The sequence below is a fragment of the Brachyistius frenatus genome, unplaced genomic scaffold, assembly GCF_029030835.1.
Source record: "Brachyistius frenatus isolate BFR_SWC_R1_liver_20210118 unplaced genomic scaffold, ASM2903083v1 Contig_13, whole genome shotgun sequence".
Classification (NCBI taxonomy): Eukaryota; Metazoa; Chordata; class Actinopteri; family Embiotocidae; genus Brachyistius; species Brachyistius frenatus.
Window position 1 is genome coordinate 1423978 of NW_027210612.1, and position 72089 is coordinate 1496066.

At 41.5% G+C, this 72089-nt stretch overlaps 1 protein-coding gene across 3 annotated transcripts; it reads left to right on the forward strand.

Moving 5' to 3' along the window:
* Positions 1-11284: 11284 nt before the first annotated feature.
* Positions 11285-43002, forward strand: pax2a (paired box 2a). 3 transcript variants are annotated; one of them, XM_069692750.1, is made up of 12 exons: positions 11285-11926; positions 13445-13610; positions 14177-14197; positions 14642-14839; positions 18385-18470; positions 18647-18766; positions 19852-19896; positions 26922-27097; positions 29455-29575; positions 37932-38033; positions 39949-40035; positions 40209-43002. In XM_069692750.1, exons 1-12 carry the CDS (start codon positions 11884-11886, stop codon positions 40283-40285), a joined length of 1242 nt encoding a protein of 413 aa, XP_069548851.1. In that variant the 5' UTR covers positions 11285-11883; the 3' UTR covers positions 40286-43002. The 3 variants fall into 3 exon arrangements, with proteins under 3 accessions (XP_069548851.1, XP_069548852.1, XP_069548853.1); XM_069692751.1 differs by lacking the exon at positions 14177-14197; XM_069692752.1 differs by lacking the exon at positions 14177-14197 and having other exon boundaries at positions 40228-43002.
* Positions 43003-72089: the final 29087 nt, after the last annotated feature.

The following is a 72089-nucleotide window of genomic DNA, read 5'->3' on the forward strand; positions in this document are numbered from 1 at the left end:
GTAGGAGTTCACACAAACACGCACACCGTACACTGCAGAGCATCTGCCACTTTCCCCAGCCCCTGTGTCCCAGACATCAGTGGAGTCTGCACTGTGGCACTCCGAGCTCTTGATTGAGGAAGCAGTTGCTGCTCTGTCAGCAGCCGAGTTAAGAAAAAAAAAAAAAAAAAAAAAAACACCATGGCTGTTTGGGCAGAAGCAACACAACTGTATATTGGATAAATGGCGTATTTTCTTTATCTGACATTCTTTGGAGAAGAAAGTGAGCGAGAGAAGGAGAGAGAGAGAGAGGGAGAGTAAGACAGAGGTGGGTGGCTGTTGATTAATGTCAAATTGCAGGGTTGAATTTCTTTTCTCTCAACAAAGGGTTGGTAAGACTGACCTTTTAGCATTATATTGTTTCTTTTAGACATCAGGAAGGTGGAGATGGGGTCAACATGGACAGAACAGGACTTTGGTTTCATGTGCTTTGAAATTAAAGGACACTTAACCTCCAAACTACAATATGTAAAAAGATACTGCATTTTTCTGTAATGACAATAAAAAATAATTTGAAGAAACTAGTAGTTTAAGACACTGACTAACTGCAATGTAAATGCAATGTCTGCTACCTGTGTCTTACCAGGACTCTTTGTTGCACACACACCCCCCCCCCCCCAATTATTTGTCAATTGTTTATTATCAAAATAAATGTTGTGGAACAAAATAATTGAATAGAAAACAGGCCAAGTTGAAATGAATAAAAACAGCATCAAAACAGCCCAGTCTCAAATCAAAATGTATAACAGCTACATTGGTATACAATGCAAAACATATTAACATATGTTAAAAGCTATTCACAATGTCTCTAAAATTGTGAGATGGCTACATCTGAGACTGGTTTGTCATGTGACGGAGTAGAAAGAGTGACCGTGTCGACATATGAAGGAGGTTGGGGTGGCTGAATGGATCAAACACACAAGTTTCCCCCTGACAGAGCAGTGTAAAGTCTGTGACAAAAGAAAAATCCAATGTAGCTTTAGATTAGATTACATAAAAAGTAAACTTAAGTAACATATTTAACTTAAGTATGTAACGTACATATTTTAGCCCAAACCATGATCTTTTCCTAAACCTAACCCTTTAGCCTCTTAAGCCTAAAGTTGAGGCACCTCGTATCTGAGATGCCGGCAGGCTTTGTCGGACAGTCACATGACATGGACGCAGGCCAATAAAAGAAAAGGTCAAGAAACACATCTCACAATTTGCGAGCCATTATTGTGACAGTAATGTGTTTTATGCTGAGGACCTACTACTTCTGTAGCTATTACACATTTTCCTGTACGACGAGGTTGATAATAAAATATAATTTCATTGATATTTCCAAGTTTTCAAAGAGCTTTATTTTCACTGAAATCCTGGCTCAGTTTTTTTTGCTCAAACACGTCTCATCTTGTGGCCAATTTGTTTAAGATCGAAGAGATTGTTGTCCTTATTTGGACCTCTGGGATGATGAACATGATCAGAGGTAAAAGAGCAATTTGAGGGAAACACATGTTAGATTGCCACAATGGAACATTACACTGGTGCTCTTTACGTAGATGAGAGATTCTCAGCTACTGACAGGACAGCAAAGAGGGCCAGTAATGATTCTAAAATAATTAGATGCATCCCCACAACCCTTCTCTGGATCTCTCCCTCTCTCTTGGTGTAGTTGGTGTATCCTAATGTAGCCCAGTGCCACAAATAAACTCTTACTGTAAACAGCTGCTGGTATTTTTCAAAGGCTGTAGTTGATTGTTTAAAGAGTATTTTGTTTTTTTCTTCCAATTTTTTTTTTCCTCTCTTACCGTTCAGTATTTTCATTGTTCCCGTTAAAACCCTACATTTCTTCTCTCTCTGTCTGTCTCACTCTCGCTGCACCATCTTTGCACCTCGCTCCTAAAGACCCCAGTGTGTCAGGTGTCCAACCTGGCTGTGGTTTGGTTTTAGCAAGGCAATGGGCCATGCAGGCCTTTTTCTCCCCACAGTGGGATTCTGAGTGGACTCTTTGCCCTCACATGCGTTCAGTTGGGCCTGCTTTACCAACACTATTGATTGCAGGTGATGTTCTGGACTCAGTCCAGCTGACCTCGACGGGGAGTCAGATACATCATTGTCCGAGGAGGAACCTCTAGAGACCGTACAGAAGCAGCACATGTGTTAAGCAGTCTGAGTTTGTCCAGCCGCCGCATCTGTCAATGCTTTGGACACATGATCCTGAGCTGCTTAGCAGAGTCAGAGCATGAGGGGCAGTGATTTCAGAAGAGCAACAGAAAATAAGATGCTCCACAGACAAACATTCATGTTCCAGCTGCTGTTACTTGAATGACCATCTATGCTCCACATATTCCTCACCTTTTCCTTTTGCCTGCTAATTAGAAATCTTAATATGCAATGATGTTAACATTGGGTCTAATTTGTGCTCCGTGCCACTCTGTTTCTTACACACCTCACAGCAATTGATGGATATCCAATGAGACGCAGAGTCCCTGCCAAAGGGAGTAGCTCTGCAGCTTCTGACACATTGCTGAGGCTGGGGGGGAAGTACGCCTTAAATTAATTAACATCGGACCTCTTGTAGCTGTTCACTTCTGTAAACAAACATTTTAATATGCAGTGATTAATTAAATCTGCCAAGCTACTCTGCCCCTCCCATAGATCTTCCTTCACTCTTACTCTCGCCATCTCGTTAAAGAGTTTATTATGAGCTGTGTGAGATTCGCAACTTTGTCCAGCAAGATTTCAAAATGTTTAACTGCAAAATGATGAGTGATGTTACTTTTCCTGTCTGCCATCATTTGCATCCAGAATTCCCATTTCACATATGATGAAAGCTGTAAGGAGCAACTGTTACATGGCACTTGTGAGGAATGGACCAATAAATCGTACATTGCACCAGTCCTGCCGTCTTTAATAGCTTCTGGGTTCTGGCTGTGAGAGAACAAAAAGGTGCCAAAGCCTCTTGGGCTACTTTGACCGACTGCAATGAATAATGTTAGGTCTGACAGATAGTCACAAATGTGTGTTTTTGACATCCAATATAGTGTACTTTGTCTGGTATGAGTGTGTGTGTGTGTGTGTGTGTGTGTGTGTGTGTGTGTGTGTGTGTGTGTGTGTGTGTGTGTGTGTGTGTGTGTGTGTGTGTGTGTGTGTGTGTGTGTGTGTGTGTGTGTGTGTGTGTGTGTCTTATTTTATGGTCCAATAAGATGTTTTCATGAAATAAATAGTTTTTACTTTATTGTTTGAATTTAGAAATGGAGGTTTTATTTAGTCAGCCATGATTGAAATGCACTACCTTCAAATCATGTAAAGAATATAATATAGCTGTTCAACTGACTGCACTATGACTATGGAATTTCCTAAAATAAATAAACAGTAATACATGATTACAATTCTGTAAACAGGCCTTGAGTGGAATCTGCAAGCCGACTACATTGGAATACAACTGTGCCAAATATCTATGGATTAAGATTTATTTGGCAAGATTTCTTAGTCAAGATAAATAAATTCAAACACTTCAATAAATCCCTCAAATTATCTACAGTGGATAGTTTTGCATTTATCACATATGAAAAAAAAAAAAAAAAAAAAAAGATTGCATGAGTTTATGGAAATCCACATCAGCAGGGAATGGATGCAGACTCAAGGGGCATCACTGCACAGGTAAGCTGCTTTTGGAGGGTTCATGTAAATCCTAAAGTCCAAAAGTCAATTACTGGGGCATCTCAAGCGTGTGTTACTGAAAGACTCTGATGTTTTATTGAAGAGAGGCTTTAATTCATCGGGCTTCTCAGCTCGCTTTCATGCAGCTCGGAGAGGGAGAGCACGGTACCTCCTTCAGATGGCCAGTGTCATATTTCTCATACACACACACACACACACACAGACAGAGAGAAGAAAGAGAGAGAGAGAGAGAGAGAGAGAGAGAGAGAGAGAGAGAGAGAGAGAGAGAACACACACTAATGCCCAAAAACAACTCTCAGGTGGTCTGCTTCACTCCACTGACCAGACCATTACCCCCTCCACACACACACACACACACACACACACACACACACACACACACACACACACACACACACACACACACACACACACACACACACACACACACACACACACACACACACGCCTCTCAGTGCAGACCACACAGACTAAACAAAAAACTCATCCATTCAGCGTCTTGTGCGCTCTCTGTGCTATTATCAACATTTCAAACAAGCCAATGACAAATTTTAATTACAGAAAATATTACAAGCACCCAGTCACCTCACTTGATGATTTTCTGGGCCTTGAGGTCTGACTAAAGTCCTTTCTTTTGATGTAATCCACAGCACCTCGGTGGCTCATTTCACCTCAGCGGGTTCGATAGTTTTGTAAAGCAGGAGATACTGCGTTATTGTGGCATTCCTCCCTGCTGATCACAGCTCACCTCTGTGCTTTATTCCCGCTGGAATATTAATAAACAAACACAGGCTGACACAGAGCCATCAAAACACAGTGCTCTGTCTGTCTCTAATGTCTCCGCAGCTGGAATTACGGCTCATGGTGGCATTGCCCAGAGTGAGGCAAGCAGACAGCTTATTTTTCCATTGTGATTAGCCAAACTGTGGCGCTCATATACAAATGGAAATGGGATGTGCATGAGTGTCCCCCTCTCTTTACCCTCTCTCTCCCATCTGTCAAGACAATAGATTTTAATCTTTAATCCATGAGCAGCCATTGAATACTCGGGAATTACAAATTACAGATGTTTTACTGTGATGTTTTAAAATCTTTTCTTCTGCCCACTGTCTGTCTCCCCGTTCAGGCCCTTCAGCAACTTGCTATATTAACAAAAAAAAAAAGGTACTCTGCCACGTTTGCCCACAAACTAATGTGTACAGCACAGAGAGAGGAGAGACACACGCACACACAAGTACACACATTTCACACACTCATTCTGTGCCATCATGCTACCATATGACACTGTCATCATTTGGTAATTAAACCCTTGCTGGCTTTAAATATGAAAAGCTGGCAAGAGTTGATGATGATGATACTGGCTGTCGCTCAGCCCAGATTTCCAACAAACCATCCAGTCACCAGGCAGGAAGCATATTGTCTTGTTGTTGTCTTCTTTGGCCACCCCCCCCCCCCCCGGACGAAAAGAAAGAACGTAGGAGATATCAATTTGACCCTTTGTATACTGTTTAGAAATGTAGAGATGGTGTAAGAGTAGATGTGAAATCAAGTTACTTTTTAATTTGGCTGAAAAAACAAGAAATATATCAGACTGCTGTGTGTGATAAATGATGGGCACAGCCTGGTGCATAGTTACAGTGGCCTCCGAGTGAGGAGAGGGAGGGGAGGGAAGGGGGCAAGCAGGGTGAAGGGAGTGAGGTTTATTTAATGTTCAGCTCATGAGCAAGTGGGACGCTATTTTTAAAAACGGAAGAGGAGGGAGTTGGGGGTGGCGGTGTGTGTGTGTGTGTGTGTGTGTGTGTGTGTGTGTGCTTTGTGGAAGTGGGTGGAAGTGCAGGTGAGAACTTTGGGTGTCCGTGGAGACGAGACAGGAAGTGAGGGTTTACAGATACCTCAGCATTCACCTGACCCCCCCCCCCCCACCTCTCCCTTCAACCTCCCCCCCCCCCCCCACACACACACACACACACACACACACACTCCCTCCCTTTCAGCCCCTTGGCAATCTTGGACAGAGTAGATACTGTTGACCAGTCTAATGGACTAAGCCATAAGATCTCTCCCCCTCTCACTCACTCACTCACTCACTCACTCACACACACACACACACACACACACACACACACACACACACACACACACACACACACACAATACCGTCCCCCCCCCAAAATCACTCCTCTCCCTCAATTTTCAGTCGGCCTCTCCTGCAGACTCCGGTCATAACCCGTGAATGTGGTGTGTGCCTCCGAGAAGAGCTTAGGTTCCAATACTGACAGCCCACACAGCTTTATGGTCATTTAAGATCCTCAATTTGGGTTCCTCCCATTCGGATGGTCCTGCAGAGCCCCAGAGTGTCTGTCGCCTGAACACGTAGTGGAAAATAACCACTTATTAAGATCATTAATGTCAAGATTACCAAGGAAGACTCAGCTCTTGGTGCTGGAAATGTATTTCTAATACTCACAGCAAGAATCTATAACCCTGTTAACAGACAGTTATGTTTGTGTCTGCCAGTCTATAAATCTGAGCTTGTAAATTAACATAACATTATGTTAGGCGTCTATTCATTAAGGGAGGCCTCAGACATTATCATTTTTTAAACAAAAAAAGCCCCACACATTTGGATAAATCTAATATTTCATTAATTAATTAATTTTGCAGCGGTTACTTCTATATTTATGCTTTTACTTTATTTATACAGTATATTTTAATGTTTTTTGTTATTCATCGCATTTTAGATGAAAAAATACATTCTTTTACAAGACTACGTATTTAAATGATTAAAATAGATAGTGATGTGAAGCTTTCATGAAGAGTTGATGTTTTTTAAAAGCACTCAGTTACAGTGAAGCCTCCTGTTTAAATGTCATTTTCAGGAAGGAACGGATCTTTTCAAGCTGAGTTTAAAGTGCTCCATAATATCCATTACTGGTCTTTGGTCCAGTGGCAGCCTTATTGCCATTTCTGAACTTGAAGCACTGTAAAGAGTCTTATAATACAAAATGTTTGTTAAATAGCCGATAGAGAAGCTATAATCTTTTAATGTTGGATTTTATAGCTTTACCACGCTCTGTCGTTCTTGTGGATATTGTAATATTACATTTTTACTGGTTATTCATCTGTTAATGTTCCAGTTACTAAGTTTTATACTCTCCCTTATACATTTTTTTGTATTCCCTTACACTGTAAAACACACAGAGAAAGTTTTCTGTAGGAAGTTCATCTGTGACATCTGACGGCACTTAATCTCTGATTTTGGTTTAGTTTTGGTTGGGCTGCCTAAAAAACAACAATCAACAATTTAAATATTGATTGAAAATAAACACATAATAATTGAATTAACACTATTGAACTGATTTAGTGTATTTTGTGTGTGTGTGTGTGTGTGTGTGTGTGTGTGTGTGTGTGTGTGTGTGTGTGTGTGTGTGTGTGTGTGTGTGTGTGTGTGTGTGTGTGTGTGTGTGTGTGTGTGTGAGAGAGAGAGAGAGAGAGAGAGAGAGAGAGAGAGCGAGAGAGAGGCCTGCACATTAGTGTCATATAGTTGCTAAACAAATTTTAACAAATTATTGTTATTGTTAACGTTGCACATTTTCTTTTGCAAAAATAATTTGTAATAATTATATATTTGAATTATTTATAATAGAATTTAAGAGCAGAACAGACAGACAAAGCTGAACTAAAAACCAACTCAAACGGTTTTTGTAAACAAACATAAAAGTTTTCAAAGAAAATAATAATTACACCTATGTCAAATAAAAAAATAAAAAATACATACATACCACTAAGTATATGAAGTTTATTATTTTATAAATAATATCCATCGTGCTGTGAAACGGAGGAAGGTACATCTGTTTTAAAACTAAACTCTTCTTTAAAACATTATAGGCAAGTTTTTATAGTTCATTTTAATTCTGCACCTGCGAGGCTCTATGTTCTTTGATTTCTGTTTTTCTTGTCCCTTTATCAATTCGTAGTTCATTGGAGCAGGGTTGCTTCCTCTTTTTGTTGTCGCCTAAACCGTTTAGTTTTGGATGATCGGTCAAAGATTCTGACAACCAGCGGGGAGAAGCACGACGCCCAGCCGGGGAGGGAGCGCAGGAGGCCGGACAGATCTACTGGGCTGCATCGGGGAGACGCACCATTAGACAAGGGAGAGCCATGCCTCACAGCGCGGGTCGATCAGGTAAGGATTTCTCCCTCTGCCTCACACTAATGCCAGTGTTTGTTTGCAGGTATGCTGGTTGCACCGCGCGGCACAAGACTGATTTGTATTTCCTGTTATTATTATTTTTTTTAATCAAACAAAGCAATAGGTTACTCGCTTTTCTTTCACTATTGTGCAATGAAATCATGTTTTTACACTTTGTTTTTCTTATCATATAATGTCAGAAATTAAGGTAAGAACCTAATATTTTGATTTGGTACGTTATTATTACGATTGCTATTATGAATATAATTATTATTATTTCACAAATTAGCGTAATAGTCTATTAACACCTCCTATGCTTGACGCTGTAATTGAAAACATAGATCACAATCTAATTCACCTCTCAATTTTGGGTTTAGATGGGAAGATCAATGGAAAACAGTTGTAATGATCTAATTAATTATGGCAAAATTAAAAGCAAGTACAAAATCAATCTGCGATGGTGTCGAGAATGGAGTCAAATTGATATCCATCTGCTCCCGTTATAAAGCACATGAATAAGCAATCTAAGGACGCAGCTGATATCCTGCAGTTTGGCATAGCCTACCCATATGGCTGTGGGTGTCAGGAGACTCCAAATCATGGTGGGATGCAGCAAGAGGCTCCCGATATGATGCTGCTGTTTTAACTAATAGGGAGGGGGGGGGGGGGGGGGTAGTTTCAAGGAAAATATGCACAGAAGTACGATTTTGTGACGTCTGACGCAAAAGTGGCTTTAAACGTATCAAATTCAAAAGATGAGAGTGAAAGTAGTGCACACTACCCTACAGCAGGTGAGGTTTTGTCAGTGACACCTGGATGCCCTCGTTAGGATGGAAAAAAATACTGGATATAGTTTATACTAAGCGGTACACATTGAGATTGATTACATTTTTTAAAAGACTCATGTAGGTAAAATTAAATTAACCCCCCCATCAATGAATCCTCATAGTTTATCCACGAATGCAATATTTAGGCTCCTCTTTACACTCAAGGAGAAACGTGTGGGGTCAATGGGTCTCAGTGTCGTCAAATGTTTCAAATGCCTGTTGGACTATTCATAATAAAAAATTTACACTTCTATTTTTATTTCCCTTTCAGTTGGCAACTTCCATGTCTACAAACAAATATTTGTATATATCAAAAGACAACATAAGGTGCGTAATGAAGGGACTTAAAAAATGTTTGGGGACTCGGACAACAGGAAGATAAAAACAAAAAAAACAAAAAAAACGGCAGTATCGATTTTTTTTTACCTGGACGTGCGTTACAGGCCATATGTTTTTAAACACGGCAGGAAAGGATTAGTTGTGCCCTCCATGGAAATGTGTCATCCTTCCCTCCATCTGTCTGTCTCTCTCCTGTCTTCCCACCATTATTATTAATATTAATAATAATAATATTTTAATTTACAGTCGGGGTGGTATAGGTCTATTTTTATTTTATTTTTTTTCAAAATGAAACAGTGACTAAAACAGAAGACAGGCCTACTGGATCTATAACTAGTTAACCTGCATGGTACCGACATTAAAGCTGGAAGGTTTTTAATTGTTTGAAGTGTTTGAAATATATTAAGATCAACTGTTCATATGGTGTCAGTGTTCAACTGTTCGGAGGCTCTTTATTGTATAATGCAGGCAACAATCGAAAATAATAATCGCATTAGGTCCTCAGTGGCTGGGCTTTTAAAAGGGGCGAAGTCAGGACTAACAGTTTCTTAATTATCACGCCGTTTGTTTTGCTGTACCACTGTGACACGGGGAACGTCATCGTGGCAGTGCAGAGAGGTACGGGGGGCAAATAGGGGTGTTGTGGGCGAAATAGCAGCAGCTTTAGGGCAAAAGTGCACTGACGTGTGAAATTACAGCCCATGGTGCTACATATTGTACCAGAAGCTCCCTCTCTCTCTCTCTTTCACCCCCCTCCAAAAAAAAAAAAAAAAAATGCAGAAACAAAAAGAGGAATCGTCCTCAAACTTGTCCAGAGGGCAGCTGGACGCAACACGAAGCCCGGTGCCATGAAGTCCGCAAAATAACAACTAAAGATTGTTGCTGCGGTGTCTTTCAAAAACAAATTAAAGCAAATGCAAGGAAACTGCAGCTGTAGACTGGGGAACTAAAAACATTGTAAAACACGGTCAACAAACTGTGCTAAAAAAAACATCCATATAGACAGATAATTTTGACTTTTTTTTTTCTGCAAATAAAGTCAATTTAAAAACAACACATAGATTTTTTTTTTTAAAAATGCCGAAATTAGTGTTAAGCTCCTGCTTCTTCAACTTGTTTAAGTCTTTTTTTTTTTTTTTTTCTGACTCTTTGATTGAATGTTTTCCCTCTTTGTTTTCTACTGGATTGAGTTCTAACGGAAGAGATTAGGAGTGCATAATTCTCAGTAGTTTTACCATCAACCTTTGACCCGGCCAACCTCAGCAGCATCAGCCTACCTGCCTGCCGGCCTGCACGAGCACAGCGGGCTGTGTAACCTACTGTATGAGCGCCATCTACAGAGCAATGCAGCACACAGGCGGGCGAGTACATGATGATGGTGATGGTGATGGTGATGATGGCCTATACTGACTGACTGACTGACTGCCTGACTGACTGACTCCCCCTCTGCAGGCTGCGAGCTCACCTTGCACAACTCTACTCTGACCACACACACACAGCTAAATGCCGGCCAGACATTAAGCACAGCAGCTACTTTTAACATGTATGTATCAAACCTGGTTCAACTCACAACATGCAAGGAGGCGTTTTTGTTCTACAAGTGTGTGCTTTTCTTATTTCATTTAAGAACAGGACTCCATTTAAAAAAAAAAAAAAAAGAATATAAGGAGACTCGTGCGATAGAGATTATATTGCAAAACCCCTTTCTGTGTATGTTGCATGTTTGCAAAAGAATCACTAAGACCCTACTTTGAAACAAGGGCTTACAGTGTGTGTTATGAGGCCATAATGCCGCCAGTAAAATGAAAAATAGTTCAGTCTGATCAGTATTTAATTTACAAGAACAGTTTAGGAATATTTCATGTTTTAAATATCTTGTTTTATGCTCCACAAAAATCGTCCCTGAGTCCCATCTCAAGTGTTTCTATTGGGAGTCCGAGTAGCGTCGCTCTAAACAACAAACAGCAGCCCCGACAGTGCTTTACCTCTCTTCTACCCCCTGCCTTTAATTTCCTTGATTCTTCACCCCAAAGTCTCATCATTTCCCATTTCGTCTCCCTCCCCTTCCTGGCTGTCGGATGCAGGGACCTCCTCATTTGAGCTGCAGGTTTTTACGTGGGCGAATCACAAAGTGTTGGAATCTATTGCCTTTGTCTGACAAGTCATCCATCTCTATGCAAGGGGATCTGTGGGATGGAGGTAGGAGGGGGTGATCTGTGGGACTGCAGCTTTTAGAAACAGACACAGAAGGAGAGGGGTTTCATTCTCAGCCCAAAGCTTCGCTCAGGCACAGCCCATTCCGGAGGAGAGGGGGACGCACTGCTCAGTACACTCCGCCGTGTCCATGTTGTTGTCATCTCCGCCCCTATCTGATTAAACCACAGAGCCCGCCGGTCCAGCGCGCCGTCAGAGGAGAGGGGATTTTTCGGCCGCAGATTTCCAGCGCGGAGCAGTGGAGACTCAGCTACTCTTTTGTTTTCCTCATGATGTCCTTTAAACACAAACTGTGAGCCGGTTTGAGCCGATGTTGCTGCCACTGGTGCGCTCTGCACACGCGTGGGTCATGCACCGCACCTGACAGCCCCTTCTGCAGACTTTTGAGTTCAGACTTTGACAGGAGGAAAACTTAACATCGCCCCGAGAACTTGTTCACTGCTGCAGCCCGCGGACTCTTCCCACACGGACTGCTTTACTCCAACATAGAAATCCTTCTTGTTGTTGTTGTTGTTGTTGTGTTTTTTTTTTTTCATTCCTTTAAAGCTGCACCACCGAGGCGAAACGGCGACCTCAGTCGATTACCTTTCTTTCCTTTGCTATCCAATGGATATTCACTGCAAAGCAGACCCCTTCTCAGCCATGCACCGTGAGTATGCTGAATTAGTTTACAGACCAAAATATCTCTGCGATGTGACTTTACCTCCTGCACAAATTAGATCGAGTACGTTTGTAAAGATTATGGTCTAATTTACACAGAAAATGGGGTGCTTACATTTATTTTAAGTTCTAAAAGGCTCGTTATTTATCGACGTTTTATTTCTGTACCTGGGATGAAAACAGCTCTCCAATATTTTACATGTTAGTATCTGTAGTTTATTTTTTCAAAAACCTCTTTTTCTTAAAAAAAAAAAAAAAAAAAATTGTATTACCGGAGGAGTCATTTAAAAACACGTTTAATTTTTAAATGAATAAAATGAGCATAAGACAGAGGGGAAATAATTACGATTGGCTGCTAAAAATGTTATTAAACAGGAAAATTAGGGCTAACTTTAAACACACCTGGGACCCTGGAGAGTTTTTATTTTTATTTTTTTTCCGGAGTTTGTTGTGGAAACTTTGTGGACCTAGACAGACGACAAGATATAAGCTCCCTCAAGAAACATTTACTGTTAAGTGAGAAAATAGTAACTCCTAAATTTAAATACAAAGCTTTTATTACTTGTGAAATGACAGTTACTTCATAGAGCGACAAAAACACGTTGTATGAAACGTGTCATCTTATCTACTACGTCTCACTTCTGATTTGGTGGTAAAGAATAAAAACCTGTCCGAAAAAAAAAAAAAAATCCTGAAGGAGAAGCTGTAACTCTTAATTTTCTCCATGTTTACCTCCATATGATATGCGTAAAGAAGACCCGGACTCGGTCTAAATTATTTATCCCTCCTTGTGCGCACAGTCCGCGTTTGTAATATGAGTTATCAAAGCTTATTTTAATTATTTACAATAATTGTGCAAGGAAAATTAAACAGGCTGAAACATAATATCTGCGACATGTGTTAGGCTGCAGTGGAGAGGCGATGCTCCTGGAAAATAATGCCTAACCAGGCCAATGTCCAGGGACACAGGGATTTTTACTCATTTTGTTGTTGTTTTTGTTATTCCAAAAAAATAATTAACGGTTTTAATTTTATCTTTTATTATATGTTTTTATGTTTGTTTTGTTTAATATTTGAAAATTATATTTAGGCTATACTTGAAATAAACACAATACCTACCAAATGTACTCTAGTTTTGGGATACTTTAATTATTATAATGACTTCAACAAGCATTATTATTATTATTATTATTATTATATTATCATCATTATTATTATCATCATCATAACCTATTAACATCATATTATTATAAAAATGTTTCAAATCGACGAAGCAACAAAGACCAAAATGTAAACGTGACCTAAGTGTGTTCTTATATGTGCACTACACGATGTGTTTTAACAGTAAAGTCACTCAATCTTTTAGACTGAAAATATAACGCATAGTCAACAGTAGATCCGTCCCACAATATAAAATAAACCAACGCGAATCCCCGCGAAGAGAAACCGCGTCTTTTGCAGGTATCTAATGTTATGTCCCCCCGTGTTGCTGTTGTATCCCACGCAGGGCATGGCGGTGTGAACCAGCTCGGCGGGGTGTTTGTGAACGGCAGACCCCTCCCGGACGTGGTGAGGCAGCGGATCGTGGAGCTGGCCCACCAGGGGGTCCGGCCCTGCGACATCTCCAGACAGCTACGGGTCAGTCACGGCTGTGTCAGCAAAATCCTCGGCAGGTAAAAGGGGGGATCCACTACCGACAGAGCCCTATGTGTGTCAAACATCAATCTTCTATAGCTCCTATATGCGCACCCAGCTCTATTACAGCCTCAGTCATCGGTTATAGAGGCAGGTCATTTTTTTTCTTTCTTATATTTTTTTGCTTGAACGCAGCAGTTTTGCGTCCGAGATTTTCTATCCATCACCTGCAGCCTCGCCAGAGAAAAGCATCATAATCATGAAATAAATGTTGGGAGGGGAGTTTACAGCTAAACATTAATGATAAAAAATATTCCAGAGAAACATGGGGCTGTATTAATATTGCAGGAGACTGTAGGTGATAAAGAAAATACTAAGAGATCACTTTAAAACACTCACAAAATGGCATATTCTCGCAGATTAAGAAAAAAAAGTCGACGGCCACTATAAACTCACCTTTAACATATTGAAAAAAAAAACATCAATACTCTCTATTCCTATATTTTTTCTTCAGTGTAAAAGCTACTTTAAACCTTAGAAATTAGGTCATTTGACTTCAGAGCACAAATGCTGTGAGATAATATCTGAAATATATTTTTTTCAGCTATCAGAAGGCATTTCAGAGGTATTTCATTTCACACACACTGAATGTTTGTCACCAACATTTACCAATAGGTCATGGTGGCATGTCGTGCATGCTACTGTAAGCTCGTGGAGGCTGGAAATGAGGTCCAAACTGTGCTCTTACAGATAAACTGTCCTTTGTTCTGTCCGTCCCCACTGCTCATATTGTTTAATTTTAATTACACTGCTTTTCGTTGAAAATCCGCTCTGTTCGCCTTCCAGCTGACACTCAATTAGGCCCATATTACAGCACACTTTCAGACCAATTAATAGATTAATGCCGCCATCATATTCGTGGATAATTCTTTTTTGCAGAAGGTGGATGGAGATTTGTTTCCACACAAACGATTTTTAAGCCACCTTCTCTCATTGATCACATACGATTGATTTGGTTGTTGAATTAAGGAGGGATCCATTCAGGAACGCTCACTCTGTCTCCGTGCAGGTACTATGAAACCGGCAGTATTAAACCCGGAGTCATTGGTGGCTCCAAACCAAAGGTTGCAACTCCGAAAGTGGTGGATAAAATCGCAGATTATAAGCGCCAGAATCCAACCATGTTCGCCTGGGAGATAAGGGACCGACTACTGGCTGAGGGCGTCTGCGACAACGACACGGTTCCCAGCGTTTCGTCCATCAACAGGTAGGTGGAAATAACAGCTTTGATTTTGTTTTCTATTGTTTTAGAGAAAGCGTGCCAAATTGCGCCAAAGTGCGTAAATTCTTTCTGAAACAAAACTATTACGTTTATTTCTTTCTAAATGTGTGGACATAATGAGGGGAATTGTAAAATAGAGGCAAAGAGAAAATCAGATGTAACACAAGAAGGGGGACTCATCGTCACTTGCATTGCGTAAATGGCACAAATAATCTCTGATATAAGCACAAAGCTATTTTATCTTCGCGTACAGGGCTGAACTATAAAACCGAGCCTATCTGGGGTGGTCTCACACGTGCAATTCAATCCCCTGTGCGGCCCTCCAAGACACAGCCACAGCACGTGGGAGCTGAGGCTGGAGCCACGAAGAATCACATCTGTCTCGATAAAAACCGATCGATACCGCGTAACCAGATCCAGAGGCAGAAGGAAATACCCAACAAAGTCGTTCAATACGCAGACCACACTGCGACAGAGGCGGCAGCAGCCTCTTTATTGCCAGCCAATTGTTGTGTTTTCCAACATCGAGGTGTGGAGCGACAAAAACACATCATAGTTGAGTATTTCGGCTTATATTGATTGCACTACTACTGGTATTTGTATTATTATTATTAACAACCGTATAAGTAGTATAAATACAGTGAATTAAAGAAACAAAAAATATTCCCGTCCTGAAAAAGTGTTGATCTCTGAGTAAATGGACTATAAAAGAGTTTCTGTTCCACTGAAGCAGCTAAAGCAGGAGACACCCTACACCTTCACCTTTCCACATGAAGCGGGACAGCAGTGGACAAAGTATCTTTAGACAGAAGACGCCGGTGAAAAGTCCCATTGCATGTGTGTGCAAAGTAAAAAAAGCCCCGTAGTGCCTGCCAGTGATGAACTTTGGTTAGGAGGCACCGTTCCAGAGAGCTGGTCATCAGCATTACATTTTAATGAGCTGAAGAGAGAGTCTCATAACACATCCAGCTAAAAGAAGGAGATGAATCTTTACGGAATGGAAATAAAAAGAGAAAGAAATACTGGAAAACCAGGCTGCCTTGGAAATTATTTCAACAGGTTTGTTGGCACCACTCTCTGTTTTCACCTGTTTGCAAAACCAAGGAAATATAGTCATTATTCTATTTTTGTTTTAAGCATTGCTAAAGGAAACATTTGTGATAATCTGCTCCCGAGCTGCGTGGAACAGCACTATTAGGGACAAGATGTTTCCTTTTAAACCACTTTGGTTTGTACATTAATAATTAACGTCAGAGTTTGTGGCAACGGTCAAATCTGCATTTTCTTCATTCTTAAAGCCTCACAAATCCCAACTTAACAATCAGTGGGGCTTGACTTTTTACTCCCCAAAGTGTATTGAAGAAAGGTTAACGGATATTTATTTTACAGCATGAAACACACTGGAGCATTTTGAAAATCGAACCATAACTACACCAAAAGATCCCTTGTCATTTTTGTTTTACATTGCAGCCTTTTTAAAATATCGTTTTAATTTCTCACTGTTGCTGTTAAAAGGAGGATTGGGAATGATGTGGAGGAGGAGGAAGAAGCGGAGGAGTAGAAAGTGTAAGAGTCATGCGAGGGGAGAGAAAGAGACAGTAGACCCCTGGTGGTCTCTGTGGTTAAGGAGCTGACCTCTGCTCTGTCGACTAAAGAGGATGTCCTGGCTTTAAACACATTTTTCCTGCATGAATTATTAAAGATTACACAGAGACTGGGTTGCACTTTGTTTTGTTGTCGTAGAGAGGAGTTTCCACCCGCTGCACCGTGCATGCCCAGTGGACAAAGACGTACCCATAGGAGTCTTTCAATCATATTGATCCACATTTTCATATTTCTTTTGGGATTTTCTTTTTCTTTTTTTTTTTTTTTTTTTTTTTTTACAACAGCCAAACACCAAAGTCGTTAATTCAACCATCCAAATTGCTTATTCAATATCAACAACACAGACTCGAAAGAAAGTCCTTGAATTTATGAGACTCCCTCGAGTCATGAGGTCAGATAACTGTTGTGGTTGAGATGTTAGAAATTCAAATAAAATATTGATGTGTGTTTTCTGGAGGAGGCTACAAGCCTTTGTTGCCCTGCCTGAAGGAGAGAGTATAGAGGACACATGAGATAGTGAGGGGAATGAAAAGAGTCTGATGTACATTTTTGCCCCTGAGGAAGTTAACCCCGTCGCTGCCTGATGCACAATTGATAGCTCATTGCTGGGTGCTGCATGCACATGTGAACGTCACTCGCCTCATCTGCAGTCTGTAAAAGTCTGTTTTTGTCACACCTCCCGAGTGAGAGGGCTTCCATGTGGGTTTTCTGTCTGTACACAACGCTGCCTGTTATTCAATGATCTCATGTTCATCTGTCAATCAAAAGATTACCGTAGTCATGGTTTAATGTAATGCGATCATGTCCCATAAGAGCTAAAGCTGAGCTTGTGTAAATCCCACTGTTCCAGCCTGTTTTGCTAAAATAATCACAGCTATCATCAAAGTTACAAACGTGAAATCATCTCTACGGCTTTTAATTCGTGTTGGCTTTAAATTATCGTGACACCTGCTTTTATTTTTGAATTCAAAGCACGCCACCTTTTAAAAGACATCGGTCGTGGCAGTGGTCTCAGCTTGGGCCAATAAGATACTATTGCTTTCCTGTCACATGTAATTTATAGATCACCATTTGCATTTGCTGTTCCTCGCCAGCATTTGTCGTCAACTTTGCTATCCGGGAGTCCCAATCAATATGGGCTCTGATCCTCAGTGAGCCTGGAGGATTCCTGTGTGCTACACTTTGCAAGCAAAAAGACGAAAAACTGGAACGGACACCTGAGAGGCGACGGAGAAATACAGACAGAAAAAAAAAAGAAAAAAAAATGATTTGGAAAAGAGTAAAGCGAAAAAGACAGGAAAGAAAAGAACGCGGTGAGGTTTTTTTGAAAGACAGCCCTTGGAAAGTACAGTAAAGCAAACAGGACACTGGACAGAAAAGAGAGTAGAGATGAGAAAAGAGGATGAAGGTGGGAGTGAAAGATCAGGTTTGAGAGATGGAGAGAGAAAGAGGGAGCGAGGAGAGAAGAGAGAGTGGGGAGATTATTAGAGTTGGCCAGGTAGAGCCACTGAAGCTGATCATTGAGGTGAATTGATGTGATTTCATGCTTTGTTTGCAAGATCATTCAGACCAAAGTGCAATGAAGACTTTCCCGCCACATCACATCTTACTGGTATGGGGACTTTATCATATTTCTAACCTCAGAATCCAGCTAGATTGAATCCACAATCTCAGGGGGCAGCCCCTATTCAGCCTCACACAGGAGCAGAGAGATTGCCCCCTAAAGCCCCAAGATTGGCTATTTGTGACAGGGCCCTGAATATGAGGCTACAAGCGGCCCGAACAACGGAGCACTTGTACATGCACAGACCTAAGTGGATGTGATGTGCCGTGTTTAAGCGTCCCGGGGGCGGCCGGTCCGGTGTGAAATCTCAATGCTCTGGAAGCAGTATTGATTGATCCGTGTCTGTTGTTCACTTTGCCAGGATTATCCGCACCAAAGTCCAGCAGCAATTCCACCCGTCCCCAGACGGATCTGTTACACCGCTCTCCACACCCGGCCATACCATAGGTGAGGCTACGCACAGATTACAGCCCAGTCAAATGAGCCAATCAGCAAACAAACAGGAACAAGCTACAAAGGCCCGAATGAGAACACATACATTTACTAATTGTAGCCCAACACAAATGCCCTACTGACACATACATATACTGTACACACACACTAACTCAGCTTTCTCCCTTCAGTGCCCAGCACAGCCTCCCCTCCCGTGACCAGTGCCTCCAACGATCCCGTAGGATCCTACTCCATCAACGGCATTCTGGGTATCCCCCGCTCCAGCGGCGAGAAGAGGAAACGAGACGATGGTAAGGGAGACACAATATCCTTTTATTTTCCATCCTTCTAATTCTCCTCATCACTCGTCTCCTACTTGTTTTCCTTGTGTGTGAAGAAGATGGCATTTATGACAGCGCTGCAGCCAAGTGTGTTTTCTGTGTGCTGTCTCCAGTGACTTGTTATGTTGTATGTCAGGCAGGGTGAATGTTGAGAGAGCACTGGGATTCAATCGGGCTTTTATTTTTTTTATTTTTTTTGATGCCCTGCGTTTTACCATACAGTTACGCCTACAGAGCTGCATCTCAATTTTATACCACGCTCAGACGTATTGTAGATATCCCATATAGCTGTCATACAACTCTAATCCCCCCCCCCCCCCCGGCAAGGCATCAGCACTGCTGCTCCGTGCTCTCACTCCTATACCGTAACAAAAGGCAGAAAAAGAAGCTCTTTTGTGATTCCCCGCCTGATACTATCACTTAAGTACAAGTCATTTCATATTTTGTACTATGAAAATAGAGTACATTTTTGAGGGGAAAAAAAGTATTAGATTTTATTCTTTGGCTATGCTTTAAAACAAGGCAAAAAAAAAGCATCAAAGCATCAAATAATAAAGTATTTTTTTTTAAACTAGCAGGGGACTGGTAAGCAAATAGACCAAGCTACGCTAAAAGATTAAGTGGAAGCCTATCCGGTCCAAGCCAGAATTTCTCATTCCTAGGTAAGAGACTGGACACACACGGCCTGAGGGCTAATAGATTATCGGTTGTGCAAACAATTGGCTTTTTTAATGCCTATGAATTAACATGTCCCTGGTGGAGGCCTGAACAGGTGTAGGAACAGACCGGTGGAGGCAGGGAAGGGGCTGCGCGTGTGCCTGTGTGTGCGTGTGTGTGTGTGTGTGTGTGTGTGCGTGCGTGCGTGTGTGTGCGTGCGTGCGTGTGTGCGTGTGTGTGTGTGTGTGTGTGTGTGTGTGTGTGTGTGTGTGTGTGTGTGTGTGCACGTGTGATTCTGTGCTTTTGAGGTGGCTGATGGGATGATATGGTTGAAAATGATCTCAAAGAGTACTTATCAAAACAGGCCACTTCCTTCTTTTATGTTTCCGTCTCTTTAGTTCTCTGGAGTGGCAGCCACTTGGATGGAAGGAAAATAGGACATTGTAAGTTGAAGTTAGACAACCGTCTCTTTTGCTTTGGTCAATCAGATCACAATACTCTCCTCTCACTTGCTTATTTCTGCTCTTCCAGGGTTATGATCTCACTGTATGAGGTGTGGCGAATATTTTTCCAATAAATAATCTCCCGAGAAATTAAAATAAATGAAGCTAAAGTGACTGTGGAAAATCCTATTTTCCATGTAATGGCATGCAGGTCAATACACAGTGATGCACACTGTTGCTTATTTAGAATTGTTATCAGGGAAAGATAACTGTGGATTTTCAAAAACAAGATGCCGTTTATTGGAAACAAAAATACAAATTTTCGAATGACTCCAAACATTATATTTCCCTTTAACTTTAGCCTGTGATATATAAAAAAAAAAAACACAGCCGCTTTTTTGTTTGGTTATTTGTGGTTATTTTTAATCTCCATATATTTTTTAATTATACCGGCATTGTTTTTATTATTGTTTAAACAAAGCAAGTAGGGATGGTCTCTGCTATCCTGTACAGTAAAAGTCCAGTCTGTCTGAGCTAGTTAACAAAGTCACCAGCTAACATGTTCTTTCTCAGTAAATACATTAATTAGTATTAAAAGAAAGTGCATTAAATAATCAAATTAAAAATAGAGGGAGACTCGGTGTGAGAAAAAAAAAGTTGTAACATTGTTTAGAATATTCTGCAAACAACTCATTGTACTTTGTTAAATGTCTGTAAACCAATAACAGATTTTGGACTTGAAGGTGTTACATGTTGGTGCCTACATTGCAATAATTTCACCACACCGTGGTGGTGGCTCGTGATGCTGGTGTGGCTGAAGTCAGTGGTTGTTGCCCCTTTTAAGAAGAAAAAGGTCCCCATTACTGCAGGGCTGTAGAGATAATGTAGTGTGACACGCGTTATGTATACCAGGTCCCCGTAAGACGAGCTCCAGGGACATAGGTGCCATAAGAGCTATTAATCTGTCCTTGTCATGTGTTATTGCAAATTAAAAGTAGCATGTTACACTGGACGGCTCGGAGTGAAGATGGGAGGAGGGAAATGAGACACAGAGGAGCAGGGAAATGGGGGTGGAGGGTGGGGGGGGGGGGTTATGAGGGGAGGAGGGAGAAAGGAAGTCCTGGCAGCCTCCATGAGAATTGAGCAAGGATTAGTTTTAGGATTTGTGCATATAGACACACCTGTGTGCAAAAATGCGTGTGTTTTGTGTGTAACTTTGTGGCTTCGGATGCTCTTCACATAGTGAACATAGTGACATTTAAAAAGAATTTGCAATTCTGCAGAGAAAAGCTATTAATTCACAAATTAACAGCACCCCCACCCTCCCTCCCTCTATCTTGGATGTGCAAGCTATCGAAAAGACAAAAGAAATAGCCTTAAGGGGGGAAAAGAGAGAGTCTCAGTCCTATCTGTGGAGAGATTGGTTTGCATGTCTGCAAGCAGCGATACCAATTATGCCAGTGCTGGGAGAATGCGTCTCAATGCGCCCCCTCTCCCTTACCCCCTCCTCCCCCCCACAACCCCCTAACCCTCTCTCCTCCTCCTCCCACCAACACCACCTCAAATCTATCCATAGCCAGATTTATTTGTGTATCTCATTACAGGAAATGGAATGTTGTTCCTGCCAAATGCATTAATAGTGAAGTGGGGAAATTAGCCTGTTGTACAGCACGCTCTCACTCAGTCATTTAAACCTATGAAGGTGAAAGCCAAGAAAAAACAGAGAGGGTTGGATGACAACTGCTGTGTGATTGTAAAATGTGTATTACACTGCTAGAAGTCCGTGCACTCATTTAAAAAGTTTGAGCTTTTCAGTAATTTGTCCAAGATGATTAACAGCTAATTAATATACCTGCTGCAATTCATTTTTTGTATTATGTGTTTTCCTTGTGTGCGCAGACAGTGACAGGTTACTCCTGACCCCGCTGCTGTTTGCAGTCAGGGTTGATGTGACCTAAGTGTATGTTTCCCTCATCGCCGGCTTACCACGTCCTGGATGGAGTCCAGTGGAGCTCTGTAGGGAGGACAGGCAGCAGGGAGCAATGCGGTGATAAATTAGCTGGGGAAAGCAAAGGTCATAACTTGTGATTGTAGCGTGGGTGTGGGATGAGTGTAGAATGAGCTGATGAGTGTGTGAGATTGGAGAATAAAAAAATATGGCCAAGCAGGTTGTTCGTTCATGACATAAAAGACTGATCGTAGGCAGCAGCGGGAATCATATCAACCTTGCTCAATAGCTTGAGAAAGAAATGAATACAGTCGCTGTTTTGATTTGTTCCCATTTGATATTTGGCCCCTTTTGGAGATTGTCCAGAGTGTCTCTTTTAACACGTATGACCTATTTGCAGAGTTTAAATCAGTTAGTGTATGGATTTGAACCTGCGCCTACACTGGTTGACTAGTCAAGCCCCTCCATGACAATGAGTCAATAGAGGATCACTTTAGAAAATAAATGCATCCAGAGCGAGACAGAAAAAAATGGAATCATGAGTGCAATGATGGCCCTGATGGGGTGTGTGTGTGCAAGAGAAAAGCCCAGGTTTGAGAGGGGCCACAGAGCGTAACATAGAGACAAGAAGCTGTTAGGGCCCTGACAGTAGAGGAGGCACAAAAGGGTCCACATTGCTTTCCTCCCCCTCCTTCTTTTTCTGCTCTATCTCTGTCTTTCTCTTCAACATTTCATTTCTCCTCTTATTGTCCCCCTCTTCTGTCTGAGTCTTGTGGTTTAACTGTTTGCACACGGCTGCATGAGACCTCACGTACAGTTGTAAACAATATACAATGAGATCCGTCCACAAAAAATATAAAGAGAGGGAATTCACTCAATGGAGAGGAATCATGTCAGAGAAAAGTCAATTACGGGCAGCAATGGCGAGAATTAATGGAGCGATGCATTACTCAGCTTGAGGAGGGAGAAAAAGGCACGAGAAAAGTAGGGATACGTTAATTGCATTTCCACAAATACTCACCCACACAGGGTGGCGACGTTAAACGACTGACTGGTCCAGAGGAGGGAGATGAAAGCTGTGGAGGACAAAGAAAAATAAGAGATGGAGTCATTCTAGAGTGGGAGAGAGTGTGATGCAAAAATATCCACATCATCAAGTCATTCTGGTTTGTAATGGACTCCTAAATTATATATTTTCTTAAAACAAATAATACACAAAAACATGTTGCAGCAGTCTCACTGTTATATTTTCATTTGATAAAATTTCTATTTTTTTTTGTTTTTTTTTTTTTTGCTATCAGTTAATGAAAGTTGTGTCCAAATAAAAAAAATTAAAAAAAAATCCTGACAAACACAAATCAGGAGCCAATCAGTGCCTCGCTCAAAGACACTTTCACGTGATCAGGACTCGTCAGGAATCAAAACACCAACGTTACATTTAAAGGCCAACTCACTCCACCTCCTGAGCTTATCCATGTTACGGACTCGTCAACTGGATCCAAATATTCATCTACTTTTATTGATGTATTATAAACTTTTTGCTTTGGCCCGAGTCTAAGGATATAAAATAAAGTAAATAAAATAACTCGAGTGCTTCAAATTTCTATCGACGCTGCCTCAGCACTGGCAGCGAGAGCAAATATCAAATAAGCATCACTGTGCCTGCTGACAGTCAGTACACTGGTTGGGGGTGCTAAATCGAATTAATAAAGCTCTTAAACACGCCACAACATAACAGGATCTTAACAGCCATGGCAGTGTTGCTGCCTCTCTCCACTCTCTCCCCCACCCCACCCACCTCTCTCCTTTCCGCTTCAGAGGTTTCATAAATATAGCTAGCTTACAGGGAAGGAGTGTTCACCCTCTGGGTATACCAGTTTGTTTGCTCTCTCTCTCTCTCTCTCTCTCTCTCTCTCTCTCTCTCTCTCTTTTTTTTTTAAGCTCAACAGCATTTTTTTTTAAAAACATCAACAAATGATCCACAATTTGCGATAGCATCGTTTCACCTATCAGCAGAGGACGGACGAGTAAACGGTTGATTCGCAGCCTCTGATCTAGGGAAGCCCGTGTCATTGATTTACGGAGAGAGCCAGGCGGTGTGTAGGAATTCATTTGCCTTTCAAACAAGCCTCCACCTCTACTCCTCTCTGAGTTATCTTATCACAGGAACAGGGGAGATGAAAGAGGGACATTAAGTGCCACCATGCCACCACAGGACGTTAACATCCCCCTTAGAGACAAAGCAAAGCACAACAGCTTTTGATACCATTGTGGTCGGTTTCACAATAGCTACTGTCATTGGGTAACTGTCTATGAATGTGTGTGTGTGTGTTTTTACACATGGCTGGAAGTGAGTGTTAGTTTGGTGAAAAAGTACCACAACTGTGACATTTTCACTGTAAAGAGGAGCAGTTGTAGTTTAATGTCTGTTGTTGGAGCTTGTCTCTGGTGTTTTAAGTTGGTCCAAAGGTACATAGTGCACTTAAATTGTTTTAATACATAATAATGAAATATCTTAACTTTTAGGACACAAAAAGGTCAAACAGCATCTTCTCAAGCTGATCAAAGAAAGTATTAACCAGAAAGTACATGTCACCCTTGGAGATTCTTTTTTCTTTTTTTTTATCTCCTCACACTTTGGCGTTAAAACAAAGAGACGCAGTCAGCTGGTGCTGTGGGAGCGATAAGAGAATACCTGCTGAGACACCCAGAGGGGTTTGAAGAAACACTGTGAAAACGAAAGAAGCCAGTCAATGAGAGAGAGAGAGAGAGAGAGACACACACACACACACACACACACACACACACACACACACACACACACACACACACACACACACACACACACACACACACACACACACACACACACACACGCGCACACACACACACACACACACGCACGCACAATCTGACAGTTGGGCTTCACACTCCACTTGACACGCTGACTGTCAAAGGATGAATCTGATTTATTGCAGCTATCTTATGATATATGTCAAACATGAACCTCTAATGGTAAATTCTGAAAATAAATGATTTACTGTTATTTCCATTTAAAGGCCAAATCAGTAATTTTTCTGGACACATAAATTTAAAATATATTCACCTACAAAATTTCCAGAGTGACGAGAAAAATGTGAGTGTCTGAACCTACATGATCACAAATTCTGGCCCTTTAACATTTAGCAACATCTCATAGTGTTGCTAACGTAGATTTAGTTGCTGTTTATTTCCCATCTTTGTGTTAAAATGCGTGTAAGTGAAATTCTATAATTTGGTTGACAAAAAAAAAAAAGCATGTTATGATGTGAATCTACAGTATGTCCTCTTGCAGCCAGTTCAGAGGGCCTGAATGAGTGTGTAGGAGGGTGCTGGTATAAGCATGCTCCTCTGTAGTGAATGACAAACCCTTGCTATTGATCAAGCTTGCCTCTTTTCTCAGAGCAGCTGATACGAGGTAATTAATGACTCCATTTTCCTCTGTACCACAGACAACAATTCAGTTTCAAACAGCGGCGCTGCTACTAATGCTCCACCCCCAGCACTCCCCTAACCCTCCACCCAATGGAGCTGTATGAAATGAAAAAGTGCAAAAATATTCTGTTAACTCATTGTAGGAAAACGATGTGGCAAGACAAAGCTAAAGTCAATACATTTTAGCTGTGAAACCCACACACACACACACACACACACACACACACACACACACACACACACACACACACACACACACACACACACACACACACACACACACACACACACACACACACACACAATTGCAGTCCTCTATTCCATTCTCTCCATGGATCTATTTCTTGGTGCGAATCGGGTTCATCCTCTGGCCTCAGCCATTGAAAAAAGGTCAAGCAGCCGAGCAGAATGGCAATAACGCCCCTGAAATGGTACCATCAGTGGAACATGATTGATCAATTGAATTCCATAGCACAGAAAAATGTGGGATTAAGTAGAGTATTATACGCACAATGAGTTGAGGCATGATGTTCATTCCAAGTTCATTTTGCCTCCCTCCTCCGCTAGCGGATCAGGCAATCAATAGCGGCCTTGCATATCATATATCACCGCTGGCTCGCCCCGGAGAGAACATAATCTGCTGCAAATTTAGAATGACAGATTTGTACGGGAGCTAAAGCCCTCATCCGCTGTTGGTGGCGCAGTATAGAGGAGGAAAGGGAGGGTGGTGGGAGGCAGCCAGGAGAGAGGTGGTTCCTGGAATGCTGGCTGGAGGTTTTAGCTCTAGAATTTTTTTTATTTTTTTTTGTGCTCAGGACATGATGAGTGAGCAGAGGGAGAGTTGCAGCGGTGGCTGTAGGCTACCTGGCCGAATTGATAGGGTCAGAGATCAGAAGAACGAGGGAAGCGTGGGCTCATTTGTTTATATAGAGTGTGACTAGTGAGGAAATGCATACGCTTGCCCTCGTCGCCCCGTCCTCATTCGGCCCCGAATACCATCCACACTCCATTCTGTTTTCCAGAAGACAGGCAATATGTGGGGGATGGAGAGAGACAGAGACAGGGAAGGGTAATATGTTCAGGAGGAAATAGTACAGTTAAATAATGGCTCTCCATTTCCCGCCGGCAGAATGAGAGGCTCTGTATGTAATCGCCAGCCCTACTTTCTCCTCCTGAAACACACGGTCTCCCTTACAAGTATATATTTGCACTGAAGGTAATCCATCAATTACCATAGACCCATCACATGATGACCGCACTGATGGTGGCTGCAAGGAGTGGTGGGGGGGGAGGCAGAGAGCTGCTTGAGTGAGTGTATGTGTTCGAGAGGGAGAAGGAGAGGGGGAGAGAGAGAGGGAGTCCGTGGAAAACAGAAAGGGAGATAAAAGCCAAACATGATGGTGGGTCGCCCTGAATTTACTAGCGGTCTTCATGCATTCACTCTCATACACTTTGAGCTCAAACATTTTTCCTCATGCTTATCTCACAATGCTGGAATAATATTAAGTAAAACAAAAAAGAAAAACAAAAAGACCAGAGCCCTGATGCAGAATTTTATCGTCCTTCTCCCTGCTTCCCTTCTTTCCTTTGCTATTTTCTCTAGACGGCTCTGATGGCTCAGGCCCCGGCAGCGACTCTCAGGGCAGCGTAGAAAGTTTAAGGAAGCACCTGCGAGCGGACGCCTTCACTCAGCAACAGCTGGAAGCCCTGGACCGTGTGTTTGAAAGGCCTTCTTACCCTGATGTCTTCCCCACTTCAGAACACATTAAACCTGAACAGGTTTGACGCACAGATTTCTTTCTACACACTGAAATGTACAGCACTCTAGTTTCTTTGGCCCGTGTCTGTACTTAAGTCGTAGCAGCCATCCATAAAATAATTACAGCCCGGTATCACGCCAAAGCATGTAATACACCCATCAGTCCACTAGGGGAGACCGTGTCAGCATCACGTTTTGCTTCACCAAGTGTGAAAAATACACGCATCTATAACCAGGGTCAAAGAAAACATAACGTATTTAAACTACGTAATGTACGTTAAGTGACTTATATGATATTTCTTTCCATAAAATTGTGTATTTTAACCCAAACAATGATCTTTTCCTAAACGTAACCACATGGGTTTTGTTGTCTAAACTTAAGGCACCTTACTTTTCACAACTAAGCGAGCCAAAACGTGATACTGACACGGATTTCTGGACTGACGGGTGTATTACACGCTTTGGTGTGATGTCGGGTGGAATAATTATACTGATTTCAAACATATCGTGAATAGGAAAACATTCTGACACAGGTGACAAAAACCTCTGTGCAACTTCTTGCTCAAAGCGACCTACAAGCCTACAGCCTTTTACAGCGGATAACCTTTATTTACATTCATTAGACTGTTAAACAACAAGAGACTATTAATTTTTCCATTGGAACTCTATGTGGGTGCCCATGCAGCCTTAGCAGTGCCCTAATTGAGTTCATTTTCATCTCTGCGCGATCGTGGGGAATTACAGCGGCGATAAATCAGAGGGACAGCCCCTCAGTCTGCTATACAGCCCCTAATGCAGCTAATTACCAAAGTGATTTCTACGGCAAGATCAATACCAAAACGAATTGGAAATGACTTGCAATCACAAAGAGTGGAGGAGAAGGTATTAAAAAGGCGAGAGGGGGGTGGAGGAGGGGGGAGAAAACCGGCATCAGAATGGTCCAGAAAAATCAGTTTTAATTTAATGTAATATTAATCAGACTGCTTTCCACTCTTTCTGTGCACCTCCTTTTTTTTCTCCCCGTTTCCAACACCCCCTCCTTTTCTTAAACTGGTGAAAAGGTGGGATATTAGGCTATTAGGGGCTTGTCTGGTGTCTGCGTCAGGGCATTAAAAAGCCATTTTGAAGAGCCCAGGCTGAATAGGCCTCATCCCTCCCACACTTCTGGCAGCCATGTGGTCAGGTCATTCAGGCCCCTCTGTGCTTGCCACTCGCCCTCCGCCCAGCCCTGCCCGGCCCTACCCACATCCCATCTGCATGACAAAATGGCTCTTGTGCTGCTGAGGCCCAGCGGAATAGAGAGGAACATCCAGCCTAGTGCCAGGGAACAGTTGTAAGCAGACAATTAGAGTTTATCTGGGATAGAGGCAGACAAGACCGGGGTCACCAGCTCACCCCTGTGGGACCCCCAATCCATTGAGACAAACAGATGCACACACGCACGCAGGAACAAACACTTGCAGACACAAACGTGTGCACACACACTTATCCTTTCAAAGGAGAGTTGGGTCAGGAAGTGTCATCTCGTTAACAAACAGGATTCATCACAACTGCAAGCAGAGGCTTGAACCCGAGATTAAAGTGAATAAATAGTGAAGGGAATAGTTGGTGATTGGTCTTCGCATGAAGTTTTCTACATTAGAAGAAACTGTTAAAAATCCGTCTGCAAAGCATGCTTTATGAAAATGAATTAATAAGAAAAGAAATATTATGTAAAAATACCAACAAAAGCGTAAAAGCCATAAAACAATACACACGATTTTAACATTTTACCAACACATTTTTACGTGTTCATCCTAGAGGTAAAGCACAAAGGCTGATTTTGAGGTTGTACTCCCCTTTTTAAAAAAAATAAATAAAAAAAAAAAAACACACCACATGTCTCTCCTGTAACAAAGCCCTGAATGTCTCCTCCCTTGACTGGTCACAGGGATGACTGCAGTGGAGCACAAAGAGCCAGCTGACACCCCGTCCTTTCACTCCTCTCCCAATCCCTCTCTCATCCCTCTCTCCCCTTTCTGCCTTCTCCTCAGACAAGCCCTAATGCATGCATACATCATCATAGGTCTTGGTAAAGCAGGGGGAGCCGGAGACGGGGGGTGATGTTCACAGAATTCGCAGGAAATATTTGGAGGGAAACACAGCGAGAGGATCACAGATAGCATCCTCAAATACACCAGGGGATTTTATTCCAACACGTTTTATATATTGTCAAAGGAAACTCAAAAAAAAAAAAAAAAAAACTGCTCTAAATCTGCCCTCCAAAATGGGCTCGCACACAGTACAGTCGTGCCATTAACCAGCTCATGACCTGATCTGCTGGAATGTAAATCGCTCCCTTTCATTGCCACCTGCTCACATGTGTGTTTGCCTACAGGCGAATGAGTACTCTCTCCCCTCCCTGAACCCTGGCCTGGACGATGTGAAGCCGAGCCTTTCCACCAGCGCCAGCTCCGACCTCGCCTCCAGCGTCTCCCAGAGCTACTCTGTTGTGACAGGTACAATCTGACTCACGCAACATTGATCCCTAAAAGAACACACGCAGCTGCAGCAGGCCAAAGACATGTGCTCCCAGAGAACACAAACACGCGCTGTATCGTATTGCATTCTTCAGAACGCTCCCGTCTCCTGTCACCGACTGATATCAAAAGTCAGTCAAAGGCAATCAAATTATCAGCACAATCCACGTGTTAACTGCAGCTGGAAAACATCATGGTCCCTGCATGGTGGTTACTGTTGGGGTTTTTACTTTTACACTATTAAAAACTCACAAATTCAGGTTTTTATTTGAGATACTGTGTTGCTGGTGACTTTTGAACTTCCTGATGCCACTCACATTGTCCACAAATATAAAAGTCTTATCACCAAATGAAAAAGCTCTTTCGAGGCACTTTTTCAGGCTTATTTCCGAGGCGATATATCATCGGAGCCCATTAAATCCTACAGGTCTTTCACACAACGCTCCTAACCGGCTATTGTGTTAGCCTGGATTGGCCCGCTAACAGATTGACTGGGAGCACTTCTCATAAGAGACAGCTGCTGTTCTCGCCGCGACACGACGTTGTCATCAAAGGCTATCATAGCCTGTTGATTGACAGCGGCTGGAGCAGCACTGTGGCTGGCAGGCTGGCTCATGCTGCGGAGAGAGAGCAACCCAGACACAGATGAGATGCAGACAGCGAAAGAAACACTGAAATTACAGGGCTTTTTTCCAGTTCACGAACTGATTGCTGTTTGTAACTCCCACTGAGAGCCAACGGGCAACGGCAGGTGCAATGTATTGAATATCTTGTAGTATCTGTATCATATAACCCACCCTGTACCACACTATGGCTTCTTTGGCTCTGTTGTCCAGGTTGATGGCCACCTGGTTAATTGAAATATTGTTTCATTGTAGCTGTTGAGGCTCTTTGCCAGGAGAGGTTAGGTTTACTGACGGCCACACTGTTTTCCACTGCATAATTATGGGACTTTTATTAAAAGGCTGGCATATTATTGTGGAGTCAAAGTCAATGAGTGTGCTGTGTGCTGTGTGTGTGTGTGTGTGTGTGTGTGTGTGTGTGTGTGTGTGTGTGTGTGTGTGTGTGTGTGTGTGTGTGTGTGTGTGTGTGTGTGTGTGTGTGTGTGTGTGTGTGTGTGTGTGTGTGTGTGTGAGAGAGAGAGAGAGAGTGAGTAAGTAAAGAGGAGGACAACATGATTGAAAACCGCAGTGGCCCTTCTCATATGATCCCTATAGTCCAGGCCCAGACTCAGGCGCAGAACTATGGGAAAAGAAAGACCCCCTCTTCATTCCTGAATATGTGGGAGGTAGCAGTGCCCCAGAAAGTTGGGCCTCAGGAGAAGAAAGGTGTGTTTTTGTCTTTTATGCTGGGCTCCTCCTATGAAAGTGGTCTCGCTCTGGGGAGCGCACTCATAGCAGGTGGCCTCCAAGCCACCTCGGTGCCTGGGGCCTCCTAAAGTGATACATGTGAGGGACACAGATTGTGTAAAGAGGAGGCGAACTAAGTAAACTTTTCTTAAAGTGGAATACGACAGCATGTTTTGGTACAGTCATTTCAAAATGGGTGAGAGTTTTGAGCACCAAATTAAACTCAGAAGTAATATCCAGTAAACCTTTATTACTTAATTTTCACGACTATGCAAAGTGAAAATGATTGTGTGTAGGTTGTTAGTGCGTAATAATATTTTTTTCTGTCATTAGAAAACCCTGTAAATAGAAGAGCACGCCAAGGCTGAAGAAATTGCTAAATTACCTTCCTCACTTAGGCTGGGATCCAATTATCAATAAATTATGCTCTCATACTGGATGGAGCCATGATATTATATTCATTCTTTTAAATGTTTTCTGCTTCCAATTAAAATGCATACAGTTATTGATCTTGTTGATTTTTATGTCCCAAAATTTGCATAATCTATTAAAGATGAATGATTAATGAAGCGCTCAGTTTTCCATTCTAGGGGTGCTACAGAGAAAGCAGTGTCGGCCATCTTTTTGTGTCCTCTGTTTACCCTAATGTTTGAAAGAGAGCACTGTTTGAGAGAGCCAAATTAGAGAGATTTAGTGCACTAAAAGGCACCAGTGGAATTTAGAAAATAAGCACCAGCCATTAAGAACAAATCTTTACAAATTAATATTCAGAATTTTTTTTTTTTAAATTGTGAAATTTTTACCATTTTAAACTCTTTAAAATATCTTGATGGAAAATATTCTCCAACATAATAAATCTATCACTTGCTACCATAGGTGAGTACATCATATTAAACTGAACAGCTTCATAAATGTACTTGTTAAAATAGGTATTGGTCGTGTCTGACTGTGTCAAAATTAAATAGAGCACTTGTTTCTGCAAGTTCGAGAGGAACCGTATTTGTCTGTATCCAGTAGATGAACATTGTGATCTGTTCATTGCATTGATGGATACAGCATGTCATGATTCTGGTCTCTGTCTCTGATCCAGCATTAGTGTGTCTATGCAGTTATTGTATTGATACCTGAACAGCTACATGCAGGGTCTGCACATCTTTAGTTATTCTACTCCTGGCAGAAGCTTTATATGTGGATATTTTTATGTAGCAGCCACTGTTCCATGGTTAAATAGGGTTACATCCAGTGGGAGTTCAGTGGTTTCTGTGCAGGCTGGGCTAGATAATCATTCTCAACAGAGCCTGTGGGATGTCAAGGTGTAAATGGGCACCCCTCTGACCTATTACAACTCTAGCAGATGTGAAAAGCTGGTGCTTTTGCATTTCTTTTTGTATTTTCTCAGATATAGTTTCTCTATCTTTTTGAATCTTTTTTTTTTTTTTTTTTTTAAACTGACGGTGAAAGAGCGGAGCACTTTAATTTGGATCAATTTGAGGCTCTTTTTTATGAGTTGGCAGGACCAGCTTTTCACTACTGGGTGGCAAATGACAAGCAGCTACCTAACCTGCGGTGCCTGGTGTGTGGCCTGGTGACAAACGGCTCGTCTCAGCTCAGTTAACGCCTGCAGCCCCAAAGCTTGAAAATTAATGTTTATATCACCCCCCCAAACAGCACACTAACCTTTGAGCACACATTTGATAATGAATGACGTTAAACCTGTGGATGGGGAATTTAAGCTATTTGGCCCTGCAAATATTCTTAACTCTAACAATTGGATGCAGCCTTTGACAACCGCTCTATTGTTACCTTTGGTGTAAGTACTTATAAATTACCACCAGTACAATGTATGAGAGCAGAGAAATAGGTTTTAAATGCTGTACTTGAAGCAAACATGAATGTGTCCCCACCAATGTAAATTTAAGCTTTTAATTCTCTATAGACTCCTCACCTGACTACACAAGAGGGGAGTTTTACTTTGAGCATACTGGAGGGCTGAGAAAGTTCTCTGTAGATTGAATGTCGGCCTCTCAAAACAAGAGTTATACCAGTAAATGGTTTGCGCACCAAAGCTCCTCAGTGTACGTTTAAAAATGAAATGCTCACTTGAGAGAGGTCTGTTGTAGCTATATCTGGAAGCATCACTCCGAGGAGTGTTGTAGTTTCTTAACAGTCCATTTCTATGGTTGATGGGATCTGTAGATGTGGTATCAGTGGTGTAGCACAGACAGATGTTGGAGAACTCTATACCGTCTCCCCTCTCTCAGATGTGTTTGCTGAGGAGAAAAGTCCCCAAGGACCCTGAGTTTATCTTCCATCTCCATCATCAGGGCCTGTGATTTGACAGGCTCCCTTTACCCAGGCTCTGCCTCGTCTCCAGGACAATAAGCAACACCATGTCTGATTAGTTTCAGAGTTCAGTGGTCTTGAACGCAGCATTTGTATCGGTTGTTGTTGCGTTGTAACCGCTGTCTGTTTGACAATGGTTGCTCAGGCGCTGAGAAAACACGCACGTACAGTATACAGGACGTCTCGGATACAGTGTAAACAGACTTGACCTGAGCCTCATGTTAGGCAGCTGCACTCTCGTCCTAAAGTTCAGATTATTGTCCGAAAGCTTAAATGGGCTGTATACCTTGACAACAAGAGACTCGAAATAATGATACCTGCACGAGCAAAGTTCACTTAGACAAGCCCTCTGAGGTGATCACATTGTGTTTCCTGAAGCAGACACTCGTAGAGTATACCATATTTACCATACATTTTCAAATCTGTTTTTAATCTGATCTACGTGGAATATAACGTGTTCATGGTGTTTCTGACTGAAGCTAACGACGAAAGTTATCTGTTGTATTTTCTTGTATCAATCAACTCATTGGCTTGCGAACTGCCATCTGGCATTTTAGCTGCTGCCATTCTTGTTGTTTTTTTTGGAGCCAGAAGTGACCATATTTAAATGAGATGGTGGAGTTGTGGAGAAGCGAGGGGTGAATGTGACTCAGAGATCTAACTGAGAATTGAAGGACACTATACCCAAAGACCCATACTGGCAACCTGACTGCATCCAACGCATGTGAATCAAACCAAGCACGCCCCCCAAACATACCTCTCTTTGAGCCTTATAATACTTGTGGAAGAAATATTTATTGACTTTGTATTTCATGAGAGAAGTTGATTCTGAGGAGTCTTTTTGAGTCCCCTAGTGGTCCTCTGTGGTATTGCACTAAAGCACTTTAACATTGGCTTCACTTTTCAAACCCAGTGTCTACATCCATTTTTATATACAGTCTATAGTATCAATGAGTGCCTGCTTTCTGGGGGTGTATGTGCCCAAATCAGCTGCAGGGAAACATGACTTTTTAAAACCGTTTTAACTTTAAAGACTTTAACAGACATCATGTTAGCTATAATTAAACTGAAGAGTAGAACTTAGCACGAGGGATTTGCCATCATTTCTAAATGCAGACCACATTTCCAACAAATTTATGACACACTTGGACAGTGCATGTGATAAAGTATTGGTCCAGCCAATTAAATGCAAAGTCCACTCATTAGAATATTTCTGCTCATGCCAGAATCACAGCAACCGTTCTTTTTAATGATCTGATTTTAAGTTAAAACATACATTGTTCCCTCTATAGCACAGACATTTGTCTGCGATGAGATGGGATGAATGTTTTCACTGTAATTGCCTCTGTCTGAATCCACATTTACAGCTGTTACGACGACAAAGAAGGAGAAGGAGATTTGGAAAACCTGATCATTTTTACTATGAGAAAAGCAGCGAGTTTCGTTGCGTGATTCTCCGTTATTAGGATCTTAGGGCTGACAGTGTTGCGTCCCCCTTCCATAGAACAGCCCTTATCTTAATGAGGCATCGCAACACACAGTCCTGTTGTAAAACAACAATGATGGGGGAAGCAGCTAATGAGGCTATCATGGTGTCGGGAAAGAGCCATCTCTCCCCACAGGCCCCAGCAAACAGAACGGGCTCTGCAGCAGGCACCGAGAGGCCAGAGACAGAGCTCACATTGATTGCACAGGTTCGAGAGGCGAAGCCGGTGAAATAAAAGACGCCAAGACTCATCAGCCAAATTAAATCAAAGTGTAGAGTTTTGAACTGTCTACAAGCCGATTGTTTGGTTATTTGCGGGAGTGATTTTGTTGTGAGAAAGCAGCCGTGAGATTATGTTGTTTGTTTTCCTAAAACCTTGGGGAAATTTTTTACGCATTTGAGCTTGATTGATCAGGCGCGATGTGTTGTTGCAACATTTCACTGGTGTATGTTTCCACTTAGTGGAATGAATTACTGCTGGGTGCATACGAGATTATTATTATGAAGTATGTAAATGAACAAATCAAGTGCTAAACACTGCTTATCTATTCAGTATTCATATAAAATGTCTGATGTTGAGTTCTTTAGATTGGGAGTTGATGTACAACAGTAAATGCGCTTCTTGTTTCTCGTTCTTATGCTCCCTTTAAGTCCGACGTTAAATCTGATAAGGATTTAGAGTCCCGTTACCCACTCGTTGTGTCTGGCTGCGTGCATGACATTTCTTTTTAATATTTTCCTGTGACAGATTTGATTTCCGCAATGTATTTTTTTGCCTCTATGCAATGGTCATTTGGACGTTTATAAAGCTATACATCCATCTCACCATACCATGTGACTGTTGTGAATGTACAGTAAGTACAGTGTGTGTGTGTGTGTGTGTGTGTGTGTGTGTGTGTGTGTGTGTGTGTGTGTGTGTGTGTGTGTGTGTGTGTGTGTGTGTGTGTGTGTGTGTGTGTGTGTTTGTGTGTGTAGTTGTATGTCTGCATTGCATCAATTTTTTTCTTTTCTTTTTTGTTTCCACCTGCCAGACTCTCACCCGTCATATCCACCTTCCATGTGTGTAAAGCGGGAGCCCCATGAGGCATCCTTTGCCCCCTTCACCCCCTCCTCTGTTGGGGATTCTGCTCTAGCTGACATCTTGCCCCACCAGTCCACCCTCTCTGTAGATGCCTCTACTCCCAGCTACCTTGTCCATGCCCACGGTCCCTGCTACAGCCAGTATGCCAGCCAGCCCTTTATTGCAGGTACAACTTTACCTATAGGGCCCCGTATAGCCAGAGTCAATATCACTCTGTTCAGCTGATTTACCTCTGTGTTCCTTTTTTTTTTTTTTTTTTTGTACAATTTAGTCATTCTCAATCATACAGCAAATTAAAGCGTCCGCCTCTCACTTTGCTTCGTGGCCCGACTGTTGTGTACACAGGAGCGAGGCTGACTGTTTGGCCCTCATTAACAGCAACTGTTCTCTCCCCCTTTTCACCCTGCTTTTCTCCACGTGACCCTTTGCTCGTCTCTCGGATTAACAATAGGCCTCCCAGTCCATTCCAGCCACGTGACAGGCCCAAAGTCTGGGGGGCCAGAGGAGGCCAAAAGGGGGGTTTCAAAGGCAGAGATGTAGGGCTGATGCTGGGGCCTGCCTTGGACCCGTATCTGCCAGTCCTGTGTGCCCCTTCATCCAGCCAAGCCTGATGATGTCACTGTTCATTGTGGAATGTGGAGCAGAGAGTAGAGAGAGTCCTCATTGGCCTGATGGTCCAGTCAGTTTTAGCTGCCTACGCAAACCTTAGGATATTACTGTTAGGTTGTTGTAGTGTCTCTTAAAACAGATAACTTTACTTCAAATGAATTGCCGTGCAATAAAGATGGGTGACCTACCCAGGGTGTATCCAGGATTTCACCTATTGCATGCTGGGATAGGCTTCAGCCCTGTGCAACCCCAAACAGGATATCCATTTTATCATATGCATGGACAGCATGCAACATCCTGAACCATGGTGCCGCAAGTTTGTGGTCATTCTTAGCATTTTGAGCAATATGCATCGCTTCACTTTTTTGCATACATCTTTTTTATGAAATATTGTAATTCGGTCCCTCCATGATTTCACAGTTTTTTCTATGAGTGTCGCAATCAAAAATATTGTATTTTGCAGCAGCTTCTATAAAAAAAAAAAAAAATCATGCTGCAATTTTCAAAAATCATCTTTTTGCAGTAAAATGGTGGGAATTAGCCATAAACAAAACGTACGTAGCACATCTCAGAAATAGGAAGAAATATTTTAGTTCTTATCATTTTTTTTTTATTATTATTCTTTTTTTCAACTAAAAGAACCACAAGCAATTTACAAAAAGATTTCCAAGTCATGAATGTTACGTTGCTTTATTAAACGGGAAATCTGGGACTGTAATTTATAATTTGTAAAGAAAAAAAAATATATATATGTTGGTTATTCATGTTGTTAAAGCAAGTCTGGTTGGGAAAGTCCTTTTAGAGCTTCTATTAAGAAGCTCCAGAAAATTTAGGGAAATTTGCAAAATTTGCAAATATTGGTACAATTTGCTTTTATTATTGCGATCATAAGAGCCTGGAGAGGCTGGTAGTTGCAACATTATTGACAGGATCAAGAAGACAAATTGTTTTCCCACCCAAAAAAAAGTGTGAAAAAGTACAATGACAGAAATGAGTAGAAAAACATAATCTTTGGTTCATACTGAAGACAGGTTCCTGCTACCTCACTACATATCAAACCACATCTCTTAGATGTTACAAATTAAGTTCACATACCATAAGTTTGCAAAGGCAAATATGTTTTGAAGGAAACAGCTGAACTAATCAGAAAAAAGGTCCAGTGAAATCCATATTTGATTCGTTTTTACGATATCTGTTCTTGCTGTACAATTTCAGCTCAAATAAGCTACAACATGACAACACAGACAGAAACAGTCAAGAATGACTTCAAGCAAGTGACTTGAAACCAGTGTGCTTCTCTAACCTTAACCAAAGTGCTTTTGTTGTCTAATTGTGACCTCACAATTGCTCGGAATAGACTTCGTCAGCTTTCACTCTCTCAAGTAGAAATAAAGAATATCAATTCAAATTCAAATTTCCTGTGTTGAACATGTTTGTAATACAAAGCATCCTTCTGTGTGCCTGCAGGTCGAGACATGGCCAGCACCACCTTACCTGGCTACCCGCCTCATGTCCCCCCCACAGGACAAGGCAGCTACCCCACCTCCACACTTGCTGGAATGGTTCCTGGTAGGTGATGCTACTTACTTTTATGGTGCCATTAAATCTACTGTTAGAGGTCTTTACTTTCACAAGATCGTCCCCTTCAGGTGATGCTCCGGCCACATAACAGTACACAGATATACTAACAACACACATTCACTGCTGGGACAGTGAAGAAATCTTAAAGCGTTGCTCTTGACTCAAAGGATTGAAGCGAGCTTATTATAGCTTTGTTAGACTGCGGTTAGCGTGTGGTTAGCGTCTGTGGATGAGGACATTAGATGAACTCGATAGGCGATCACCACAATCAGTGGCCGTGAGATAGGACAGTTCCTCTCAGTTACACTCCAGCTCCCAGCGCTCATTACCCTCGCCGTGTCCACACAGCGCACTCTCACCAGCCCCGTCGATAAACACTGCTTTTGCTCCTCTCCTCGCCTCCCCGGACACCCAGGGCTGCAGAGCGTATCTCTTTCCCCTCTACTTAACCTGCAGTTCAGGTTCACAGCAAACAGTTAAGGGTCAAAACACAGAGGCGTGGAGGGCCTGTAAATATTTAAATCACTATCTCTCTCAGGGATGAGCTCAAGTTACACAACCAGCAGCGAGGATGCTATAGCTGCCAGCGTGTGTAGATCTGTCCTCCAAACAACTGAAAACACAATTCCCTTCATTGCTCCGTGACATGTACCTGACCGGTAATCAAAGCTGACGTGCAGCGTTTACAAGTGAGCTCAATGTGCATGAACATTATAGGATATCAACAGAGGTAAAAGCTGATATCTCAAATCAAATTAAAATGCTTTATTAGCTCATATGCCACTGGAGAGAGTTTAATGTTAAACTAATGCAAATACACAAACAAGTACAACAACACAAGTGCCCTCTTAATCCTGGGATTGTGCTTTTTTTTTTTAATCTGGCGGCCAAAGATTTAGTGATTGACCCCAAACACTGTTAATGCAAAGGCCATTGTTCAACAGCTTCATATAAAACCCAGCCTTTATAGTCTCATAAAAAGAACGAAACCTGCGGACCCACAGCGTCGCTCTCTGTATCCCCCCTCAGCCTCTTGTCTTCTCCAACTGCGACCTGCACAGGGAGCACAATGAGAGAATGAGTCTCTGGGCAACTTTTACAGAGTCCTGAAGTGCAGCATCGTCACTTTAAATCAGGACAAAAAGCACTGAAGTCCTGACTTAGGAGACGAACAGAGGAAATCCTAAAGACGAACAGGATGAATAAAACAGTTCACCTGAAGGGGCTGTGGACAGAAGCTGTACAAGAGGCCAGGACAAAAATCACTCAAACATTGTTGTGCGACAAGATTATATTAATACTGCAATATAACTTGGTTTTAGAGCTGCATAGTTCTGGATAAAATGAGAATTACATTTTTTTTTTTTTTTACAATTGAAATTTTACAATATTGAAATTTTGTGGAGTCATTTACCTGACACAGAAGAAAGAAAAAAACACAAATACAAAATACAGTGATACAGGATATCAACTTAGCTTAAATGCAGCAGCTTCATGAATCTGATACTGAACATAGTTTCAGTTAATTGTCTTCTTTTATTAAACACAACCTTTGAACACATTTTTTTTTTGGTGCATTTTCTTTCTCTTTCTTCGCATCTCATTCACTCCCATTGGGTTCATTTTCCTCAGCGCCTGTCTCTGCTGCTCTTCATCACGTGGTGTAAATGCTGCGTTGTCATTGGTCAAGGGAATAGGAGTGCTCGTTTTGATGAAGCTGATGTCCAAATGACGCATAATTGTTGGCATTTAGAAATGAAGTTGTAGAGACATGAATCGAGATCACAATTTTTACATGATTAATTGTGCAGCCCTACTTGGTAGCCTTATAATTTACAAATTATCAGCCATTTGTGTTCCTTAGCTCTTCACTAATTATCATTTTTGCCCGTTCGTTCTAAAGGAGGGGACTTTTCTGGAAACCCTTACTCTCATCCACAATACACAACTTACAACGAAGCATGGCGGTTCAGCAATCCAGCATTACTAAGTAAGTGACTTTGTCTTCTGTAATACAAATTATCCTACTGTACGCTAATGTACCTATTAAAAACTACAATACAAATCTCCAAGCTCTGATTATTCTCTTTTCTTGGCACTTTATGTGTCTTGTGATGTTTGACCTCGTGGTTTCCAACAACTCGTTCTTCTGTTAACTTTCAGGTTCCCCTTATTATTATAGTGCCGCATCCCGTGGCTCCGCACCTCCCACTGCTGCCACTGCCTACGACCGCCACTAGTTACCCCAGAGACCAGCTCAAACTGCAGGGCCAGTGCTTCGGCCTCCATATTGTCCCTGTCTGAGAAACACTGAGGTCAAAGGGAAGTGAGGCGGAATCCCAAAGGAAACCCCGTCATCTTAATGTGATGTGGAGGAATGTCGACGGCGGTGCGCCCAGCTTCAGCGTAACACACTCGGTCGGAAAAGGGCCCAATGAGCAGTCAGAACTTTCATGCCCTCACTCTCTCACAGACCTGAACACTTCCAGAATGACTTTAAGAGATTATATAAATATATATATTATAAAATATAAATTGAAGAAAAACAGTGTGAAGAATACCATGTGGAAAAAATGTTGTGGGTTTTTAATTTTGTTCCTTTGTTGCTGTTGTTGTTGTTGTTGTTATTTTATTCATGGATCCTCACATTCCTTTATGTAATGAACTGCAGTATTTTTCTGCCCTAAAGAGAGAAGTCCAGGGGAGACGACAACAGTCCCATAGCTTGATAATGTAGCGACTTGAACCAGTGTTGTGGGGCCCCTCTGACACTTAATGAGATCCTGGCTCCATGCTGTAGAACGGGCTTTACTCTGGTGCTTTGACTACGTCCTCTGCTCCCATTTCTCCAGTCCCAGCTAAATTATCAGATAAACACAGCATGCCCTACAACATTTACTGACCCTACACCCCAATGGCAACATTACACTCCCTGTGGCAAACAATCAGATGTAAAAATGTAAATCATTTTGCAAAGTATTAAAAATGTGGTGACCATGAACTCAAAGTGGTTTTGCCAGAATTTTCAATACTTTAAATTATTTTTTTCCGTCAGTTACTTTTAATGTAAACAAAGATTTTTCAGAATAGCTGTCACATTTCTCTCATCCCATAGTCATGTCTTTTGCTCTTTTTTTGCACTATAACCTCAGCTTATACAACTTTTTTTTTTTAATGTTATTTGGTACATTCACTTAAAATTAATTAACCAATTTAAAGTTGAAAATATTTATGTTGCATTGGTGCTTCAGTTTCTGAAGATATTGCAAGCCATGGCTTTGCAGCTACATGAACAAATTCCTTTCAGTTCAGTTATATGTCATTCAGCTACTTAGTCATACCACTAGATGCCTACACAGTTTAGAAAGCTGTATGCAGTTTGTGCAAACCGACTGCAAATTAGCTTCAACAATTGCCTTACAAACCTGTTTTTTCAACCTATATCCATGCCTGTTCCATGAAATTAATTGCCTTTAAGAACACACATTCACCAACCTCCATAAAGTTCCACTCTCCAAAGGGGCTGAAAGGAAATACTGATTCATTTTTGCGTTTTTGAAAAATATTTTGTGAATGTACTCTTAACTACATTTGCCAAAGACTTAGTTTGATATTTAATATTTTATTTACAGTATATGTATGCATAATTAAAGCAGTATTATCTTTTAAATAAGTCCACACTGAAGATGTATGTCATGACTTTTCAACAGGTGAACGATGCATATGACTGTCATGAAAAAGGCGAAATACACTGAATCCAACGATCGCAACAAAATGCTGCTTTATAGAATGATTTGTGAATAATGTGAAGACAATTCTTCTCTGTAAATATAATGTCACACATACACATACACACACACACACACACACACACACACACACACACACACACACACACACACACACACACACACACACACACACACACCATTGCAGTATCATACTAATGTACTGGCTCCCTTTGTAGATATACAGACTGATAAAAAAAAAAAAAAAAAACATGCATTACATTTATGTCTTAATGTAATGTTGTGCTCCGAGAAAAGGCACAACTGCTGTATAACCTATGGCTACGTCAATAGCAGGTTTCAGATGCTAACATCACATAGGTTGTCTTTGTCATTTTATTTTATTCTCATGATGTTGTCATGATGATGTTTTTTATGTCACTATGCAATGAGTTTAATGGCTTTCTGTATCATCTTTTGTTGTTGGGCTCGGAACAAGTAACCCTCATGGAGAACAGCATAAAAGTTCAAAAGTACAAAAAGACTTCCGGCGTGAAATGATTCTTCCTCTGGTTTCCCTTTTGCTCCACAAATTCCCTTAAAACGATCAAACTGAAGTCCTTGGCAACAATCAAAGATATTGTCCTGTTTGCTGTTTGTAGATGTTGTGATCATTATGTTAATCCAAATTACGGTGATCTGTGCCTCCATGTATAGAAACGCATTCATACCATCTCTCCTCCCTCCGCTCTCTCAACCCTCCTGCTACCAGTGCAACCGTTTAGTATCCAAGATGAAGTTTTCTTTAACTCTACACAAGCTAACACATCGTCTGGTACCAGGGTTACCCGTCACTGCTGAGGGCACCAGAAAACAGAGAAACACACTGCGGTCCTGCTCTTCAGGAGAAGCTCTCCTCTACAAATTGCACTTGGGATTTGCCTATTTCTGTCTACTGTATTTGTAGCTCGACATATCTGAAAATGAAACCGGCGCAAAGTGTGAGCCACTGTCATTCTGGCAAAGTCTTTTTTTTTTGCTTTAGGAAGTGGAGCACCTCCGCAGCAATGGGTCTTCTGCTGTTGTAAAGATGATACAGGAGACGTGTCATGGACATAAAAAGGATTTCTGATGAAAATCTATACGGAAAGCCTTGTGGCCTCAATCATTGTTCTGTTTCAGTTCTGTTCCAATTCTTTTTTTGTGCACATGAGAAATAAATTCTTTTATATGTCTGTCGTTGACGTGTTGTCCCCTCATTATTAACCCCATAAGAAAATGATTCAGAGTTCAAGGATCCTGCTGCTGGTGTATTGATGTTTGATTTTATGAACAGTTAAATTAGCCTTAGTCTATAAGAGAAAAAGCAACTGCACTGTGTGTGTGTGTGTGTGTGTGTGTGTGTGTGTGTGTGTGTGTGTGTGTGTGTGTGTGTGTGTGTGTGTGTGTGTGTGTGTGTGTGTGTGTGTGTGTGTGTGTGTGTGTGTGTAGGGCTGAAAGAAGAGGGTTAAACAAAGACACAGGACAGTCGGGGAGGCAGGAGAGCTTGGCCCCAGCTCCTGACTCCAGTGTATTTAATGATGCATTGGTTTCATCCTGCTCTACCACACTGCTGCTGCCTCACTTCCACTCTCCACTCTGAAACACACGAGCCTAGCCAGTTGTAATTCAATTTCTCTGCTTTCCTCTGCCTATTGTTTATTTCATGGATCCCCTGTGAAGCATCAAAAGCTGCTGTTTCTGTCAGACCCTAACTGTCCTATGTGTTTGTCATTCAGGCCTTGTTAAAAGATACAAAAAAAAAAACACACACACACACACACACACAATCTAACACTCCCTCTTCTCCCAGCTGAGAATTCCCAGTGGTAAAATTATTCCATTTAGATGGGAACTTTTTTGTCACTACCCTGTCTAAATTGGCATATCTGGCTCTCTCGTAGAAACCAATAAACTGTGAACCCGGATGCATCTGTCAGTCAAGCTCATCTTTACTTTAGCGAGGCCAGATGACAACAACAGGAGAAGAGACACACACCAGCAGAATGGAGCCCACTGATTGGCTCTCATCAGTTAGGCATTACGAAAAGCACCTGTCATCCTCGGGGCTTCTCAAACCCCGCGCAGAGAGGCCCTGCGAAGGGGGCCGACGGGCCTCACACAAGATTTACTCAAACACTTCACCCTCATTGTCAACTTGGCTTGGAGATGCCCTACAGCTTGGCCTCTGCCATGATTCATGTCTGTCACTGATAATATATACAGCAAAATAAGACAGTTGTAAAGAGCCAGTAAGTGGACACAGTCTGAAGCAATCCTGGCAAAAGTTTCATATATATCAACATACTGAATTAAATAATATATATATATACACTTTCTAAAATGTAAATTCTTTATAACCCAGACGTCTTAAGTATCTCAAAATATTGGTGGTTGACAGCACTGGAGGAAAGTAAGTGAGTATATTACCTCAAGAACTGTACAATTAGGGGCACTTCCTTTTAGTATTTGTTTTTTTCTACTTAATACGTTTATTCCAAGACATTTCAGAGAGAAATATTATCATTTTTACTCCACTGCATTTCAGGGATAGTTTATGATAGTCATAAAAAAAAATCTAATTAAATAGTTTATGGGACTACTGTCTTACTCTGGTGTCTGCTGGTAATGCTACTACTGCCTGAAGGTGGCAGAAATACATCGAAAAGCTGTTTGCCAACCGCCATTAAACAACCCTAAAAATAAACAAAGAAAAATATGGCAGGCTCCAGTGAAATGTGTGTCACTCTGTGAGATCAGATGCAATAATACAAACAGCAGAAAGGTCGGCAACAGCCGTCAAAAAGTTCTGTGGCAAAAACCTAAAAAAAAAACACAATTGAAAATGAAGTGAAATAAAGTGAAATGAAGTGAAACTCTCCCAATGTAAAGCTAGAATATAAGTCTGCCACAGGTAGCAAAGCAGCGAGCACACAGCCCATACATAGATCAATAATCAGGGGCTAGCTTTGTCACCAGAAATAAGTTTGACATGCAGAGGGAACAACGACCATCGTCTCAAAGATGATAGCTAAAGACATGCTTCTTATCAGCTTTGTACAAAGCAAAGGTTTTCAAAGTTTACAGCATGAATGTTTTCTATCTTTTTTTCTATCCGTGTGTGTACGTACATGCAGGTGTGGCCGAAGGGAGGCAGGTCTTCAAATAATAGTCAACTAGTTCCCGGCGAATACTGAATAGTATTAATGCTTGAAATGCCGATCCCTACACTGTTTATCTAATAACTGTAGTTTCTCTTTGTTATCAAGTATAGTCGTCCTATCCATGAATATCCAATATTTCACAACAAGAGATAATTGAAAAAAGCCAAAGATTTTTCTTTGCTTTCTCAGATTTATCTTGTGACCCTTTCAACTAGTAACGACTGAACTAAATTACCAAATACAAAACAACTGGTTAAAGCTAGCAGCAACTGTACCTGCTATGGTATTATGCTACTTTCATTAATGCATTAATATTAACAGACTGATAAAGTAATATGATAAAAGCACATTTAGCTGATAACGCGCACTTTTACTTTGGTAAGCATTTGATTGCAGGACTTTTACTTTTATTGTAATATTTTTACTCTGTTGTATTGGTACTTTTATTCTTTAGATTCTTCCACCAGTGGTCGACAGAGTGTGTCCTTTGAACGCAACAAACACTGAAAAAGTCCTGTGTAATCACCCAGAATTTTTAATTTAATCATCACTCTTTGTGTAAACATCTTCTATCTGAGGCTCGTGAATCTGTTGGTGTCATACAAGTGTAGTATTGTTCGGAGACGAGGAGTTGTGGTGGTCTAGCGGTGATGTCCTGTCATCTGCCTGCATGGGAGCCTGTCATCAGCCTCATCATGTGGCTGTCATAGTTGATGCTAGTGAGGGGAGAGGCCAACCCTGCCGTGTCAATCAACGAGCCCTCATTAGAAGCAGCTTTAATTAGTGGATGCACGGGCGCAGTATTGTTCACAGGGCTGCCTTCGTTAACTCTGTTAATCCCAAATGGATTTGTGTTGGGGAAAGGAAGCACTAAAGTGGTCCAATGTTAGATCATGAAGCTACTACTGCATGTGTCGCAAGTTAAAAAGATTGAATTCTTGTGTTGTTTACGTCTTGAAAGTGAAGATGCATGTCTTCAAATGAATATAAAAGTCTCAAAGTCTTCCTGAAGAAGCAACTGTGTGTTTACCACCTTGGTCCAAGTGTAATAGGTGTTGAAATTAAAATGACAGGTTTGTGACTATAAATCATCAACTCATACGAATTACAGTTATTTCAGAGGGAGCCAGAGAGTTCAAGCTGATGATCCTGACAGAACAATGATTATGAGGTTATTTTCACTGTCGGCGGGTGAGACCATCCAGGCGACAAGAACATGACTTTGTGATGTTTGTAATGAGTGAGCATTGATTGACTCAACACAGCCTAAAGAGGTCTCCTCCATGCTCAAACTCAAAGGATGCTCAGGCTCTGTGTGCATCCTGTACTCCAGTATCGTTCGCAATTAGAATAATGAGCCGTCGACGAGCTGTCTGGAGAAATAAAATTGCTGTGTTTCTCAGCCCAGGCCTCATCTGCCAACTATATGCTATTATACCATCCCCATCCCTGTTAGATCAGTCAGCAGTGCAAAGCGATTTCCCTTCAGGAGCTAAATTATCATTTTGAATGGCCATTGTGCGACACGTTGTGTAATTAAGCACTAAATATGCCTCGGTACCTGATTATGTCACTCTCCAAAAGAGTTGAGGAGCTGTGGGGCGAGGAATGGTTGTTCCTGTGTTTATGTGTGCATATCAAGTGGAGGGGAGGGAGTCGGGGCTGGGGAGGAAGCGTGTAGGGGCGTAACAAAAGGCCAAAATGTGTAAAATGGGGTAGCACTGACCTGTGTGCCCCCCTTCAAAATGAGAGAGTGTCTTCTGTCTGACAGAAGCCCAGCCTGGTGGAGGGGGAGGCGGGAGGGGTGTCTTTGTGTCCCAACTGTTTTGGTAAAACAGTTCAACAAGAGCATCGAGCCTTTGCAGCATGAGGAGGACAGAGGAGGAGGAAGAGGAAGAAGAAGAGACGAGGCAAAGAGGGGAGGAAGAAAAGTGGGAGGCCACAACCACCAACCCCCACCACCTCTGACTGGCTCCCCACACCGCCCCCCTGAACTCTCTCACTCACACACACACACACACACACACACACACACACACACACACACACACACACACACACACACACACACACTCCCCAACACCTCCACCCCCTCCCCTACCCAACACCCAACACCCAGTCACTGTCAGGCCAAACACATGATGAATTGCCCTGTCAACAGAATTCATTCAGGGACCAATTAATTCAGCAGAAATGAACTAGAGCCATCAGTCGCTGAAAAACTCAGTGCAAAGAGAGCAAAGTAGCCCCACTTCAGAAAACGAGGAAGCGAGGGAGGGAACGGGGGAGAGAGGGGTGAGAGTGGAGCGGAGACGAGAGGGCAAGCGAAAGAGAGAGGGAGAGAGAACGTGGTGGAAGTTAGTCTGACAGAAATTGGTCATTTAATGCTTTAGCGCACTGGAGACAGCCCCTGTCATAGACGAAGGCATGGCAGGGGCTCCCCTGGTATTTTATTTATTAATTATCCTATGCAGCGAGGGGCCTTTAACTGTCTCAGTCCGGCCCCGTCAGCCCGACTCCCTGTCATTTTCTCTCCACAAACAGATCCTTTAACACCGCGCTCCAGGTTAATGGAGACAAAGCCAATATCCAACCAACCTTGCCTTCTCCCCCAAATACAGTATTCATCTGTACCTTATCCAGGTAATTATGTCTCAGACGATCTCCTGAATATGTCGTTGGGATGCTAATAAACCACTTTAGAGCTGGCGTGCAGAACAAGTCTGACCTTTTCAACTCGCTGCTTCATGGTGGCTACACCTCCCGAGGAAGCCAGCAATTATTTACACCTTATTGGGAAACTGCATGTCATTGGGAATAAACACAGTCCCAAATAATTTAATGATGGCTGCATGTATTAGTCAGGAAATAACCAAGACAAACTCATGCTTATTCCCTCATAATTGACTGCTAATATGTAACACGATTCAATGCGAAACCTTCGTTGATAACTTCCCCGTCAGGGGAGATTTCCTCATAGATTTCAAGTGTTTGCCACCTTAAAAGCTCCATTTCTGTTTTCCTTACCAGAAAGGTGCTTGCCAGAAGCCATTTTGTTGGTGGTGATAAATTAGCACTGTGAAGGGCGATATCAACACCAGCTAATTAAGGTGTCGTGTGATTTTGGGCTCCAGATCAAGAATCTGCTGATTCATCCCACGGGTGATTATCATGTCCATATGGTCAACGTACAGCGAGCTATGCTCGGAAACACTATCAGCCCGCTGCGCCGCTGCCTTTGCCAAAAGTTTGATCTTGTCTTTTGTGGCTGTGTTGGGTGGTGTTCATCACGAGTCTGAATTATTAAAGGCATCTTTTCTTTAAGCCCAGGATCCTCTAGTGGAAAACATGGGATGAGGGGCAGCTGGGAGGCTGCCTGCTACTGGCTGCCACTCTTCTCTGACATCAGGAAGTGAAATCCAACGCCGTTTCCACTGTTGCTCATTGATGGGCATGTGCACCTTGGATGCCCCCTTCTTAGTGTCACTTGTTTTTAAGGAGTTATCGCACCTCATGTAACATAAAGGTGGTTTCAGGACAGGGTGTTTTGTGCTTTTAGTGATATACATATTGTAGTATATTTCTATCTCAACAATCAAAAATCAATAATCTCAAGAGCAGATACATATATTCCTTCCTGTTAACTTATCATCTTGTCCAGATGATGAGTAATTGTTCTGGGGACTCTGGGGAACAATAAACTCAATTCTCTCTCTCTCTCTCTCTCTCTCTCTCTCTCTCTCTCTCTCTCTCTCTCTCTCTCTCTCTCTCTCTCTCTCTCATTCCTCTCCATTGGGTTCTTCACTGTAGTGCCAAGCACAGTGAAAATACACCTATTAGACAACAGAGAACGGTGAACGAGCCAAGTGAACCTGACAAATGGAACAGAAAAGCTAACAGAGAAGAAAGAGGTGCTTAGACCAACTGTCACAGGTAAAGTGCTTCCCTGATTTCTGTTTACTCACCCTGCTTGAAACTCGTCTTGTTTTCCTGCAGCTTACTGAAGAGATTCTGTTTGAGAGTCAGCTGGTTGTCAGCTTGTCTCGCAAACAAAAAACACTCATTTAGCATCAATTTGAAGCGGGGGGGAAAAGTTACCAATTCAATTTTTTGAGAGTATGATAACATTGCCGACTAAAGGAAGCATTTTTCTTCTATTTTAAATGTGTAATTCACCTGATATGTCACATGAAACTAAACCAAACACCACCCTGTCTGTTTTTTTGGTGTTTTTTTTTAGCAATCTCTCATACAACCGCAATACACAGCACGTAAAGAGTATTCTCCGCACATGAAAAGTAAGGATATACAAGAGCAGAAGGACGGGAGTGAAACCTACAGAAAGGAACTGCCTATGAACAGAGAGGAGATGTGCTGTAGAATATAATTAATTAAATGAGACTAATTAGGAACACGAGAGCAGGTGCCAGGCTATGAGCTGACAGGGAAGACAGCGAGACAACATGCCAGCACAAAAAAAGAAAAGCACAGTCACAAACACACATGTGTAAACGTGCACAACCAAACACACACACACACACACACACACACACACACACACACACACACACACACACACACACACACACACACACACACACACACACACACACACACACACACGCACTCATATGCACCCAAACACACAGCTGCGGTTATGAGGGTGGATCGTGACAGGCACGGGGACAAAACAACTTTCTGCGTTTTGTCATGTGAAACCCCGAAGGAATACTCATGACAGGAAGCAGAGACCCAGGCACCATGGGGGTCTCTTTGCCTTTGTCTCACACACATTCTCTTTATTATTTTGTTCTGCAATGGTGGAAGGAAGTTTGCACAAGCCAGAGATTTCTCTCTCCTAATTATTTCAGCACTTACTCAAGACTGCAAGCTGTGTAATTCACAGACTGCTTTTCCTCTCAGACCTCTTAAAAATGCTCCTCATTCTGGACTGCTTCAACATTTAAAAAGATGAATTTCAATTTGATATGGTTGAAACTGATTTGTAAAAAGAGTAGCATTTTGTGGAAGAAAAATGCTCTCAACTGGAAGAATATTTTCCCATAGAATTACATACAACTATTCTGCCAATCTAATTTAATGAGGACAAAAGATACATACGAGATAACTGATAATGTAACAGAGAAATTAACTCTTAACAATCTTATTGTTAAAGTGAGAAAAACACTGATCAAACCCTTGCATCAATGTTAGGAATATATTAGTCACAGGAAATGATACAGTAATTTATGACTTCTAATATAAACTCAACCGAGGATAAAATTAAGTTGAAAACAATTATCTGATTGACATAAAACATATCTGCAACTGTTTTGATCCTCTGAAATAGTATTTAATTTAATTTTCAAGCAAAAACGTGTGTATTTAGGGCTGGGTACCAATCTGTGATACTTTTATGGCACCGACTGAATTGCCTCAAGACCATCTAACATTGAAAAATGCATTTTTCATTCTGTACCAAATTTTGATACCGAGACCACATCCACACTGACACATTTTCATTTTGAAACACACAGGAGTAAATGTAAATCAGCATCAGTGAGCCAATACAGTGCTTCCCATACATACACTTTATTTGGGCGGCCTGCCCACACAGTTAAAATCAATCGGTTTTAACTTGGATAAATCTTTCATTAGAACGCCTTTTTTTTCCACTCACACTAGATTTTGGCAACACGTAGGTCCGAATTGTGTGAACTACAGTAACTGGAGGCTCCTCTGTGCGCAGTCACCTAGCTAGTAGGTCTGTCCCTTTTTATTGGAAACCCTAACACTTGTTTGAACATATAATTAACACTCAAACTGTAACGACTGGTTTGAATTCAAAATTTACAGTCTATATGCGCAGCGGACCGTTTTAAGTAGTTTACCTCGTCATCCAGCTGAGGGCGCTCTAACAAGTCACGATCAGCTTGACCTATTGATCCTATTTGACCCAATATGATCACGAGTTGTTGATCAGACGAAGGTAAAATGAAGGACACTAGCGAGCAAAGTCGTGCAGAGGGGACAATCACGACACCAAAACATCTTTGAAGTGTAAGTATTTTGGGTTCTGCACCATAGATAGCAAAGTAACTAAAAAAAAAAAGATATTGCTGTTTGTTGAAGTTGCCACCTAAATGAAGCAGCAGAGACACCTCAGACCAGCGGAGCAACGTTAAGCGCACAACCACTTTGACGAACGTATTGCGTGTCATTCGATATTGGTTCGAATGTCATTTTGGAAAAAAAGTGACATCTCTACCAACTTTTTTTTTGTCTCAAAATGGAATCTAGAAAATGAGTATTCACAAAAGTATAAATCAGATACTGTAATCAAAGTCAAGGTATCAGTATTAAAACGTTTTGAACCCAGCCCTATGTTTATTTTAAATTCAACCACTTTGGGTTTTTAAACTTTTGGATTGGCAACAGGAAGACATGTTGATCTTGGACTCAGATCAGGTTCACTGTTTATGTGATTTCGCAGACTAAATAATTGAATTAGAAAATAATGAAAACAATCAGTAATTAAAATGAAGTCCAATATATCGTAAAATCGCAAATGGTGATGACAATTAAAAAGACGACCACCTAGCCTTTAGCAGAGGAAATAACAAAACTGACCAAACAGCCGTCACCATACACCACAAATAAAAAATGTCCCAGCCACCAACAAACCCACATGGCTGTGCAGTTTGTGATGCCTCACATATAACTTACTATTAAATGTGTCACTTGTACTGAAAAAACACATAAATGTGGGCCTATTAACTATTTTCTATAACTTAACAAAAACTATCTTGATTATGAATCATCTGACTTCTTCACAGTTTAACAGGTACAGCCTCTCTGTGACTCATCTGTATGTGGAAACTTAAACGTTAACGATCAGTTAAACGGTGAAATGAATACAAATATTTACAATATATATATATATATATATATATTCATTTTCTTGACTTTCCAACTGGAAAGTAATGAACTAAGCCAAAGGACTGTTTTTCTCTTTTTGATATTAATAATAGTATACGATCAGGTGTTTTAGCTCAAGTGAGACAAAGGGAGGGGGGGGGGGATTTTGACATGAAGAACTTGGCAAAACATCATACTTTTCTGCCATTAATCACAGTCAAATACCAGAGAGCGATACCTAACTTTCTTTCTGCAAAACACACAACATAACAGCATTTAGAGGGCTACATGGTCCTGCAGACAAGACTCTGCAAAGCAGACAGCTCAATATCTGGCCTTGGTGCGGCTTGTCAATGCAACACCAAACTCAAGACAGAGAGAGATGGGGGGTGGGTGCAGGGAAGGCTTTTTTAATTATCTGTGGTTGGGTCCGACTGTGCATCATCATTAGAGAGACTAAATAGCAGTGGTCACTGACTCAGGTAGTGGTAAACGGCACAATTAACAAGCTGAGGAGGGAGAACTGTATTCAATTTGAAAGCCTTCTCTCCTAATCCATCTCCAGTGATCAGCAGTGCTGCTGAGCTACGCCCTTTTACATTCAATTACATTAATCAGGTTATTACCCAGCAAAAAGTCAACATTTTAATCAAGAACTGGCAAAGTAGGGCAGGGCATTATACCTAAACAGGAAAGTGGCAAAGCATGGAGAGATTTATAAATTCTGGATGCATATATTCTGTTATTCATCTGATTTTAAGATGCTTAATTTTTGGCAGCATTCACCAGAATATATGTCATCACGTCTACATCTGTAGAAGTGTGAATCAATCTCATCTTTTAGTGGGAACCACATAGTGCAGCACATGTCAATAATTCAGCCAACTTTTGTTTTTTGTATTCCTCTGGGCTGTAAATCCTATTGGATATAATCCTTGCAGGTGTGTAAAAACACAGCTGGCAGGTTCACGTCCTAATAACTACCCTGATGGTCTTGAATTGCTTTGATGTGCTCTTTATGGAAAATACATTCTCTAACAGGAGCCATTATTCATATATGGATAAAAAAAAAAACTTGTCTAAATGTATGCAGGCTATCCACTGTGGTCATGTAGGGGGATTATTTCATTCACAGCAGAAAAAAAGCCAATTAATATGAATGCTTACTTCACAACCAGTTCAAGTTGACTTTGCTGACTGATTGCTGACTGAACACACAAAGTGAATCTAATTTAGTAGAACCTCTGGCTAAGCAGTAGTTTCTCACCCATTTTCTCCCACTAACAGGGAAGAAATCAATTCTCTGGCATCTATGACATTCAGGAGATGCTTGTCTTGTTTTTATTTATTTATTTTATTGCCAACACTTCTTTTTGCATTTTGGCTTGTTAGGAGTTCTCGTGATGGCTGACCCAGGGATTGGGTTCTGATTAATGGAGGGAAATTCTTGTTGTCCACCCCATAATGAGAGAAGACAGAGGTGAGAACAGCTCAATAGGAGAGATAACCACTCTTTGATCCAAACGGTCATGCAGAACCTCTACCTGCTGCATCGTCAGAAAGTGTACCGTCAAGCTTTTAAATCTCTGCTCAAAAACTTTCAAAAGCAAGAACGTAATTACGGATGGATGAACTTATTTTACAAAATATAAATGTAAACTAAACCAATTTGTCTGTCATTAATAATAGAGTTTGCAAATGCAGACCGTCTGCCTTTCGTATCGTTTTCAACATCGCAGCCTGCAGATTATTGCGATATAACAACTGAGCTCTTACACTCGGTTACACACAAACAGCAGCCCAGCGACACGGCATCTTCACAAATTTGGAAAATATTAAAGTGTCTAAGTGCCATTTCTGAATCTCCCACTAACAAGACTGATCTCAACTTAAGATGTCTTGTTAAATTGAGACCTTGTTCCCCAGTGGACTTAAATGTAAAACATATCTCTACCCTTGACAAGCAATGTTAATCCATTTAGTGTAACGAACTAACATGTCCCTAATTAAAATATGCCTTTTAATGATACATACTGACATCCTGGAAAACACTGTCACGCTTCTCTCCTTTAATACAGAAATATGCTAATTGCTTCAGTAACACTGGTGTTTAAATCCCAAGGCTACCGCAACGTCCTGGGGGAGTTAATGTGCCGGGGGGGTTTTGAAACCTCAAAAAAGAAGAATACAAAAAAAAAAAAAGAGCCCCTCGAACGTAGAGCTTCATTATGACCATTTCGGCCACTGGAAAATGTTGAGCCATCTTCAGGGACTGACACTGTTGAATTACAGTCATTTACAGACATTCAATTTACCATTCTGCAACCTCCCGGCCTCACTCTACACCCTTCTTAGCCCACTGCTTCACTTATAGATGCTGGAGGGCAGAGAGAGCGGGCATCGAGATTCCCACCCCATCCCGTGGCAGCTCATTTAAAACAAATCAGGCTGATTGCCGAGTTGCTGCACTCACAAGCCCAGGTGATAAAGCAATTAAAACTCTCTAATTCTGCAGCTCGGAAAAGGGCAGCAGATAATTAACTACATATAATGCAATCCTTTCGTTACCTCTCCCACATTTGATTTTTGTTTCGTGATGTGTGAGGATGTTTGATGGGCAGTAAGGGACACGTTTGTGTGGGTGGGGTTTGCAGCCCTCTGTGGCAGGGACCCTGGATGAGAGTAGGGCTTGAGTTAATAGGCTCTCTCTGGACAGATGAGGTCCATTAGGAGGTTAATTTAAAAATGAATAGAGGACATACAGAGGAAAAAACAGTGATCTGGACAGAGAGAAGGGTAAGCACACAGCACACAGCACATTGAAATAGCAAAAATATACTCAAATTTTTTTTTTTTTTCTGTGAAGCAACGATGCTAATTAATCATATTAAATAGCCACAGACCCAGAAGAACCGGGGCATATTCTCAGTAGTGACCAAATGAAAACAAGGACGCCCAGTCCAGACCAACCACAAGTGAACCCTATCACTTCCCATCCAAGAGGCCACTTCTTAAACATTGAGGCATTGTTCAGATGCATGAACTGCAGCCCCTGCCTCCCAATTTCCATTTCTTTTCCCCCCTGTAGAAAGGCTGAATCTGATCCGGACTCATTGGTGTGTGGATAATGAAGGGGTTACCAGGAGCTGGGAGAGGCCCGGTAATTCCCTGCACCGGGGGACTGGGTTTTTGGGTGGGGTTTGGATGAGTACCCCTGCTCTGTGATGCATGCACTCATGTGAGCTTGTGACAGCCTTTACCCAAATCCAAGGCCAGACATAGACACTGCATGTATTATATAGAGATACAGTACAGAACCTGGCTTCAAACATTTCATTGCTGCATTTCTCTACATACAAATAGCTCTCATGCTGGAAACATTAGTATTTTTTATTAACCTAATATTCTGTATGTATTTGAAAGGACTGCAAAATCATTGCATGTATTTCAGTTTGAGTGCAGCATTTAGAAGTGTCACACGGATGCTTTTGTCTCTGATAACTGATAACCTAAACATGAAATTCAAATTAAAGACATGTAAATAAAACCTTAAATGTTGTGCTGAGTTCATTATCTTTTTTTCTTCAGTAGACGTGGGAGTAACCCAGCTCAATCTAAGGTCACAAAAATTAGCATATCATCTGGCGAAATGGTTGGCCAATATGTGGGCGTCTCCCTGAGGGGGGTCACCTTAAACATCAGTGTTAAGGCACCAAGAGACCCCTGCGTACTCCAGGGTTAAGTATCTCCACTTCATTATGATAAAGATGTGAACAACTAGCCAACCTACCGACGCTTTCGATAGACATTGAAAGCCTGACTCATCCTCTCTCAGGACCCGGCACGAGCCTCCCATCCATCATCTGAATACTCTGGGCCCGAATCATTGCCGATCATTATAGTAACAGAGAGAGGCCCGATGATTGGTCGTGATTATAAGATCACAGGGATCTGAGGTGTGATCCATCATGCCTGGTGGCATACTAACACCTTTGTGTGATGGGGTTCACCTCAGGGGTCAGGGTCAGGGCCAGGTCAGTCAGAAGAGAGCCCCTCCGCAGATAACACTTCAAGCGCTCCCAGTTATGATTAAAAAAAAAAAAAAAAAAGACTCCCAAAGTGCAATATAGGGAATCAGTAATATTTCAAATCAGATGAATTAATCCTGATGAATTAGCAAACAGTAAGAATGGAGAATAAAACAAGAGCGAAACAACTCCTCTCTCAGCGGAGGAGAGCAATGGAGGAGCCACTGACCCCATCCGACTTGTTTCTCAAAACTGGTGCAACACAACACAGTAACCCGAGGCTATGTGTTGTCATCCAAATGAGATAAGTTTATTTTCTCTAGACCAGCATTTGTTCCATCAGCCTGTAGGGTCGCAGACCACACTAGGGAGCAGTGGGGAGTCCTTCTCAGCACCTGCAGCTCGAGCGAGGTGGCCCGCCAGCAAGGAAAGGCTTTGGCCGCTGCCCAAATATCTGCCTACACCTTCTGTGCAAACGCACCAGCCTAAGGAAACCAGGAGGCAGCAATATTGTGGAACAAATGTCCTCTAATCTCAGCCTGCTGGTCTGGGGGTCCTCGGTGGGGCCTCCTTGTTTTCCCATCCTTTGGCTCTTTGCTCTAAAAGCGTGATCCAAGATGGAAGTCGCAGTGCAGTTTTAGTGGCGTGTAAACGGGACACACCTACAGAGGTGTGACAACAGCATCTAGCTACGGCTGCATAATACTCATCATTATTATCAGATCCTGCACTGAGCAGCAGTAATTGGGGCACAACTGATAGATGGGAAGTGGGGAAGTGAATACTTTATTACTAGCAAACAAGCAAAGTAAAATTGTTGATACGTCATAAAAAATGAGGAATTATCTGTGTCAAATTATTTTACAGCAGCATTACTATGTAGAGATTTTTACCGAGCATGAACGTGTCGTTCCATTGAAATTTAGCTTTGGAAATCCTTATAAAACATCAACAAAATTATATATTCAAGTGGGATATCAACTTGTGAATTAAATTCTGTATTATCTCATGAAATAAAATTATAATTTGTGTCGAAATGTAAAATTACTTTTGAAGAATGTTGTAGTGTAATTACAGACATTTTTGATATCCTTATGATGTTCATAAAAACTCATTAAAGTCTGGATCCATGAGGCTGATTTCCATTCTTGCTCTTGTTTAGTTTACAAATGGATCACATTTGGAGGTGATGTTCAGGGAACACTTCGATGTTCTTGCAAATACAGTGCGATTAAAACCTGGTCGACCTGTACACACGGATTCACTTTGTGCCATGGTATTTACATGAACTATATTCACAAAATGCATATACAGCCTTCAGGCTTCCAAAAATCTGACACACTGGGTTTTCATGTCTGTATTCACCCTGAGAGAGAGATGCATGCTGGGTAAACAAGGCCACCCAGAGTCTTCAGGAGTGTTATCGTGACATCTCATAAATCTCCCAGTTATTTCTGTTATATCATTAACATTTCATATCATCACTTTTAGAAAAAACCAAACATTCTGATTAAACCAAAATGTTGCAAAGTCTTTAAGGCAGACTAAAATATGATTAATTTAAAATACATAGTTTAATAATCAATAAAAAGGCTAATGTACACTGAGGTTACACTCGTTCATATTTCTCAGGTGTATCTTTATTATCATTAAGGCATGTGATTAATAAAAGGTGCTGTTGTAGAAGTTTCTTTATAAATATGAACAGTCAAAAACTTTTATTTAACACACTGAACCATTTTTTTGTGTATATAGCATTGTGGGTTCATGTTAAAAATTCCCAACATAAATTCAGCAGAAAAGTTTTGTGCACTGACTTAAATTTGTCAATAAATACATTAACAGATATTTAGAACACGGCTATTTATGAGAAATTAGAAATTAAGCCCATGATGCTCTGAGAGGCTGAGTGGCCATTGAGGCTTTTAGAATTAGAAACGGCAGAAACAAACATAATGTATATGCATTAATTCTACTTTTTAAGGGCCACCTTAGTTTAGAAACATTTACTATTCAATATCTGTATGCTCCGTCAGCTAATATAAGCCACTGTTTATATTAATACCTTATAAAGTGCCATTATATATACATTATATTATACATTAGAGAGCATTAAAATACATTATTAAAATATATGAAATGTTTCCCTGCTTCAAAATGTTAAATCCTTAAATTATCCCAACCAGGACCACAGACCTAAATAGGACATTTTATCGCTTACAGTATGGTTTTTAGTTTTCTATTCATTGTATATTATAGTAATCAAATATATTTGGTTTAGTTAAAAACGAAACTAAATTAAGTTGACTTCAGAAATAAATTATCCTATAGTATTTGTACATTTTCAAACTTTAGATTTTATCAAAGTTCCTGCATACAAAGCAAATTCCAGTCCATTCATTCAGTGAACAAGACCTGTGTCTGTTGTAGCCTGGCACACAAGAAGTTGCCCTGTGGAGTGTGTTATTGGAAAATAATATTTGAAATTATTTTCCTGATCACTGGTTTATCTCTTGGAATTTTTCCACCTCCAGTGAAAAGTTCTGCAATTTGAGCAAAACAAACAGAAATGCACTCATGACTGAAATTTATTTTTACTGTTCCAAAAACTGACTTTCCATTTTTCATAATCATTTCTAATAGATAACAATTAAACCTTAGAGTGCATGAAAGAAAAGAGCTTTCCGCTTTCAAAATCAGTATTCATGTTGCTCAATGTTCCCTTTTTTAGTTTTGAAGCTCAGAGAGAAGAATATAAAGAGACGAACAGATGAAAATGATCAAAGGGCCAAAAAAGATCGATACACAGTACACATACACTATATATATATATATATATGTGTGTGTGTTCAAATGAGCAGTTGACTGGGGGTGGAGAGTGTATCTATGGCAACGGTGTGGTCCCCAGCTGTCACGGTGAAGAAGAAGATGGGTGCCATGAACGAGGAGACCACTTAACCTCAGCTGCTCCTCAGCTTAGGGGAGTCAAGATGCTGCTGAAACCCTTATAGAACCTCACTTAATATGTAGACAATACACCCCCCCCCTCTCTCTCTCTCTCACACGCGCACACACACGACAAAAGATGAAAAAAAAAAAAAAAAAAAAAAAAAGAGACCTTTGCAGAAGCTCCTTTGCGGAGTGGAGTTCACTATCACGAGCTCCAGTACAGCAGATGGGATGTTTTAGGGGTACAAGAGGGGGGGAAATTGGCAAAAGCTAATTCGCTATGGTTTAACTGGAGAAGTGCTTTAATTGTTAACTGTTAACTTCTGATAGAGGGGATGCCAGTTTGCAGCAGATTTTCAACTCTGCTGTAACCATCTGCCAGAGTTACATCAAACTACGCGGAATGAATACAAAAACAAACCAGCACTGGTATGTGCATCTGAGGAAGGTCTTTTTAAACATGGAAAATACTAAATGCAACTGCAATCCAGATATTCTGTTTATATATTACTTATCTGCAACAGAAAATACACAATTGCATTTTGAGATATATTCTCAGTCATCATAAAGAGGAAATAAAAAATTTTTTTAGTGTCTTAGTAATATTTAATATGATACAAAAAAAGAAAAAGTCTTCCAGTATTTGGTTATATCATCAAACTTCTTACAACAGAAATACCCCCTGATATATCATGATAGTATTTTAGGGCCATATAACCCACGACTAGGTTGAACAGATTATGTACTGCGAGGTGTTTACAGACATAATGTTAAATGTTACCGACTGGATTGGCACCTCCCAGATTTCAAATCGTAATCAAACATGTTTGTTATTCACAACCTGAATTCCTCTGGTGTGAAACACCAGCGTGTGGTCCTGCTCCTTGACCAAATTGTCTGATGTGTGCGCCTTCTTATGATTAAAATTTTAACAATCAGTTAAATCTGTCACTGTCTGTGGCTCTGCCATGTTTTTGAAATTGGTTGGATTTGAAAATCCTGTAGTGTGCACCAGGCTTTGGTCTTTAAAATGATTTACAATTTTCTATAACCCTCGGTGAGGTCTCCAAATGACTTTTGTTCGCCAAACAACAGTTGCATGGTGAAAGATATTTCATTTACAAACATATGACTCAGATAAAAGCAGCATATATTTGAGAAGCTGGAACCAGATCATGTTTTATATATTTGCTCGAAATAATTTAAACGGCTAAATAACTAACAAAATATCTGCCAATTAATTTGCTCCCACTTAATTAATAGAAGAATCAAGTAATACATTTTATTCTAATCTATCATAATAAAGATATAATCAGTGGTTTCCTGGGACTTAAAAACAGATATTTCTTAGCAGTACTAGGTAAACATCGTACTTCTCTTTGGGTAAAAGGTTTTCATAACTTCTAACTCTACTTCTTTACTGCCACTAAAGTACTTTTAAGCCCTATTGTACCTCAAGCAGAAGGATAAAGACACGGTAAACAAAAGCAGGCAAAGCAACAGCATAAAAACAAAATTAAAACAAACTGTCGTTATGACACCTGCTGTAGAAAAAGTGAATAATTTGGGGGTCATCAGCAGACAATGTTGAAGTGACTGACTTGAGATTGGAGGGAAGGAGGTGGGTGAAGTCTGACAGGGTGTCGTCCCGGCTGTGACACATATTGCCAGTGACAGAGGTCAGTGGGTCAGACAGAAAGGTCTGTTGTTATGAAGGGGAAGCGGACCACATTGTTCAGTTCCCTCCCTGACTTGAGTAGCGATGGCCTAATCAGGCTTTGTGGCTGCTGTCTGACATAAACAGCATAAGCTCATTCTGTGTCTTCTTCTCCAGCTACCATTGTCTCTTTGTCTGCTCCTGTCTCCGTCTCCGCGATCAGTGACTCTCTTCTCTCAATGCTGAAACTCTCTCCAATCTTTCCCCGGCAAGCGATCACTCTTTCTCTTTCTTTCTGTCTCTCCTTTTTTTTTTTTTCTTTTTTTTCTTTAACATTTTTTCCTTCCGCTTTTCTCTTCACATCCTTCTAAGTCTATCCCTCCGGCGTAGGCATCACTTACTCCGGCTCTCTGTATGTGCATGCATTTGTGTACGAGAGTGTGTGTCTTCGCCTCGGGCCATCCCATGGGAGGCTTCACAGGCTTTAGAGGCCAAATGAGGTGTAAGTCTATTAAAAAGGCCGAGCCAATGTGCAGATTCACAGCACGGCATGTCATTGAAGTGCAGTTAATTTCCACTTGATCAACAGTAGATTTGTTGGAGAAGTGAGCGCAGAGGGACTGACAGGTCAGCATCATCCCACCTACCGTCATTCTGCCTCTCTCAGCAGCCTCAGGTGAACCTTTAAGGCCCTTTCTGATCTTAAGCTGCAGCTGCTACCGAGGTTTATGTTGCACAAACATCTTACCGCACCGATCATGCGGCGAAGTCTGAGCTCATTCCAAACACTGTCAAGGTTTCCACATAAATTCACAGAATGACAGATTGGTACTGCATCTCTCTGCAGTTCATTTGCAATGGAGATTCTGTTGATAACTATTCAATAGAAGCAGGACAAAACAAGCATGTTTGTAGGCATGGTCTGCTGTTAGCGTATATATGCCACAACATCCTGCGAAAGGACAGAGAGATTAAATAGGCCTGTTAATTCATATGAAGATGACAAATGTAGCAGGCTGCAGGAAAACGAAAGACTTGGAGGATACACTATTTATTATAGGAGCGCCTGTGGGTCATTGTCTTTTTAATCTAAATCAGGTCCCATTTTCCAGGCTAGACACATGCGTGCGTCTCTGCTTAACCTATTTCAGGTGATTAGGTATTGTTTTGAACACATTTCTCTACACCCGAAAAGAACATACATGAAATATGCAGATGACCCCCAAAATACAAACAGGGAATACACTATTCCCATAAGTATGAATTATAAGCGGTAACTGCTGTGAGTAGGTCTTAACAGCATGTGTATTGGGAGCAAAGTGACAAGAGAGCAGCGTAACCAGAGTCTGTCAAGGCTAATTACAGGTGATTCTGAGTGTAGCTTGCTCTGCTAAAAATTTTAATTTGCTATTGATTTGATACTTAAATGGTCTCTGTCCATTCCTATCATTACAACATGGAAGCAGAGCTGCCAATACAAAAAAAGAACACTGACTCTTCTCAGGGTGACTCCAAAACGCTGTGGGCAGGTTTTGTGTACTCAGCACCAAATTATTTCCCAGCATCTCACTTTACTAAGTCATACATGCTGGGCCTTTCCTCTATATCGTACGACATGAAACAAAATGTACCTTCTATTTCACAATAAAACACAAAAAGAATAGTCACCCAACTGAGAAGTCAAAGCAAAACAAACACTTTTAACACACAAACAAATACAGCTAATCTATAAACTGCAATACGCAACAGCAAGGAGAACAACTATGCCAAAAGGACTGTGTGAATGTGTGTTATGGGGATATGAGCAAAAACAAACAACCATGTGGGAGGATGTCTGTCCATAATTGTTTAAGTGTGACTTGGTCAATATCAACCAGAAGACGAGGGTCGATCAAAACGGTACGGAGACTGCTCCTGTTGCGTGTGAAAAGTAATTATCACCCTGACGTGCACAGGGCAGGAGAACGCTATAACCTTCGTGAGTAAGTAAGCCGTGCGCCCGGACCGTGGCGATTCAGAAAAAGTCTGCAATGACGCAATGAGCCGGGTCAGGTGTTTCGAGTAGCATTTCCATTTGAAGAGGGGGAGAATGTCTCTGTCCACATTAGGTCAGGAGCACAGCCGGGTGGGTTTTCTTGGACATTCGTGGGTTTGCGCACCGTGACTTTGTCCCCCGGGGTCAGACTGTCGACACCGACGTTCTACGGCGTCTGAGAGAAAGCAACAACCTGAACTGTGACGCGACGGCTCTTGGGGTTCTCCGACGTGACAAAGTGCCCGCTCACCGCACGTTGAAAAATGCAACCGAGAAGTCAACAAAACTTGGAATATTTCCCTTTTAAAAATGTTGTAGCTTTCCCTCCGCTTTAGTGCACATCACAGTGCAACTAACTGTTCACATGCAACAGGAGCCGTCTCGGAACTTTTTTAAGGACGGATAGGTTGTACGACTGCTCTCGTTTGTTTTTTGGACATTGAGCCATGGCTCGATCTCATATTACTAACGAGAACTCCGATTATTCCTCACAGTGAAAGAGTGTCTGACTTGTTCTTCTCGTGTGGTGGAATGACTGAACAAGCAGATGAAATATTTTTGAAATCCTGCACGTTGGTATGTTTGGATAAAGATGTGCAGACACATGCGATCGAACGGAGTATTTGACTGTAGTCAGCTTGCTCTGTGTGTGTGTGTGGGGGGGGGGGCGGCAGAGGTCAGTAGCCCAGCTCTGACCTCTCTGGGCCCATTTCTCTGACAGACATTTGTCACTCTGCAGAGGGCTGTGTGCGGTAATAGATTATTGACCAGCTCAGCATTCCCATCACTCCATACAGCTTAGATCACCCCCCCCCCCTCCCCGTACAGCCACCTTTATCACCACACAGAAGCCAGGAGAAAAGACAAGAGCGCAACAGCGAGAGGGGCAGATGTTATGATGATTGAAAAGATGATACTTTAAACTGAAGCAGCACTGGGTCATACTAGATGAATTACTGTGTCATCAGAAATTTAGAGCAAGCGAAAAATTTTAACTTTACTACACAGAAGAACTGAATGGCACCTCAAAATGAATATAAACCTATGAACAAGTGTCTGGGTAAACATGATGGTCTAGAAAGTGGAAACCTGTTCCTTAAAATTAAAAATTAAAAAAAAAAAAAAGGATGCGACACTGGTCTGTCCCTGATGAATTAGGGGGAAAGTAGGTCTTTCCTCCATATTGTGTGTTTTTGTCTTTTGGCACATTCTGGAGTCTTTAATTGTATGATAATTCATCTCGGAGCACTAATTTACCCCCCGCCAGTCGTTTTAAATGTTGGGCCATTTTGTGAACCAGCACTCAGAATTAGAAATGAGCCAATAGCTCAAAGAAGTGTGTCTTCCAGCTAAGGAGCATATTTCTACCCATATTTTTCAGTGGGTTTTTTTCAACATTAGGGCTTTGGGCAGATGAGTGCCCATATGTGGTATCTTCTGATAGAAAGATATTGTTTTAATGTTTGATGTTTCATGATTCGCCTCTCTCTCGCTTCTCGAACAAAGTTTGATGATGATCACTTTTATGTCACAGAAAGAAAATTCTTTGGCTTTTTACAGTGAGGCTTGTGAGTGAAAGAATAAGTTTTGATTTTTATAAACAGTTGCACACAAAAAGCAAATATAGCAGGAAACACTGTGCAGCAAATTAGCACACACACGTAATGATTCAGAGCCAGTGCATTGTGATGATTTTGATGTGGCATGTTAGGTCTGCAATATGTCCCTCTCCAGCAATTCATATAATAACTACCTGCTGTTCGGATTCTTGGGCCCTGTCTGTCATGCGATTGGGGGACATTTAGGCTTATTTTGCCATTGCTTATTTAGCCACGGGAGGCCTATTAATTTCAGCAGGCCCTGTCCTCTCCAGGGGCGATCGCTACCCGCAGCACGCACGTCCCATTGTTTAGTTCCATTTACATCTGTGGTCAATGAATAATGACAGCTCCAACACAGCAAAACACATACTTGCACACAATGCACAGGGACTCAAATAGACACACAAGCTGAACACAGATTTCCCAAATGTGGGGTTAACAAAAAAGCAAAATGAAATTTCTGGGATTTCTCTGCAGAAAATTATGATTAAAAGCTGCATAACGCAAAGCGAAGCTGGAACTTTCCTTTGTGATTCTCCACCCTGTTAGAAATGCTGCTGGTACGGCTGTTATTTTGGCACCCTCCCAACCGTATTTGACCCATTAAATTAGCCACATTGGTTGATGTGGTGCCATGCTAATGTTCAGGTTTTCTCTCCATCGGGTGCACAGACTCCTGGCACCCGGTATTTCGCACTAGCTGTGCAAAAGAGGCTGTGCCACTGCTACCACACATCATAGAATATTAACCCTTTTCTGTTCCATGGCAAACGCACCAGATGGCACAGCACAATAACAGCTGTCAATTTCAAGGCAGTGCCTCTTCGGTGGATTTTTCCCCCCTTGCTCTTTGGGACGCTGGGAGGATTTTTTAAGACATAATAAGCGAACTGATGTGCTGTTTCAGATCGTAATGAATCAAATGTTAGAGAGGAGCAAGAAGCGTGTTTCCTCCCTGGGAAACTAGAGAGGTGTTACAGAGTGAGTGCAACAGTCTCTCACACACACACACACACACACACACACACACACACACACACACACACACACACACACACGCACACACACACAAACACACAGAGTGTGATGTGGAGCTGTGAAGGAGATTCTGCACATGTAAATGTAAGGCGCCAGGTTGAGGTTTCCTCTCCTTGCACCCGAGTGATTGTAGCAGTCATGAGATGAGGTCCCTCATGCCCCCTCAGCTGCCACTCTAGTTAAATTAAAACTGAGGCCACCAAATACATTCCTCATTGTGGGCCTAAAATGCAGGAAAAGTATTTGGCCCAAATGGCGGCTGGGGAATTATCCTGCTCACCCGGTCCCATTCGCCTTATTTGCATGATAAAAGCTGGAGTCAGGAAGAGCCACAAGCCCTGGGCTGTGGTGTTTTTTGTTTTTTTTTCTTTCCCATTTATTCATTTCTTTACCAACATCACTTCTCCTTCATCAGAGGTGAGTGATGAAATCATAGCAATTTGGATTTGGCTTAACACACTCCTTGGAAAACAGGACAGGGAATTGCCTCTGCGCTGGTCACGTGTCTCTACCCACAACTCGCCTTTCTGAATGTGAAGAAGGGAAAGTGTTTTACATACCTCTAAGGCTACTTCAACACTGATACGTTTTCCTTTTAAAATAAAGAACCTTTGCTACGTTTATGCCTACAGCGTCCACATTACTCCGGCTTGAACCACTAAAATAAAGGGTTTGAAAACCCGACTGACCCCATTTTCTTTTCCAGTTTTCTGTTTTAGTCTAAACATGGGGAAATGGAGACTTTTGAAAACAAACACCCGTACTCGCATCACGATTGGGTCTTAACTCTTATCACATGGGCCTTTCTCTTAAAAAACAAAAACATCAGCCTTGACTATCTGTGGTTGATTCAACATTGATTAAAAATTTTTTACAGGCGTTACTGAGTTTATACTGGAGGCTGTTGTGCAGTTAAATTCTATATTTTACAGTACCACCAGGAAATCGTGATCTTACGATCGCAATAATTAACGCAAATTCAAGCAAACTCCGCAATATTTGCGGGAGATTGCAATTTTTTTTTAATTGCCGCAATTTTTCCAGCAAAAAATGTCATCAGCAGAAGCTGTGCTGAAAGTATTAGGGCATAAAGTAAGTCTTTTCAGACAGAACTCACTTTATTAACACAAATATCTCATTTACAGGCAGTACGGCTCTCCTCCTTTTATCTCCTCAGCAAAACAAACTCTGTGCACCGCAGGAAACCGGAACAAGAGGAAAAAACCGCAAGCGGCGGGGTTTGAGGAAAATGTGGCCTTCACAATAAAATGTTCTAATGAAATGCTTAGTATCAATGGAAGTGATTACATATTACTGTATGCTACAGAAAATGTATTCACTCGTCAAGTTGAAAATGACTGCACTTTGTTTTTGTGAATACAGTTGGCCTGTGTTGAATTAACATGAATTCAACAGCATCTAAAGCTCTTCAAATTTCAAAAAGATTAGAACTCAAATATTTCTGTTATGTGCAGCATCATCTTTATCACAGGAAGTGATTACATATTTATTCCTTTATCAGCTAGTGCAAACCAAATTGTGTTTTTCTTCCTGAACTTGTAACTTTTTCGAATTCCCGCAATTTTACGCAAAAATCTCACTTAAACTGCAGAAATTACATTGCAATTTTTGAGAAAATCCCCCGCAACATCAAGAATTTGGGCAACAATCACAAAAAAAACCTACGAAATCCAGGAGGGACAGATTTTATAATGCTACTACTGCCTACGTGCACAGGAGGAAAGCTAATTGTTTGAGCAATTTGGGACAATTTTCTGTTTCCAGCAGCGTCACGATCATGAAATTTTAGTTTATGATTAAATATAATATACCAATAACTGTGACTAACAATTGATCTTTTCTTCTTCATTTCATGCCAGTATTACAGTGTAAGCCTAACCAATGTTTAACATTACACATACAACTTATGAAGAAGAAGAGACATTTATTAGCTGCGGTTTGTCTTTGCAACTAAATCCATGATGTTAATATCCATAGTTGCTCATCAAAATGTCCACGGTTGATTATTAGAGACTAAGCATCTCGATAAAAACAGCTTGGGCTCCAACTCTTCACTTGGCCATTAAACCACAGAAGAAGAAGAGTGCAAGATGATATGACGTTGATGAATTATGAAGAATATGCTCAAATAACTGCGATCTGGGGATTATATAATAAATATGCCAGGCCTACTTATCAACCCTAAATGGAGCATCGGTTTTGGGTTAAATGCCTAGTGTACATGAATGCTTGTGTGGTATGTGTTTTCAGGCATGTAGGGATTGACAGAGACTATTTCTGAAACGATGCTAAAACACTGCGGAGATGGAGATAGTGTCCGTTTTAAAATGTTTTAAACATGTTTAAGCACCTGACTGTCCCATCAATTTCCCATTTGCCGTGCGGGGTTTTCCCAGTTACTTTTTGAATGGTGCCAATTCTCCAGTACTCTTATTCTCAAGAGGACTCCACCTGCTTCAAGATTACAAGAGTATGAAAGGAGTAATATGGATTTTTACCATAGTCTCCTTTTCAGGTCAATCAACTTACTTTCTTCAGCCGGAGTTATGAAAGGCAGACACAGCCTGTATAACTGTCACAGAGGTCATCTATCCCTTTCACACTGTGCTTTGTAACTCAATTTCCCACCTGGCTTGAGCTGAGGGTGACACAGAAGTCAATTCCAATAGCTGCTCCCCAAGTGCACGTCCAATCGAGAACTCTGCAGTTTAACCTGAACGGACTTCATCAATCGCAGAGTTGACGTAAATCAATTTTGAATTGACCTAAGTCCCAGCGCTCTTTCAGGGGACACTGCGTTGTCTATACGTGATGGCTGTCCGCACCTGACTCTGCTAAATGAATCTGACTTAATGACATAACACTGGAGCGTATAACTACCACACCTGCCAACGATCCTCGCTCGCATTTCTTCTCTGAGAGTCTTTTATGCCACAGGTTTCCAGCCGGAGGCGAAGCAGAGAGAAATGCAGTCAGTAGGAGGCTCAATCTATACACATCTCCTGAAATCTCATCACACTGATCAGTGTAAGAACGCATATAATCCTGCTAATGTCTGACTGCTTGTCAATAGCAACTCTCACTGAGACGAAGGTGTACTCGTCAGAAAATGAAACTCTGGTTAGACGGAGAGTCAGAGAGGGAAAAAAAAAAAAAAAAAGAGAGATGATGAAAACCTAGTTAGGTGATAACACTGTGAATTTGCACGAGTGGATCGTCTATTTGTAATTTTCATAATTAGCATTATACGTTTCGCATCTACAAACGCCTTCTTCATACACCCCCCCCCTGCCATCCCTCCGAAATGGTATCCTCCCCCTAAAGATTAATTGAAGCTGGGATAAAACAAAATGGTTCCCAGGGGGTGGCCCACTGTTTGTTATTCATGTGGGTCTGAAAACAGCAACAGTAAATCCTCTAAGTTGTTGTTAAGCTGGGGATATTACCATATGTGTGCCATTTCCATAGACTGACAGCTCCCTCTGGATCAACTGGGGACTATTGATCTTGCAGCACTCCATTTCAAGTTAATTGTGCTTGAAATGAGGTCTACACTCCCAGGCATACCTTTGTTTGAAAGGTGGATATTCATTTTTATTTGGCAGGATGTTGATATCAAAGACACAGGATATATTCCATATTTTCTTTATGTTTTTCCTGCACAAGCAAACCTCTTGCAGTGATTGGTCAAACAGTCAAACACTGAGAATAGGCTGAGAGGTTGGTTTTTAGTTGCGTTTTTTCTCTGATGTGATTGGACAGTAATAATGCTCCTCCTACGCTGGTAAAGGAGGCAATAGAAAGAGTCAAACATTGCTTTCATCATGCAGCTGATAATATGAGGTTTTTATGTGAAACAGAGGGAGTGTAGGCGAAGTTATGATTTCATATTGACCAGTCTTGGAGAAGAAATTATTAGAGCATGTATCTTTTTTTAGTCTTGAGACAGAACCATGGATTATTCAGGGGTAATTTGGCCCTAATGCTTAGTACATTGCACAATAATAAAACATTAAATAATGTGGGCACATGTATGAGTATGTGAAATTTTGCTTTACAATTTTTCTGTTTATTAAATTGTTGTTATATATAAAATAATGTGATGTGGGTATTTATTTGCAAGTTAGAGTTTTTTTTCCTGTCTGGCTGGGACCATATTGTTTTCATAATGTCAGAAGATTAAGAGCTTGAATTCCATCTACTCACTCGGCTTCACGCAAACAAAGCAGACTTTCCCACCAACTGGCCAGTGCACAAACAAACAAACACTTGAGCCAGTATTTCATCTACTCATTTGCAGTGATTACTCAAAGAAACAGCCAAGACAAGGAACCATGAAAGCTACTTATGAGAGAGCTTTTAGGATTGTTTTTTTTTTCTTCTTCTCCGAGCCTTGTTTAGATTTAATTCCTAATCACAGAGAAACTGTCTACCCTGCAAACGTGTTCCAGACGCACAGGAAGGTGAACTTTGCTGCTGGAAAACACCGAAGGAACGCTGAAAAGTTTCACAGCTTTGTGGCTACTGTACGTACAGTATAATCCCTGTCATGATTAAGCGCAAATCGGATTACCATATGTGACATTTGTGTGTTTTTTACAGCTACTTTTGACAGCCCCGACAGAAACAGAGTGTGAGAGGTAGACTCCCAAGGAATGAAGCAAAGTACAACCTCATTAAGACAAAAGAGAAAACGGCGAGGTAAGCTCTGTTGCGGCCCAAATACTGCCACTCTCACTGATTAAACCTCTCAGTCTGGACTGCATCATAATCCTGCCAGGAACTTGTGATGGTAGAGGGGAAAAAAACATCCAGAGAGGACGCCAAAACAAGTGTCAGTCCCAATCTGAGGACCATCTCAGAATATTCCCACTGCTCCTTCCTGCGAGGCAAAGAGCACTTTGCCGGGATGAGAGCGAATGCAAATTCCATCATCCCCAGTAATCACTGCCGTACCAGTCTGATGTCCCTGACTGTTGTTGGAAACAGATCTGTTTGCAATATTAGACAACAAAAAATGAAAGGTGTGTAATGGAGGACATTAGAGGGGCCAGCGCATAAAGGCAGGATTTAATTTCCATGGCAGATTAGCCTTCGAGTCCCACTGGTGGGGCCACAGCCTCGAGGGCAAAGTCACCCCTTTTCTCCTTTTCCTCTGTCTCTTTTATTCCTTTATTAATAGGATCTAGTCTCCTCAAATCCATTAAATCAATTGAGCAGGCCCATATATAATCTGATTTCAAATCCAGCATGAAAATGCGTAACCAGTGGCCCCGGCTCTACACTGGTTTTCCTACTGGAAGGTCCTGTGTGGCATGAAGAAGATGAGAAGGAGACTCAGTTAAAGTTGGGCAATATATCATTATTATATCACTATTGTGATATGACTATATATTGTCTTTGAATTTGAATATCATAATTTCATGATATGGCATAAGCGTTGTCTTTTCCTGGTTTTGAAGGCTGCATGTATGAAGTGATGTCATTTTCTGAATTTACCAAACTGTTCTAGCATTCTGTTATTTGCCTTTACCCAATTAGTCATTATATCCACATTACTGGTGATTTAAATAAAATAATAATTATTGTGTTACTATCAGGGCCGCCCCCCAAACACTGGTCGAAAAGTTAGCTAATGAGAAAAGTCTTAGACGACCAAGTTTTTATTTGTCGCAGGAAGCAAATCAAGAAAAATTAAACTCAAACTGCACCTTGTCAGAGACGTAAGAAGTAACTTCCAGAAACATTTGTTGCCGGCAAAGCTTTTCGGAGGGCGGCCTTGTGGGTAATGGGTCCAGTGGGCCCTTGTTGTGGGAAGTGAGTGATTTTCCCGTGTGGGAAGTAACATCAGCAGCACGTAGTCGCAGCCGCTGTGAAGAAGATGCCGACAGCGGTGATGAAGTTTCAGTGATCAGCCATATAGTGTCTGGAGAGGACTAAGTTTCAGTATACCCATTATAAAAAAGTTGTCCACCCTGTTCTCTGCCCCGGAAAAAAGGAAAAAACTGCAGAGGTGGTTGGAAAATCAAAGGGTGCCGGTCCTTTTACAACCTGGTTGTCAATAATCTGTTTCTAGACACTAATAGGAAAAGATCCAAAATACTGTGGTGAAATAAATGAACAAAACGTTCAGTCGCATTCATTCAGAATCATTACTGCTATCCTGATCTTAGCTTCTGACAGTGTAACCACTAAGGTGGCACAGTGTATTGGATCCCTTTCCTCAGCCGTTCAGTCCAACCTGAGAAACCTCGGTGTTATTTTTGACCAATCCATGTCTTTTCAGCCGCATGTCAAATCACTCACCCGCACGTGCTTCTTTCACCTCAGAAACATTGCCAAACTGGAATCTGTTGTTTTGAAACCGGAACTGGAAATGATCATTAACGCCTTCATGTGATCCCGACTGGACTACTGTAACTCCCTTTTCACCTGCCTCAGCAAGTCATCTCTGGACCGTCTACAGCCGGTCCAAAGTGCTGCTGCGAGGCTCTTAACCAGGTCAAGTAGAATGATTCACATCACCCCCATTTTATTCTCCCTTCACTGGTTGCCCATCAGGTTCAGGATCCAGTTCAAAATCCTTGTTGCTACTTGTAGAGCCTTCACATGGTCAGACCCCGGAATATATAATTGACCTCCTCCAAGATTATATACCATCAGTAGGTCACTTAGGTCTTCTGATCAGGGCTTACTGGCCGTCCCGCGCACCCGTTTGAAAACTAAAAGGTGATCGCGCTTTTGAAACGTTTGCTCCAACTCTGTGGAACGCTCGTCCGCCCGATGCACGTTTGGCAGTGTCAGTCGACGCATTCAAAAGACGTCTCAAGACATATCTTCTCAGGTTGGCCTTTGTCTCACCTCTT

Bases quoted from the DNA above. Each gene is read 5' to 3' on its own strand.
- pax2a (XM_069692752.1), top strand. From the start codon at position 11,884: ATGGATATTCACTGCAAAGCAGACCCCTTCTCAGCCATGCACC. The intron at 11,927-13,444 runs GTGAGTATGCTG...TATCCCACGCAG, and splicing joins CCCCTTCTCAGCCATGCACC to GGCATGGCGGTGTGAACCAG. The intron at 38,034-39,948 runs GTAGGTGATGCT...TTCGTTCTAAAG, and splicing joins ACTTGCTGGAATGGTTCCTG to GAGGGGACTTTTCTGGAAAC.